Genomic DNA, 72,089 nt, shown 5'->3' on the forward strand with positions numbered 1-72,089 from the left:
TCTTTGAGGGTTCGACAATCTTTTAAAACTATGTGATAAACTGTATGCTTGCAGTTATTATCCGACAAACACGTCTGTCGCGATCAAGTTTTTGGCGCCATTGCCAGGGACAATAACAAATTCAAGGGGGCGTCTTAGCGATACCCTATTCGGTAAGGAAGAAAACATAACCTCTGTTTCTAGAGACGAACTATTTATCCTCCACTGTGCCTCCCAAGGGAGACCAGTGAATGTTGTTGCCTTTATGTTAGCAAACCTCGAAAAGATTTCCCAAGAAACCCATGGTAATATTATCATTGGAGGGTTAGTAACCATGATTGTTGATGCTTTAGACCTAAGATACCCACTTAACGACTTACATGCTTTTGGAGGTATACGTCCCATGCACCTAAACATCTGTTTCAACCGAGGCATCATTGCCAATTTAGGACCGACGAAGTTTGAGCGGTTGATTGATAGCAAAGTGGTCTCAAACTTTACACTTCCAAAGCATGAGAAAACTAATGTCCACAATCGTGATAACTGGTTTTACAACTTAGAGGGCCAAAGTGTGTCTCCTACACCTCCTGATAGACCTCAACCTTATGAGAACCCAAAATCCATTTTCCCTGATGCTAATTCACACGCCTCTGGTGCACATCATTTGTTCCTCTTGTTGATTTCGGCATTGCTATACATGCTCTACAATCTGAAGTTGACTTCATTAGAGGAGAAGTCATCTCTCTTCGAGTGGATATCCTCAAATTTATGGATATTGCTAATGAGCAGTTCGATCATATTTTCTAGCAAGCTCGTTCCTTGCAACGCTCTTTTGGACCAAATGTTAGACATCGTGATGGCTAGTGTTGACTGATTGTACTAGTGTTTCCCCGTTTCCTAGTTTAGTATTTTTAATTGTCGTCAGTTATTTCCCTTTGTTAATTTTCAGTTTGTGTTTACTTTACCGTCGATATATCGACGTGAACATGTGTTACTACTATCTTTAATTAATGTAATTTCCATTTTAGTCAATTATTTTATTTTATCGCATATTATTAGCTCTTGCAAATTTTATGCTTCTTAATTATGGATATTAGTTTAAACTATTTCCACTAACTGTTTTATGGCCTTAGGAGCAATTACCTGCAGTAATCTTAAGAAAAAACTGAAAAATTATGCATTTTAGGTTATTGGCGTCCGCCATTATTCTAATGGCGTTCGCCATTAGCTTCGAATTAAAATTCCAACAATTTAGGAAAATGGCGTTCGCCATATGCCTAACGGCGATCACCATATCAGAAAAACCGACCGTTTTCCCTTCTTTTATTTTCCCTCCTACGCGTTTTTCCAATACCCTTCATTTAAATCTCTTAAACCTCCTACTCTAAACATCCATAACTCCAACTCTTCAACTCCCAACCATTCCACTTCCTCCAAATCATTATAAAATCCACAAACACAGACTTTCTAACTTCACAATCCTTTCCTCTCACTCTTCTATCCTCACAACACCCATAAACTTTTCTTCCAATTTCTCTTTCCCTTCATTCAACATGCCTCCTAGAGTAGCTAGACCAAGAAGAGAGATTAACTATATGGGAATTGCATTCGCCGAGGGAACCGATGGAGAAAATCAAAGGAGCGGATACCACAAACTTTTCAAGAGGGATGTCTTAGCGACGAGGTACCCAATGATGTTGCCCTTCGTGATTTGGGTTTATTTGACAGTGTCCATTGGATGCTTAATAACCTAGGTATGTATCACTTTTTCATTTTAACTAGTCCTACCTATATTCGACTTAACTACGAGTTCTTAAGTTTTTTCGATACACCACCCCTATAGTAGGTTCACGCACCACAGGTACTTTTTATTTTAGAATGTTCAATAGAGACTACACCTTTAGCCAAGACCATATGGCTAATTTATTTTCATTCCCTCATAGAGATGAATATGCTTGCGAAGCCCCTCAAGAGATCGATTGGGAATTCAGCGCTCTCGACTTTTGGCAGCAACTAACGGAAAAAACCACCACCAACTGGGAAGACCTTAAAGATATCGATATTCATAACCCAACCATTTGGTATTTGGACCGCATTTTGGCCAGCACTATATTTGGTCGAGAAAATACCGGAAACGTAAATTCTAGCGATCTTTTCCTTATTTATTGTGCCTTATTTGAAACTAAAGTTAACCCAACACCATTCTTATTTTCACAGTTAAAGTCTACCAGTGTTAGGACATGATGTCCTCTTTGTGTCAGAGGGAGGATTACATCTATAGCCCTTGCGTTGAACTTAGGCACGGAGTTGGCTACGCTTGAGCCGTTAGATACTCCTTTTGCCGACCTTGACTATTATTGTAGCATGCGCCTTATTAAGAATAAACCAAACAGAAAGTATTATCTGATGATTAGTAACCGAGAGGTGAAGGGAGTTACTTTACCTTGCACCACACGCATTAACGTGCAATTGAGCACTAATTGGATTTTTTGATGCTAATCCCCCTGCCCCTAATGATAGTATCAAGCCTGATCATATGGAGCAAGATGCTCCCCATACTGGCACCCATGCATAAACCATACATGTTTTGCCTGACTCCTTTGCAGGTACATCATCTGGATATCAGCCCCACGAGGAGTATGACTACACTGCCATGAGTACATCTCTTGATGCATCCTAAATGAGCTTAGACATCAGAATGATGTCGATGTGGACCGTGATGTGCTATTTGTGATAAGATATGTACCTTCTAAGTTAGGTGATCCACACCCGATCATTTATCCCAACGGTACAAACTCTTAAAAATTCAGTTAGTGCTTAAGCAAATTTGCTAAGTAAGTGCCAAAAAAAAATTGAAGACGAGACCATAGTCACTAACAGGTTCGCCTACCATGAATGTATACATATAACAGGCTTAATGTGATTGCGCTAGAATGAAAGAGAGGTGAAAAAGAACAAAGAGTGTAGGTCGAGTTATAATGGCATGATTCAGATTGGTTTTGCATAGGAAGGAGTTTTTGTCCGTGTAAAGTGAATATGTGTCATTACTGTATCCTTATTGTCAATATCTAGTATCTATCTATTTAGCCCTAGCCTAGCAGCCTCTTGCTTTTTAGTGTTTTTTCGTGCCTATGTCTCAGATGGTGTACTTAATCATTTTTCATTTGAGTTGGGTGATTGCTTGAGGACAAGCAACATTATAAGTGTGGGGGAGTTTGATAACGAGAAATTGTATCATGTTTTTAGGCTTATATGCATGTTATTCGTATTTATTTCAATATGTTTTATCACCTTTTAGTTCATTTATATTCATTTTGCAGTGGTTGGAGAGTTTTGGTGCAGATTCGAAAGCAAATCGGAAAAGGAGCAAAAGAGCAACAAAAGAGAAAGATTCTACCCATTCTACCCAAATGGAGTTCGCCATGTGTATATGGCGTTCAACATTGGCCTGCCTGCCACATCATTTAATGATCAAGGCAATGGCATTCGCCATTGCCCTAACGGAGTTCTCCTATCATGTAGAAGCATTTATATGCTAGTGGGCAGTTCTATGCAGTTTTATCCAACCTATTCTCCCTCAACTTTGCTTGCACGATCAAGGGAGGTTACAAGGATGCAAAACCTCTATAAATAGGACTCTGGGAGGTGTTTTAAAGTATCCAAGTTGTGGGGAAGCTCTGTCGAAATTTCTTCGTAGTCTTAGGCATACAATGACTTGTAAAAGTGACAATAACTCACATCGAGGGTGTAAGACCCCAATTTTGTCCCTAAGATCCCTCATGGCATCATAACATTGCATTTGGCATTGCCTCAAGGATCATAAGCATCTTGGTTCCCCTTGCCTTTGGGTGGGACTCCTTGTGAGTGGTTTGAGATCACCAAGCATGTTTGAATTATATATCATTGTTTTTCTTATTTTATTTACTAACCAAAAGCACAAAAATATGTCACTAACATCTTTTGTTTGTAGCTTGAGCAATCACAAGGTCAAAAGCTTCAAGGAGATCATTGGTACAAAGACATGGTCAAGAGGAAATGATAGCAAGCATGGAAATGGTTCCCAAAGCTCTCATCCACCAAATATGCCCCCAGTATCTCAATTCATCATTTTGATCAAAGCAAGTCAAAGGGTTTGAGGTTTGTCCCCCAAAGAAACCCTAATTCATTTGTGCCCCACAATGCCTTGCTCTTGAAGCAACCTCAACCCATGATCAAATACAATCAAGGGAAGTTATTTAATTCATCATTTCATGCATACTTGAACTTATTTGAGTGTCCTCAATCATCAATTCGTCAAGATATGGGTTGTGAACTTGAGAAGTTGATCAGTCAATCCATCTGACTATTTTGAAAAGCACTGAGACCTAACTTTTTATGTACTAGTAAAATGGAGATGATTCCAAAACAAAAAATGTTCTTAATGACAATATGAACAACTTTCATGTTCATCAAAAATTTATTTGAAGCTTGGAAGGCCATCTCCCATTCCAATACATTATAGGTCATTTTGACTGAAACCCTAATTTTGGGTCAACTTCCCAAGGACATAACTCATTCATTTTTTATGATTTTGAGGTGGGTTCAAATGAATTAGAAAGCTTAAGATGTCTACTTCAAATGTTATATGGAACAAAACTTCAAAATATCAAAGGAAATACATGTGGTAATGCAAGACATTATAGGTCCTTTTGGGCCAAATGCATTAAAAGGCAAAAAAGTCCAACTTCAAATGCCCATAACTCTTTCATCAAAAATCCAAATGATGCAAAATTTAAGTCCATTTTGATTGTCTTGAAAAGATGTACAACTTTTATGTTGGAGGAGTTTTCATTTGAGGCTTGAATCATCAAAATAGTAGGGCTTGAACATTGGCCAAATTTAGAAACCTTGCATCGACATGTTTTGCACATCACTCTTTAAACTCTAGTTTCATAAATTTCCACATTCCAAATGGATTTTTGCCCAACATAACAATTTTTCCTTACATCAAGACCTTTCCAACCATTACTCACATGATCATATTTGGATTTGGCAAATGGCATTTTTGAAGAGGTGAACATTTAGGCATAATTATGGAATTCACATGAAATCTTGATGCACAAGCCATTACAACTCTAGTTACACGTCCAAACCTTTGGCATTTGAGTTCAACTTGCATTTTGCATTGTTTTTGGGCCTTGTGCATGATCATGCAAGCCCATGCAAGGATTATCCAAATTCATGCACACAGATCAATTCATCATCTCCTTGCCATTCCCTCTATAAATAGAGACCCTATTCCATTCAAAAACCACGCCTGATTCAACCTGAATTGCTGCAGAAATCAAAACCCAACCTCTCACCAAAGAAGCAATTTTATTTTTCTCAAATTTTTCAGATCCAAAATTCAACTACATCTGATTGAATCTTTGGATCTAAAGCTTCTAAACCTTCCTCATTTAGTTCACTGATCTTCTGTTTTGGCAAAGCAAGCAAGGAATCGAGCTCAAGTTTCCAGAATTCAAGCTTACTCTTCAACTGGTATTTTCTTCGAATCTCATCATCCATTGACCTATTTGCTTAGATCCTGTGTTTTCTGAAGTACTCACTTGAGAGGCAAGCTAGTGGTAGCTTCAATTTCGTTTTTCCTTGATCTGCATTTTCCATACCTGAATCTTCCACCTCAGATTTCTCAACCTATAGGAATCTTGAGTGTGATTCAAGGTTATAGGGGTGATGTACATCATCCCAGCTTCATTTTGGTATAAGGATCGTGTACTTTGGTTGCCTTTTGAATCTCTGCAATTTTGGCCGGAAAACGCATGCTCACCGGAGAAGAAGGTGGCTCCGGTGGCCGCCTCTCTCCAGTTTGAATCTGAGCCATAGGATTGAGTTGTCCAGATCTAATCATGGCTGTCCAAACTTATGACTTATTTAAATACCACGTGTGGTTGCATTGACCGTGGAACACGTTGGACGCGCGCCTCTGGATGCTTGGATCTGCCAGCTCAATTAATGAGTTCAGATCCAAGGGCTCTCGTTTTTTGCCATTTTTAATTTCTGATTTCATTTTCTTTAATTTCCTTTTATTTCAAAAATCAACATCTCTCTCATTTTTAATCCAAAAATTATGGGACCAATTGCATTAGTCTCCAAATAAATTCTAGTTTCTATTTCTGATTTTTAATATTTTTTATTTTGTCATATGATATTTTTTGTGAATTTTCTCTTTTCTGGTTATTTTTAATTCATTTTAAATAGTTTTTGATATTCAAAAAATACAAAAATATTTTCCTAACCTATTTGAATGATGATGGATCTATAAAAAATATTCTCATCAATTTTTAAATTGATTTGAGATTTATTTGAGATTTTAGTTCAATTAGGTTATTTTTATTCATTTTTAATTGATTAAAAATAGTTTCTAACTTTAAAAAATGCTGAAATTTTTTGTCAAACTTTGTTTGACCTTGTTGAACTTGGGATAAATTACTTGGACCTTTCAAGGTTGATTTGAAGTAATTTTGAAGTTTGACCTTTCTTTTATTTTTAATTCAAGTTTAATATTAAATATTAAAAAATGCCAAAAATATTTTGTTCATTTCTTGACTTCCAATCTTCATCTCACTTCTGTTTTTGATTGTTTGACCTTGACTTTCAATGTCATTGGTCAACATATGAGGATTGGTACATGTTACTTCATTTAATGCACTTTAATTTTGCCATTTCTATTTCTCTTATTCCTCTCCTTCTCCTTCTTCTTCTTATTATTTTCTTTTTGATCAATGAGTTGAAAGTTGATAAGTTAGCATTGATTAGGGAGACTTAATCTTCCTTGATTCAAATCTAATTCATCTTGATCAATTGATTAAGTGAATGTCTTTGCACATTAAGGATAGGTTGTTTCCTAAATCATGCAAAAGGCTTAAACCAATACAAGATCATTTCTCTTTTCTCTTTTTGGCATGGCAAGTTGTTGGAACTTGGTTCACTAATCAAGACTTCTAACTTGTGTTGTTGCCTACATTATTATTGACCGGCCTCAGATAGTTGTGACTTCTACATAAGTCCAATTACAATTGCTTAACATAGCGCTAAATTTGCCTTATGGCACACTAACTACTAACACTAACTATTGACAATTAACATTTACCTTTTGCTCTTTACTTTTATGCAATTTACTATTCTTGCACATATTATCCATTTGCTTTTCTCTTTGCTCACTTGGGCACATGTTTATGTTAATGCCATTTGCCTTTTGCTCACTTGAGCACATAATTGTGTATATATTATTATGCTTGTGTTTTGTCTTGATTATTGTGAACCAAATGCAAAGAAATGGACGTAGTTTCTAGGACTTTCCCTATGCAAAGAATGGAGAATTGGACTTAGACTCTAGGACTTTCCTTATGCAAAATTGGAGTAAATGGAACTGAATGAAGAAGATGGATTAGAAGGACCAAATCTCTAAACTCACTCTTGTCCATTCTTGTTTTACTTCATGGAACTTTTGATGTGTGTGATTTTGTGCTAGGAGTTTCCATTTGAGCTTAATTGGAGGACCATTGCCATGTTCATCCAAAGTGAAAGATACAAGACACATTGAGGATATCTTATGAGACTTGTTTGATTGCTTATGCTTTGTGATTGCTTATTCCAAAGGATGGGAGCTACTTGGATCATCAATATGATCTCAAGAGAGGAACTCCTTGTGTGGTTTTGTTCTCTTTCCCCTCACTTCTTGTATGCTTAGGATCTTAGCCCTTCTTCTTCTTCTGTCCACTCTAACCCAAACCAAAACTTTTTGTGCAAACATTTAACCTTTTGTTTTCAACTATTAGAAACCTAAGCCTTATGCTTTTGATTTTCAAACTTTCCTTTCATAACACTTATTTTGAATTGAACCTTTAAATCAACTTTGACCACTTTTGTATATACTTCTAATTGGTAAATATAACCCATTAAAATGTCTTTTTGTGGTTCCAATGGCCACTTTCTTAATCAAAATCTTTCATAACCTTTAGCTATTAGGTTTGAGTTATCCTTGTTGTAGATGTAATACTCACCTATATCCTTAGTGATGGACAATGAGTCTTCCATGCTTATTATAGGGTTAACCCCTCACTAGCATGTTGAAGCTATCCTCACATGGTGGATTTGTGGTTTTAGGTTGAGTTTTCTCCCTTAGATAACAAAAGACCTTAAGGCTTTTGGACCAATCAATTCACCAACTCATTTTGAGATTTTTACCCCGAACTACGAGATTTTGATCCTAATCTTTTTTTAAGATGGTACGTAGGCAATGGGTTTATCCATCCAAACACAAAATGTAAATAATTTGTACATTCTCTTCTCATCTCTTCAATCATGTTTGCACAAACAAAATTTTCCACAAAACAAACAACCTTCACAACAAGTATGAAAAGGGCTCCCTAGGAGTACCTAGGATGTTTTGGGTGTCTAACACCTTCCCATTGCATAACCAACCCCCTTACCCAGATCTCTGTTTCTTTTACTAGTTTTTGTTAAAACTATTAGGTTTTTGTTCGCTTTCTAACCATTCCTTTGGATAAATAGAAGTGCGGTGGCGACTCGACTTGTATGATTTACCTTGGATTTAGTCAATATCTCTAATGGTAACGAATACCCCGCTACAGAAAAGTGGCGACTCTGCTGGGGATTCATTTGCCTAGTAGGTTTTGCCTACTTTTCATGCTTGTTGTGTTGTATTGTATTGTCTTGTGACATATTTTTGTGCAATTTGGGATTACTGTATTGTGTGTAATGATTGATTTGCTTGATATTAATTCCTTGTATGCTTGGTGATCTTTGTGAGATGAGTTCTATACCCGGACTCGAGTGCACTTAGGATAGGAGAATGACGTAGTCTTGTTGACTTGTGTGGAGTTATTCCTTAGCAAGTTGACTTGCAAGCCCATTCACTTGGTGGAGGTCATGTTGGGATCAATAATGTCACACAAGTAAGTTGTGGTTAGACATTACTCTTTCCAATATAGACCTTAGAAGCCAAGGACCTTAGTTTACCAAGCCCATCTTGGCCTATTCTTAGGATGTAGGGCGAAAGTCGTTCAAGTGTAAGATTTGATACGATTGTTACGTGATACTACACTCATAAGAGTCTCTCTTTAGAATATTTTTGGAATACGAGTAGTCGTTTCTCTGATAATATCCGAAAGATGGGATGATGACTATGGGAACCTTTTGTAGAACATGTTTGGCAGGTTTAAACCCTAGTGCATTCCCTTTGGGGTGGTTCTTAACTGAGACTCCATGCTCGTGACTTGCAACAAACCCTTCATTCATGGTTGATCCGTTCATGTATCCTTAATATCAATGGAACTTGGGTGTTGATAAGGTGTAAACCATAATCCACCAAAATGGATGATTCATATTAAGGATGATATGATCCATCCCATGACCTTTGTTTCGTGTGCTTTGCTTGATCCTTGAGTGTGATTGTTGCATTCATGTATCCATGCACCCATTTGCATCCATATCATCAATAATGAAGAAAATTGTCAAGAACTTAAGGGTTTTATTTGCAAAATTTTCAGACATGGAAAGACAAAGAAGGAATACCAAGAAGTACAGTTTCAGACAACCAGATTTGAAAGAGTTAAGGAATCTGACATCCTATGTACTAGATCCCTTAGGTTTTAAGGCTAGTTTTGGGAAGTTTCTTCCTCTTCTGACGACTCAGGTGGATGAAGGGTTGATGAGTGTATTGGTGCAGTTTTATGATCCCTTGTATCGTTGCTTCACGTTTCCGGATTTCCAGCTTTTGCCTACCCTTGAGGAGTATGCCTACCTTGTGGGTATACCTATTCTGGATCAGTTGTCGTTCAGTGGCTTGGAGGGTATTCCTACTTCTCAAGAGATAGCAGACATGTTGCACATAGATGAATCTCTGGTTGGTGCTCATATGACTACCAAAGATGGAATTCAAGGTCTCCCTTCTGAGTTCCTCATTGCTCAAGCTACTGTATATGGGAAGGCCATGAGTGAGGATGCCTTTGAGGCCATATTTGTACTTCTCATTTATGGATTGGTATTGTTCCCCAACATCGACAAGTTTGTGGATGTGAACGCTATTAGGATTTTCTCTACTCTTAATCCCGTTCCGACTCTGTTGGGTGATACCAATTTCTCTTTGCATATGAGGAATGCAAAGGGTGGTGGCGCCATTGTGTGCTGTTTGCCTCTGTTGTATAAGTGGTTTATTTCTCACTTACCGCAGACGGTCGCCTTCAAGGAGAACAAGGGATGTCTACGGTGGTCCACGAGACTCATGTCTCTCACTAATGATGATATCTCTTGGTACAACCGTGTGTATGATGATGTGCAGATTATTGACTCTTGTGGTGAATTCTCCAATGCACCTCTTCTTGGTACATGTGGTGGGATTAACTACAACCCTGTTTTGGCACGTCGTCAACTTGGGTTCCCCCAAAAGGATAAACCTAATAACATTCAGTTAGAGGGTGTGTTCTTTCAGGAGGGTAAAGATCCCCAAAACTTGAAGGGCAGAATGGTCCACGCCTGGCGCAAGATTCATAGGAAAGGAAGGAATGAGTTGGGTCCTAAGAATTGTGTTGTTATGGAGCAGTACACTGCTTGGGTTAGGAAGCGATCGTCTGAGTATCTCATGCCTTACGAGTATCCGAGACCTACACCTTTGGTTATGGTTGGGCCTTCAACCCTCCCTAACGAAGGAGTAGAGGATTTGAGAGACGAAGACCGATCACGTGCCTGGATCTGTGAAAGGGAAGAGTTGCTTCAGCAGATCAAGGAGAAGGATGCTTTGATAGAGTTCCTCGAACACCAGGTTATTGATGATCCTGATGATGCATGGACTTCTCTACTTCCTCAGTCTTCCAAGTTTTGGAAGAGGAAGTACGACTGACTCGCTAAGGAGAAAGCAGATATGGAGGCAGCCTACGAGAGAGAGGTGAAGAGGCTTCGTGCATCCTATCTTCCTATGTCCCGAGCTTTAGATGATTGTTTCTAGGGATCCATAGGATGACTGTTTTCCTTTTCTCTTGTATATGATTGACAATGTTGTACTTCTTTCCCCCGATATTATTTGATGAGATATTTCCATATGTGATAAATGTTTAACATTTCCAAAACTTGCGAATAAAACCCTAGAGTTCCTTTGAAATAAATAAAAAAAAAATCATATGCACAAACATTGCATGCATCATGTGCATAAGCAGGATTTGTTCCCGGCTTCTTGTCCTGTGGTCTAACTCTGTGTTCTTCATTTATTTTGAAGACAAGCTGACTCACCGGTACTACACCAGAGCCAACATTTCAAGACTGATGGATCATCTGGAACAAGAGAACCGTGAGCTGAAAGAGGAAGTGGCCAGATTAAGTGCCCTGATGGAATCATTCTTGGCTGCCCAGAGCCAGTATTCTCCGACACCTTCAACTCCTCCCCAGAGGACGGTCATTTCTGAGATTGTCTCCTCGACTGTGCCCGCAGCCAGTGCACACTTTGCTCCAATAGCCATGCCAACCGGATTCCCATGGGGGATGCCTCCCAATTTCATGCCTGAGGGTCCTGCTCCTACCTTTGCTTCTATGCCGGCATCTAGCCCGGTCCTTGTTGTTCCTCCTCCTGTCGTGCATACTATGCCCAGGGTAGACGACACCATCTATCATTCTGAGCCTTCTGAAGGCCCAGATGTCTATGAGAAGATGGACGCTATGAACGATCAATTTCTTGAGCTTCGCAAGGAATTGAAAACTCTTAGAGGAAAGGATCTTTTCGGCAAGTATGCTGCCGAACTCTGCTTGGTTCCCAATGTGAAGATCCCTGTAAAATTCAAGGTCCCTGACTTTGAAAAATACAAGGGAAATACTTGTCCTCTCAGCCACCTGCTCATGTATGCCAGGAAGATGTCGACTCAGACCGACAATGACCAATTGCTCATCCACTACTTTCAGGACAGTCTGTCCGGTGCCGCTCTGCGTTGGTACATGGGTTTAGACAGTGCGAACATCCGATCCTTCAACGATCTTGGCGAGGCCTTCGTCAAGCAGTACAAGTACAATGTGGATATGGCTCCCGATAGGGATCAATTAAGGGCCATGTCCCAGAAGGACAAAGAGACATTCAAAGAATACGCCCAGAGGTGGCGAGAGTTAGCAGCACAGATCGTGCCTCCGCTAGAAGAGAAAGAGATGACCAAGATCTTTTTGAAGACTTTGAGTTCTTTTTATTATGAGCGGATGATTGCTAGCGCTCCTTCTGACTTCACCGAGATGGTGAATATGGGGATGCGTCTAGAAGAACGGGTTAGAGAAGGACGTCTGACCAGAGAGGAAGGCTCTTCTACCAAACGATATGGGGCGTTTGCAAAGAAGAAAGATGGAGAGGCACATGTTGTGACCTCCCATGTAAAACCAAGAAGACCCTCTGTGAGGAGGAAGACCGTGCGTCCCGCTGGTAACCAGCACCAGGTGGCTCATATAGCACCTATTTTCAGAGATAATCAACCGTACCAACATCATAACAACAATCAGCAACCACCTCAGCAATATCAACAACAACAACACCGTCCGCAACAGCAGCCTTACCAGCCTCGAAACAGTAATCAAACCAGCACGAGTTACGAGAGGAAAAGGGTCACCTTCGATCCTATTCCGATGACGTATGCAGAGTTATATCCCTCTTTGATAGAGAGGAAGTTGATTACTCCGAGAGACCCATCGGCTATACCTGCTAACCCCCAGTGATGGTATAAGCCCGAATTACATTGTGTTTATCATTCTGGTGCTCCCGGCCACGACGTGGAAAATTGTTACCCTTTGAAGACCAAGGTTCAAGACCTTGTGAGGAGTGGCATTCTGTGTTTCGAGGACGTAGGTCCTAATGTGAAGAAGAACCCATTGCCCGAGCATGGGAAATCTGTCAACATGGTCCAGGGTTGCCCTGGCAAATACAAAGTCAAATATGTCAGTCGTATTCGACAGTCGCTGGTCAAGATGCATCGTTTGCTATGCGAGTATAGTCATTATGACCATGACCACGATAGATGCCGAGTCTGCTCTGTTAATCGATTGGGTTGTCGCCAGGTGCGCAAGGATATTCAGGAAATGTTGGATGAAGGAGTCATTGAGATTCTGCAGAATAGGAATGTTGACGAAGATGAGCCCGATGTCAACGTGATTTCCCCAGTATTCCGGATACCCGAGCTTGTTATCATCAAGTATGATGGTAGCAAGCAGAGGGTTTCTCCTTCTTTGATCATTAAGCATGCCGGTCCAGTACCATACTCTTCCGAAAAAGTAATTCCCTTTCGCTACAACGCTGTCGCTGTAGAAAATGGGGAAGAGGTATCCTTGCCATCCTCCTCTGTTGTTAATATTGCGGATGTTAGTGGTTCGACCCGCAACGGTCGTGTGTTTTCAGCACCTCCAAGGCACCAAGCTAATGTTGATTCTGTTGAACGCCCGATTGGGAATGCTGTGAGCACTCCGAATCCGATTGGTAGATAATACAGCTAAATTCAATGTCTTTTCATTTATGGATGGATTTTCTGGATATAATCAGATCAAGATGACACCCGAGGATATGGAGAAGACAACATTCATCACACCTTGGGGAACATTCTGTTATTGAGTGATGCCCTTCGGTTTGAAGAACGCCGGCGCCACGTATCAACGAGCTATGACCACCTTGTTTCATGATATGATGCACAAGGAGATTGAGGTGTATGTTGATGATATGATTGCTAAGTCAAGAACGGAAGTTGAACATGTAGAGCATTTGTTGAAGCTTTTTCAGCGTTTGAGAAAGTATAAGCTTCGTCTGAATCCCAACAAGTGTACATTTGGAGTCCGTTCTGGCAAGTTATTGGGCTTTATCGTCAGTGAAAGCGGTATTGAGGTTGATCCTGCAAAGGTCAAAGCAATACAAGAGATGCCTGCGCCCAAAACTGAGAAGCAAGTCCGAGGTTTTCTTGGCCGCTTGAATAATATTTCCAGATTCATATCCCACATGACTGCCACATGTGCACCAATATTCAAGCTTCTCCGAAAAGATCAGTCTCACGTTTGGACCGAGGATTGCCAGAAAGCCTTCGACAGTATTAAAGAGTATCTGTCTGAACCCCCGATCCTGTCTCCGCCCGTGGAGGGAAGACCTTTGATCATGTATCTAACTGTTCTTGAAGACTCAATGGGTTGTGTCCTTGGTCAGCAAGACGAATCAGGGAAGAAGGAGTATGTTATTTACTACCTGAGCAAGAATTCACTGATTGTGAGTCTCGATATTCAATGCTTGAGAAGACATGCTGTGCTTTGGCTTGGGCTGCTAAGCGCTTACGCCAGTATATGATAAATCATACGACCCGGTTGATATCCAGAATGGATCCAATCAAGTATCTCTTCGAGAAGCCTGCTTTAACAGGGAGGATTTCCCGTTGGCAGATGTTGTTATCTAAGTATGACATTGAGTATCGGGCTCAGAAGGCTATTAAAGGTAGTATCTTGGCTGATCACTTGGCACATCAGCCGATCGAAGATTATCAGTCAGTTCAGTATGACTTCCCGGATGAGGAGATTCTGTATTTGAAAATGAAAGATTGTGATGAGCCTACACTCGATGAAGGGCCAGAGCCTGGTTCCAGATGGAGTATGGTATTTGATGGCGCTGTAAATCAATATGGAAATGGTATTGGGGCAGTGATTATTACTCTTCAGGGCACACATATTCCTTTTACAGCAAGGCTAACTTTCAAATGCACGAATAATATGGCTGAGTATGAGGCCTGCATTATGGGATTGGAGGAATGCATTGATCTAAGGATCAATCATCTTGATGCTTATGGTGATTCGGCCCTCGTTGTCAATCAGATTAAGGGTGAATGGGAAACGAATCAGCCAGGTCTCATTCCATATAGGGATTATGCGAGGAGGATTTCAACGTTCTTTACTGAGGTTGACTTCCATCATATTCCTCGAGATGAGAATCGGATGGCGGATGCTCTTGCTACACTTGCTTCGATGATTATGGTTAAACTTTGGAATGAAGTCCCCAATATCACTGTAATGCGCTTGGACAGACCAGCTCATGTATTTGTAGTTGAAGAGGTGAAAGATGATAAGCCATGGTATTATGATATCAAGTGTTTCCTTCAGAATCAGATTTACCCGCCTGGGGCATCTGTGAAAGATAGGAAGACTTTGAGAAGATTATCAGGAAGTTTCTACCTCAATGGTGATGTGCTTTATAAGAGGAATTTTGACATGGTTCTGCTCAGATGCGTGGATAGACGCGAAGCAGACCTGTTAATGAATGAGGTCCATGAGGGTTCATTTGGTACTCATTCCAATGGGCATGCCATGGCTAGAAAGATGTTGAGAGCAGGCTACTATTGGCTGACAATGGAGTCTGAGTGCTGCAAATATGTGAAGAAATGCCACAAGTGTCAGATTTATGCGGATAAGATTCATATTCCCCCGACACTTTTGAATGTGATTTCGTCACCATGGCCTTTCTCCATGTGGGGAATTGACATGATTGGCATGATAGAACCAAAGACATCTAATGGGCATAGATTTATTCTCGTTAGCAATTGATTACTTCACCAAATAGGTTGAAGCAGCCTCGTATACAAATGTGACCAGGCAGGTGGTCGTGAAGTTTATCAAGAATCAGCTTATATGCCGTTATGGTGTGCCAGATAAGATCATTACTGATATTGGATCCAACTTGAACAACAAAATGATGAAAGAGCTGTGTAGTGAGTTCAATATCGCCCATCATAATTCCTCTCCTTATAGACCCAAGATGAATGGGGCTGTTGAAGCTGCTAATAAGAATATCAAGAAGATTATCCAAAAGATGGTTGTCACGTATAAGGATTGGCACGAGATGCTGCCATTTGCTTTGCATGGATATCGTACATTTGTCCGCACTTCAACAGGGGCAACCCCTTTCTCTCTTGTTTATGGCATTAAGGTTGTACTCCCAGTAGAGGTGGAGATCCCATCAATGAGAGTCTTGATGGAGGCCAAGTTGACTGATGCTGAATGGGTTCAGAGTCGTTATGACCAGTTGAATTTGATAGAAGAAAAGAGATTGACTGCCATGTGCCATGGTCAGTTATATCATCAAAGAATGAAGAAAGCTTTTGATAAGAAGGTCAAGCCTCGCGTGTTCCGAGAAGGTGACCTTGTGCTCAAGAAAGTCTTGTCTTTCACGCCCGATTCCAGGGACAAGTGGACTCCAAACTATGAAGGTCCATATGTTGTTAAAAGAGCCTTTTCAGGCGGTGCTTTGATGCTTACAACTATGGATGGGGAGGATTTCACTCGTCCTGTGAATTCAGATGCAATCAAGAAATACTTCGCCTAGAAATAAAAACAGAATAGCTCGCTAAGCTGAAAACTCGAAAGGGCGGCTTAGGCAAAAATGAGCGTTTCGGTGGATTGAAAATCCGAAAGGACGGTCCAGGCAGAAGTTAGAGACATGAAAAAAAAATGAATATTTGCATCCCGCTAGATTGAGTACCTCATCTTGGGGAAATCTAGGCAAAAATTAGGGATTTGGCAAGTAACTGCATCCTGACAAGACTTTGTTCTACAACTGTCATCCATCAGAAATTCTTGCTCATTCGTCACCAACCGAAGCTTCGAATACATCGAATTCAGAATTGGTGGAGAAATGGTCATTATGTTCAATGTAGCCCTTTTCCAATATATATCACCAATTTCAAACTTGTATAGATCTATGGAGTCTTGCCATTCGCAGACTACCATTCCATCAAATAAATTTGAGCCTTTTATCCAATTGTTTGCACTCTTATTTGTTTCTATTCAACAAATGTTTCGCATGCTTTAATTGAGAAAATATCATTGTTTTGAATAAACAAATTTTTCATAACCTGTTTTTAAACAAAGTGAACATTCACAAAAACGAAAAGATACTTAGGAGATCTTCAGTGCTCTCCCAAGGATAGTATGATCTCCGACAGGGTAAGACATTTGCTCATATTCCCGGCATGACTGTATCTTCTTCCTCCGGAGCCTTTTTGTGGTTTATCCTACTGAGTGGAATGCTTGTTGAGATATTCACCACTCTCCCCTTTAGCAGAGTAGCAATCTTTTCTCCTCAGCAGATGTGATCTCCTTGGTGGGTACTGCACTTGGTGGTTGATCCCCAGAATCCCTTTATCCCTTGGATAGATTCCCCAATAGAGTTGCTTATGCGGAGGATTTTTATCTGTGCCATAAACTCCTGTCCCCCAGCTGGAATGATTGATGATTCATCCCCTGCAGAGTTCTTTGCTTCCTGGTATCTCTGATCCCCGGCAAATTGGATACTCTCCTATGAACGTGGCTTTCTCTCTTTAGATGTAGTATCGGATATTTGTGGGCTTATTTCTTTGGAGCCTGTTCGTGTTAGAAATGTCTGTTTGTCAGCATTCATCATACATAAACCACACATGTGTGCATATAATTTTCAAACATTCGGATATTCATATTGCATTCTTGGTCATATATTTTTATTTGTTATCCTCTGCTAGTTGGTAATACATTCCCCAAGCAGATGTCGGTGTCTGATCCCTCAAATGTAGAGTCAGCCCCTTAAGCAGAAAGTGTTTATCTTTCCTTCCGCATTCCCCACCGAGTTATATCCTCGTGGACGACGATTGTTTTTGTTTCCTCCCAACACATATATTGGGATGGGTTTCCCTATTGAGTTATATCCTCACTAGGACGAGTCTTGATTCAGTTTGCCTCTTTGGTTTGATCCTAAATTGGCCTCTTATGACTGTTTCCTGTGTTTCCCCGTGGTATAAATGAATAATTGCACAACAATCAGTAATCATTCATCTTATCCCCGACGGAGTCTGTGATTTTCTACCCTTATACCGGTAGTTGTCCCCTATTTTCTCCCCTTTGCAGAGTTAACCTCCTTGTTCATCCTAATCAATGACGGTTACTCTTCCATGGTTTTCTACCCAGTATCCCATAGATGTAATCCCCTCCTTGATGGTTATCATTATCCATTATTTGGTGATGATATTCCCTTCTCTTGGATAATCGCTCTGATTAGACAATCTATCCCCAGCAAATCATGTTTCATACCGGTTGCCGGTAATGTTTGTTGCTCCCCTTGAATGGTCATCATTATATACCTAGTTTTGGTATCCCGATGTCCTTTCTTTTCGATCGATTTATCCTTTATTAACCCAGTAACCGATTGTGGATAATCTTCCATGCGAGTATATTATCTACGTTCTGACGGTAATAGATAATATATCTCATGCACTCTTTGGTCGAAGCTTTTGTCCTTCCCCAGTTGAGTAAGATTCGTATCCCTATTTTGGAATCGAATGTCCATCCCTTAATCGAGTTTGCTTTTTGCCCTTTTTTTGGATGATGAGTGTTTTGGGAATATTCCCTAATTCACGCTTTGGTTGGTCACCTATTATATGCCCAGTAACCGACATCCCTAGTGTTCCTTCCTTCTGCTCCCTATTATGACTTTTTGTCCCCTGTGGAGTCAGATTTTCCTGAGTTGAGATTACCTTTCTAGGTCTTCCTCAGATGATTTGGTCGATTGATATCTATCACCCTTATACCGGTCTTAGATATTCATTCTTCCCGAGCGTATTGTTCTCTCACCCTTATACCGGTGTTCAGACCACACGTCTCTTTTGAGCTTATTACCCAGTAACCGGTAATACCTCATCCCCGTTGCTTCCCCCAGGAGATTTTTCTGTTGGGATCTCCCTCAGTTGAGTCCTTTGTGGACATCCCCACCTGAGTCCGTATTTTTATTCGAAGTATCCATTGTGGATAATTTTGGTTGTATTGGCATATTCCCCAATACATGCATCTTCGAGTCAGCTCGAGTCTTTCCATTGGATTTATTCCCTTTGGAATTCTGTTCCCCAAGCTTTGAGTCGTGACCTGCTCACGCGTTTTCATCCCTTTACTCGCCGTTAGAGTCTCTGCCCCATAGAATGAATTATTCATGGGAATTGTTAATTCTTCTCCTAATCTTTGCCTTTGTGGACACATACCCCCACTGAGTGTTACCAGTTGCATACATACATCTGCATCATGAGGTCTCTTAGGGACCAAAATTCGTCTCTTTGTTATTATTTAAGCCCATTCTACCCCGTCGAGACGAAGATTTTAACCTTCACTTCTCCGGCTAGAATGACCTTAAATAGGGGCATCTATAAGACCCCAATTTTGTCCATAAGATCCCTCATGGCATCATAACATTGCATTTGGCATTGCCTCAAGGATCATAAGCATCTTGGTTCCCCTTGCCTTTGGGTGGGACTCCTTGTGAGTGGTTTGAGATCACCAAGCATGTTTGAATTATATATCATTGTTTTTCTTATTTTATTTACTAACCAAAAGCACAAAAATATGTCACTAACATCATTTGTTTGTAGCTTGAGCAATCACAAGGTCAAAAGCTTCAAGGAGATCATTGCTACAAAGACATGGTCAAGAGGAAATGATAGCAAGCATGGTAATGGTTCCCAAAGCTCTCATCCACCAAATATGCCCCCAGCATCTCAATTCATCATTTTGATCAAAGCAAGTCAAAGGGTTTGAGGTTTGTCCCCCAAAGAAACCCTAATTCAACTATGCCCCACAGTGCCTTGCTCTTGAAGCAACCTCAACCCATGATCAAATACAATTAAGGGAAGTTCTTTAATTCATCATTTCATGCATATTTGAACTTATTTGAGTGTCCTCAATCATCAATTCATCAAGATATGGGTTGTGAACTTGAGAAGTTGATCAGTCAATCCATCTGACTATTTTGAAATGCACTGAGACGTAACTTTTTATGTGTTGGTCAAATGGAGATGATTCCAAATAAAACAATTTTCTTAAGGACAATATGAACAACTTTCATTTTCATCAAAAATTTATTTGAAGCTTGGAAGTGTCGCAACCTGAAAAATACAGTGCGCAAAAAAAACAACCGGCGAAAGAAAAAGACAGAAGAGTCGCCACCGTGCGTTATTCATCCCAAAGGAGGGAAAGGAAACGCTTGAAGTAAACCTGAAAAAGGAAAGGACAAGACGGGGTCTCGCAACCAAATCTTGGGTTCGGGAGTCGGTTATGCGAAGGGAAGGTATTAGCACCCCTACGCATCCATAGTACTCTACGGGATCCACTTGTGTAGTTCTTGTCTAAAGGGTGTGAGTTTATCTTGTGCTGTTTACCAAAAAAAAGGGTTAAATGAAAATGACTCGTGCGGATGTCGCATCCACTGCATACGTATCTCATCTGAATATGAGAATCAGAGTCTTCGTAGCTCGGCTGACCTATGGGTTGGGGGATGTGTGCTCGCTAAGACATCTCGTCTTATGCCTACGTATCTCATATGGAATGAGAATCAGAGCAAGTCGTAGTTCGGCTAACTACGGGGTTGTGGATTGGGTTTTGGACGAACGACGTCACTACGCAATCTACCGGATGCTCGACCTTTGGAGACTTACTCGCCTGTAGTAGAAGGAGTAAACGTGTGTTATGGAGAAGAAAAATCAATGAAGGGTTTGTTTGCATTGTAGGAACGCGCATGCAAAAGGGTAATGAGGATAAGACCTCATAGCTCTTAACCCTGGACAAAGGAACCTGCATAAAGTAAACACATAAACATTGCCTCCTATCGAGGTCTTCCAGCTAGGAAAGCAGTAAAATGCGGGAAAAATGTAAAAGTACCACGCGGATAAAGATCCGAAGTAACAGCAATTAGAGGAATGGGAAACCCTGAGATCCTTCCAAGCTAACATCATCAAAGAAAGTGGGTCAGTACAGGTAATCGGAATGAACCTCCAGGGGTTATCCCACAAATAAAATGGGAAACCACGCAAGTTATCCCTGCAAAAGTCATGTGTCTTCACAAAAACTCAACAAAAGGGTTAGTGAAACAAGATAGGGTAACCAAGAGTTGCCCCCAAATCAAAATGTAACCACATGAATAATTCCATCAAAATTCACAAAAAGCTCACAAAAGGCAACCAAGGGTAGGAAGCCTAAACCTCTTGTCAAACACATGCATCAAAAGGGTATCAAATTCACCCATAATACCTCATACATTTAGAGCATTCAAATTAAAGGCATAAAGATGATGGATATAGGGCAAACCTGATTGGAGAGCTTGATTGAAATTGAGTTGCACCCGTGAGGTTTACAAAACAATCTTTAGGGTTTATGTGAGGCAGAGGTGATTCTGTGCAGTTGAGTTCCCTTCAGGGTTTAGAGGCTGCTCTGAACTCTGTTAGTTCTTCTCTCACTATCTTTTTCCTCAGGGTTTTGTTCCAAGGAAACCTCAGAGTATTTTGCTTCTCTTCCTTTTTCTCAAGTGAAGCCTTGGTATTTATAGACTGAATTTCATGGTTTTGTGGGCTCAAATGAGAGAGACCCAAGTCCAAAATTTTTTATTATATTTTATTTATTTTTTTATTATTATTTTTATTTATTTATTTTTTTTGTAAAAAATTATTATTATTATTATTATTATTATTATTATTTTTTTTTTTTTTTTTGTTTTTTTTTTGTTTTTCGGATCTAATTCTGATTGACATGATGAAATGCAATATGAAATGAATGCATGAATGAGGAGGGCAAATTTTGGGGTGTTACAGGAAGGCCATCTCCCATTCCAATACATTATAGGTCATTTTGACTGAAACCCTAATTTTGGGTCAACTTCCCAAGGACATAACTCATTCATTTTTTATGATTTTGAGGTGGGGTCAAATGCATTGGAAAGATTAAGATGTCTACTTCAAATGTTATGTTTAACAAAACTTCAAAAAGCTCAAAGGAAATACATGTGATAATGCAAGACATTATAGGTTCTTTTGGGCCAAATGCATTAAAAGGCAAAAAAGTCCAACTTCAAATGCCCATAACTATTTCATCAAAAATCCAAATGATGCAAACATTAAGTCCATTTTGATTGCCTTAAAAATATCTACAACTTTGATGTTGGAGGTTTTTCCATTCGAGGCTTGCATCAACAAAACATAAGGGCTTGAACATTGGCCAAATTTAGAAACCTTGCATTGACATGTTTTGCACATCACTCTTTAAACTCAGGTTTCATAAATTTCCACATTCCAAATGGATTTTTGCCCAACATAAAAATTGTTCCTTACATCAAGATCTTTCCAAAAATTACTCACATGATCGTATTTGGATTTGGCAAATGGTATTTTCGAAGAGGTGAACATTTAGGCATAATTATGGAATTCACATGAAATCTTGATGCACAAGCCATTACAGCTCTAATTACACGTCCAAACCTTTGGCATTTGAGTTCAACTTGCATTTGGCATTGTTTTTGGGCCTTGTGCATGATCATGCAAGCCCATGCAAGGATTATCCAAATTCATGCACACGAATCAATTCATCATCTCCTTGCCATTCCCTCTATAAATAGAGATCATATTCCATTCAAAAACCACGCCTGGTTCAACCTGAATTGCTGCAGAAATCAAAACCCAACCTCTCACCAAAGAAGCAATTTTATTTTTCTCAAATTTTTCAGATCCAAAATTCAACTACATCTGGTTGAATCTTTAGATCTAAAGCTTCTAAACCTTCCTCCTTTAATTCACTGATCTTCTGTTTTGGCAAAGAAAGCAAGGAATCGAGCTCAAGTTTCCAGAATTCAAGCTTACTCTTCAACTGGTATTTTCTTCGAATCTCATCATCCATTGACCTATTTGCTTAGATCCTGTGTTTTCTGAAGTCCTCACTTGAGAGGCAAGCTAGTGATAGCTTCAAGTTTCGTTTTTCCTTGATCTGCATTTTCCATACCTGAATCTTCCACCTCAGATTTCTCAACCTATAGGAATCTTGAGTGTGATTCAAGGTTATAGGGGTGATGTACATCATCCCAGCTTCATTTTGGTATAAGGATCGTGTACTTTGGTTGCCTTTTGAATCTCTGAAATTTTGGCCGAAAAACGCATGCTCACTGGAGAAGAAGGTGGCTCCAGTGGCCGCCCCTCTCCAGTTTGAATCTGAGCCATTGCATTGAGTTGTCCAGATCTAATCCTGGCTGTCCAAACTTATGACTTATTTAAATACCACGTGTGGTTGCATTGACCGTGGAACACGTTGGACGCGCGCCTCTGGATGCTTGGATCTGCCAGCTCAATTAATGAGCTCAGATCCAAGGGCTCTCGTTTTTTTCCAATTTTAATTTCTGATTTCATTTTCTTTAATTTCCTTTTATTTCAAAAATCAACATCTCTCTCATTTTTAATACAAAAATTATGGGACCAATTGCATTAGTCTCCAAATAAATTCTAGATTCTATTTCTGATTTTTAATATTTTTTATTTTGTCATTTGATATTTTTTGTGATTTTTCTCTTTTCTGGTTATTTTTAATTCATTTTAAATAGATTTTGATATTCAAAAAATACAAAATTATTTTCCTAACCTATTTGAATGATGATGGATCTATGAAAAATATTCTCATCAATTTTTAAATTGATTTGAGATTTATTTGAGATTTTAGTTCAATTAGGTTATTTTTATTCATTTTTAATTGATTAAAAATAGTTTCTGACTATTAAAAATGCTGAAATTTTTTGTCAAACTATGTTTGACCTTGTTGAACTTGGGATAAATTACTTTGACCTTTCAAGGTTGATTTGATGTAATTTTGAAGTTTGACCTTTCTTTTATTTTTAATTCAAGTTTAATATTAAATATTAAAAAATGCCAAAAATATTTTGTTCATTTCTTGACTTCCAATCTTCATCTCACTTCTGTTTTTGATTGTTTGACCTTGACTTTCAATGTCATTGGTCAACATATGAGGATTGGTACATGTTACTTCATTTAATGCACTTTAATTTTGCCATTTCTATTTCTCTTATTCCTCTCCTTCTCCTTCTTCTTCTTCTTATTTTCTTTTTGATCAATGAGTTGAAGGTTGATAAGTTAGCATTGATTAGGGAGACTTAATCTTCCTTGATTCAAATCTAATTCATCTTGATCAATTGATTAAGTGAATGGCTTTGCATTAATGATAGGTTGTTTCCTAAATCATGCAAAAGGCTTAAACCAATACAAGATCATTTCTCTTTTCTCTTTTTGGCATGGCACGTTGTTGGAACTTGGTTCACTAATCAAGACTTCTAACTTGTGTTGTTGCCTACATTATTATTGACCGGCCTCAGATAGTTGTGACTTCTACATAAGTCCAATTACAATTGCTTAACATAGCGCTAAATTTTCCTTATGGCACACTAACTACTAACACTAACTATTGACAATTAACATTTACCTTTTACTCTTTACTTTTATGCAATTTACTATTCTTGCACATATTATCCATTTGCTTTTCTCTTTGCTCACTTGGGCACATGTTTATGTTAATGCCATTTGCCTTTTGCTCACTTGAGCACATAATTGTGTATATATTATTATGCTTGTGTTTTGTCTTGATTGTTGTGAACCAAATGCAAAGAAATGGACTTAGTTTCTAGGACTTTCCCTATGCAAAGAATGGAGAATTGGACTTAGATTCTAGGACTTTCCTTATGCAAAATTGGAGTAAATGGACCTTAATGAAGAAGATGGATTAGAAGGACCAAATCTCTAAACTCACTCTTGTCCATTCTTGTTTTACTTCATGAAACTTTTGATGTGTGTGCTTTTGTGCTAGGAGTTTCCATTTGAGCTTAATTGGAGGACCATTGCCATGTTCATCCAAAGTGAAAGATACAAGACACATTGAGGATCTCTTATGAGACTTGTTTGATTGCTTATGCTTTGTGATTGCTTATTCCAAAGGATGGGAGCTACTTGGATCATCAATATGATCTCAAGAGAGGAACTCCTTGTGTGGTTTTGTCCTCTTTCCCCTCACTTCTTGTATGCTTAGGATCTTAGCCCTTCTTCTTCCTCTGTCCACTCTAACCCAAGCCAAAACTTTTTGTGCAAACATTTAACCTTTTGTTTTCAACTATTAGAAACCTAAGCCTTATGCTTTTGACTTTCAAACTTTCCTTTCATAACACTTATTTTGAATTGAACCTTTAAATCAACTTTGACCACTTTTGTATATACTTCTAATTGGTAAATATAACCCATTAAAATGTCTTTTTGTGGTTCCAATGGCCACTTTCTTAATCAAAATCTTTCATAACCTTTAGCTATTAGGTTTGAGTTATCCTTGTGGTAGATGTAATACTCACCTATATCCTTAGTGATGGACAATGAGTCTTCCATGCTTATTATAGGGTTAACCCCTCACTAGCATGTTGAAGCTATCCTCACATGGTGGATTTGTGGTTTTAGGTTGAGTTTTCTCCCTTAGATAACAAAAGACCTTACGGCTTTTTGACCAATCAATTCACCAACTCATTTTGAGATTTTTACCCCGAACTACGAGGTTTTGATCCTAATCTTTTTTTAAGATGGTACGTAGGCAATGGGTTTATCCATCCAAACACAAAATGTAAATAATTTGTACATTCTCTTCTCATCTCTTCAATCATGTTTGCACAAATTTTTTTTTCCACAAAACAAACAACCTTCACAACAAGTATGAAAAGGGCTCCCTAGGAGTACCTAGGATGTTTTGGGTGCATAACACCTTCCCATTGCATAACCAACCCCCTTACCCAGATCTCTGTTTCTTTTACTAGTTTTTGTTAAAACTATTAGGTTTTTGTTCGCTTTCTAACCATTCCTTTGGATAAATAGAAGTGAGGTGGCGACTCGACTTGTATGATTTACCTTGGATTTAGTCAATATCTCTAATGGTAATGAATACCCCGCTACAGAGGGATTGTCACACTTGTTTTCTTGTAATTTTCTTTGTACTTTTGGATCAAGAACAAGCTTGCCGGCATTTTCATTTCAATTCAATGTCCTCATTTCTTTAATTTCATGCTTTTACCGTTTTATTATTTATGATTGTTATTGCTATTAATGTATTATATGATATGTTAGATTTAAGTATAATCGCTTTAATCATGTTATTTATGATTATAATTAAGTCTTTCTAAATTTGTCTGAGTCCGGCGTATGAGAACCTTCGTTACCGACGGGACTCGATAGAAATAATAGGCGCGAAATTGTGATTAACTTCTGTTTTCGTTTTAGTTTCCAATTGTATGTTTCATTGTTTTGGCACGAGAGTGAAGAACAAACTAAGGTTCTAGTCGATAGCGCGAGAGTGTGAGGAAGGAACCAGATAGTGGAAACTAGGCATCAATCCTAAAAACAGCGAGAGCGCTTTAGGCGTTGTTTAGGATATCATTGGTTTTCAAAATATGCTTTCTAATTGAAACGGGCGAACGAGAGAAAAATCATGCGGTTATGAGGTGTAGTTTTAGTCAATAGCGCGAAAGTGTGAGATGGAGTCTTCAAATTAATATTTTCTACAAAACATAATAAAATCATAATTAGTACGTGTATTCTACCTAATCCCTTTGGAACGCGGAATCTATATTTCAGGCTCGTTTTATCATCATTTTCAAACCTCTAGCTATTAGCGCTTGTATTTTCATTCATATCCTTTTAAACTTTATCCTTAGCTTTGCAATTGCAACCATAGATAACACTAGTTTGATTATTAGTCTATGTGGGTTCGATAATCTTTTAAAACTACTTGATAAACTGTATACTTGTTGTTATTATCCGACAGACATGTCCATCGCGATCAAGTTTTTGTTGTTGACCAGGAAATGCTCATGCTAGGTACCCCTATTTATTCATGGTAGGCGAACCTATGGCAACAAATTTTCTTTTTCTTTGTCGATTGTATGCCAAACACTCGTTCTTAGAGAAAGGAGTTAGAGCAACCAATTGACGATATCGAGCGTTATTTTAATTTAAAACACCGAATCAACAAATTTCGTATTAAATACAATCTTCCAGATCCTATTATTCCAGTTCCAAAACCGGAACCAATTATGGCCAAAAGACCACAAAACCGTCCGTTGAAGTATTATTCCATCGCAAGCAGAGCCACATAACAACATTGCTGCCCCTGCCATCAATCGAAACGATTTCAAGTTGAAACCTTCGCTGTTATCAGTCGTTCAACAAAACCAATTTTCAGGTAGTCCTACAGACGATCCTAACTTACATTTGCCAGTGTTTGTGTAGAACGCAGACACAGTGAAAGAAAATGGTGTCAGTCAAGAAGTGATTAGACTACATATTTTCCCTTTTTCGTTAAGACATAGAGCTAGAGCTTGGTTGCAGTATCTACCTTCAAATTTGTAACCACATGGGATGAGTTGAAGAAAGTCTTCTTAGCCCGATATTTTCCACCAAGCAAGACAGTTATGCTAAGAGCTCAAATCAACGGATTTAAGTAAAAAGAAAATGAATCTCTTTTTAACACTTGGGAAAGATACAAGGACATGATGCGACTTTGTCCACACCATGGACTTGAAGAATGACTGATTATCCATACTTTCTACAATGGTTTGTTGTATAACACTAAGATGAATTTAAGCGTTGCCGCTGGTAGTGCTTTAATGGACAAATCGTATGACGAAGCTTATGAACTCATAGAGAACACGGCTCAAAATCATTTCCAATGGGGAGGTGAACGTGCTGGTGTAGAAAAACCAACTTTGAAAGGAGGAATGTACGAAGTTAATGGCATAGACCGCGTAAATGCTAAAGTGGATGCGCTTATTCAAAAGATTGAAAGCTTGGCCATTACACCAGCAGCTACTGTAGCTGCTATAACATCAAACTGTGAATTATGTGGAACCCCTGGGCACACTAATGCTGATTGTCAGTTATTGGCTGGTGTTCCCACCGACCAAATAAACTATGCTTCAGGAAACCCATATTCAAACACTTAAAACCCTGGTTGGAGAAACTGTAGGTGTTTAATTGGTTGCATTGTATGGTAAAACACTAGCTGGATTCTAATGTCTTGACTAATGTCATGACATGTTGTGAAGGCGTTTGTGTAACTGCATTGGAGGTTAGAGTATCAACAACCAAGCTACATTTAATGAACCTAACAAATAGCCTATTTGTTAGTAACCTAGATGTGGAATTTAGGGAAACTCGGGTGACCTTAAATTCAGGAGAATACAAGTGCAAAGGCCCAAGTACTGCAATATAAAAGGAAGTCGTTCCTTCATTCAGAACTGGGGATTTTGAGGCGTGAAGATTTAGTGTGTCCATCATACTTCACAGCTGTATTTTTGTGAGTCTTGTATTATACATATCTTGTAAACCAAGCTGTTATCTCGTAGATGATTGCTTTGGTGTAGGGTGTTCATTGAGTTGTAAGTGTTGTGTCACTCTAAGCTTTTAAGCGTGAGTGCTGTGTATCTTGATTAAAGTTGTTAAGCACAATCAAGAGTTGTTTGAAGTGTGACTTCAAAATTGTCTTTAATATTGATTAAAGGTAGTAATCACTGAGGTGATTGAGGGGGAGTGAGTAGGAACTCTGATCTTAGTGTAAGATTGAAATTGCATTGGGTAGGGATTAAGTGAAGAGTTGTAAACGGGTGAGTTTAGCTTTGAATTAATACTACTGATAGTGGATTTCCTCCCTGGCTGGGTAGCCCCCAGACGTAGGTCATGTTGGACTGAACTGGGTAAACAATTACTTGTGTTATTTACTGCACTTACTTTTAAGTTCTGCATAATTCTTGTCTGTGCAGAATTGGATGTCATAACAACCCGTGTGACATCGAAAGTCTGATAACTAGAATTTCAATTGGCATTAGAGCAGGCACCCTGCCTGTTAAGTTCTGGGTGAGATTTAGGGAAGTTACTTTCTAGTACCATGGAAAAGGATATAGGACACTCAAATAGACCACCCATGTTGGATGGCTCTAACTATGATGACTGGAAGCCTCGTATGATAGCCTTCTTAAGGTCTCTAGATAGCAAAGTCTGGAGAGCTGTCAACAAAGGATGGGAACATCCAACGAAGACAGGTGAAGATGGAGTCAGTGTGCAAATTCCTGAGGAAGAATGGGACAAGGAACAAGAGGCATTAGCCCTTGGAAATTCTAACGCCTTGAATGCATTGTTCAATGGAATCAGTAAGAACATCTTCAGGCTGGTACACCACTGTGAGCTAGCTAAGGAAGTTTGGGATACCCTCAAGATAACCCATGACGGTACTTCCAAGGTGAAGATGTCCAAACTTCAGATGCTGACCACCAAGTTTGAAAATCTGAGGATGAAAGAGGATGAGACTATTCATGACTTTCACATGAATATTCTTGAAATTGCAAACACCTCTGGTGGATTAGGTGAGAAAATGGCTGAAGAGAAACTTGTAAGAAAGATCCTCAGGTCCTTGCCTAAGAGATTCACTATGAAGGTCACAGCCATAGAGGAGGCTCAGGACATCTGCAATATGAAGGTGGATGAGCTCATTGGTTCTCTCCAAACCTTTGAAATGGGCTTGTGTGAGAATGCAGAAAAGAAAAACAAAAGCGTAGCTTTTGTATCTAATGCTGAAGAGGAGTCAGAAGCAGGATATACTGGAGGTGATGAAAGCATATCAGAAGCCTTAGCCATGCTTGGGAGACAGTTCAACAAGTTCGTGAAGAAGATTGATCAAAGAGGTAGACCTAATGTCAAGAACATCTCGTCTGACATCAAGAAAAGATCAACTTCTGAAGAAAAGTTCAACCAAGGCAAGGGAATCCAGTGTAATGGTTGTGAAGGGTATGGACACGTCAGAGCTGAATGCCCTACTTACCTCAAGATGCAAAAGAAGGGGCTAGCTATCACATGGTCTGAAGGAGATTCTGAAAGTGAATCTGAAGGAGAATCTGCTAAACATGTCATTGCACTAACCAGTGTTTGTGCCTCTGAAGATGACTCTAGTGCAGATGAACTGACCTTTGATGAACTTGCTGCAGCGTATAAGAAGCTATGTGCCACCAATGCAGAAGTGCGTGTAGAGGGAGAAAAGCAGAAGAAATTCATCAAGGAGCTGGAAGATGAGAGACAGAAGCATCTGACGGCCATAGAGGGTCTAAATGGTGAGATAACCCTGCTGACCTCCAAGATGAATCAGATGACTAAATCCACAAATACTCAGAAGAGGAGATTCCAGAGATGGAGATGTCACCACTGTGGAAGGCTTGGGCATATAAAAGCCTTCTGCTACAGGCTTCAGGGCTACCCGAACCAAGTCCCCCATGTCAGGCCTAAGCATAAGGCATATAGGTACCATGTCCCCAACAAGAAGAGACAATGGTATGCTAGGTTAGCTCACACAACTCTAAGGGCTTCTACCAAAGAAGATTGGTACTTTGACAGTGGATGCTCAAGACATATGACAGTGATGGAAAATCTATTGGTAGATATTCAACCTCACACTACCAGCTATGTGACCTTTGGTGATGGTGCTAAAGGAAAAATAAAAGGTGTGGGTAAACTGGACTGCTCTGGAGTTCCAAAACTGAATAATATGTTGTTAGTAAGAGGACTAACTGCAAACCTCATCAGCATAAGCCAGCTGTGTGATCAAGGGTTCTATGTTCAGTTTACTAAGGAGCTATGTATTGTGACGAATGGTGACAATCAGGAAGTTATGAGAGGATCCAGGTCCAAAGATAATTGCTATCTGTGGGAACCTAAAGTCTCAAACTTCTCCACAATCTGCTATCCAGCCAAGGAAGAACAGGAGGTGAAGCTGTGGCATAGACGCCTTGGACATCTCCACTTACGGGGAATGAAGAAGATCATATCCAAGGAAGCAGTTAGAGGAATTCCAAAGTTGCCTATTGATGAAGGAAGAGTCTGTGGAGAATGCCAGGTGGGCAAGCAAACCAAGATGTCACATCCGAAGTTGGGACATCCTACGACTTCCAGAGTTCTGGAACTGTTGCACATGGACTTAATGGGACCTATGCAGGTTGAAAGTCTGGGTGGAAAGAGATATGCATACGTGGTGGTTGATGATCATTCCAGATACACGTGGATAAGCTTCATCAGAGAGAAGTCAGATACATTTGATGTCTTCAAAGACCTGTGTATCAGACTCCAAAGGGAAAAGGACAGTTGTGTTGTCCGAATTAGGAGTGATCATGGTACGGAATTCAAAAATTCTAAGTTTGATGAGTTTTGCTCGTCTGAAGGAATAAGTCATGAGTTCTCCTCCCCTATAACTCCCCAGCAGAATGGAATAGTTGAAAGGAAAAATAGAACTATTCAAGAATCTGCCAGAGCTATGATTCATGCAAAGAAGCTCCCTATGCACTTTTGGGCTGAAGCTATGAATACCGCATGCTATGTTCACAATAGAGTCACCTTGAGAAAAGGAACCTCCTCCACTCTGTATGAAATATGGAAAGGCAGAAACCCCACTGTGAAGTACTTTCATATCTTTGGAAGTAAATGTTACATTCTCACAGATCGTGAACAGAGAAGGAAACTGGATCCCAAAAGTGATGAGGGTATATTTCTAGGATACTCCACTAACAGCAGAGCTTACAGAGTATTCAACTTCAGGACCAATGTCCTGATGGAATCCATAAATGTTATTATGGATGATAAAGAGGAAGGAATCGATGTCATAGAGGATGTTGAAACATTCCTTGACAATTCAACAGACATTCCAGCCAAGTCTGAAGAAGTACAGGAACCTCCTCCTGAATGTGAAGTAGATGCAACCACCAAAATGCCATCTATCAGAATTCAGAAAGACCATCCTAAGGATCTAATCATAGGGGATCCCAATAGTTGTGTGACTACCAGGTCAAGGGGAATAAGCTCAAATTCCTGTTTTGTATCCAAGGTTGAAACAAAGAATGTGAAAGAAGCTCTGACTGACGAATACTGGATCAATGCCATGCAAGAGGAACTTGAACAGTTTAAAAGGAATGAAGTATGGGAGCTAGTTCCAAGACCTGAAGGGACCAATATCATTGGTACCAAGTGGATCTACAAAAACAAGTTTGATGAGAAAGGAGTAATTACTAGGAATAAAGCAAGACTAGTAGCTCAAGGATATACTCAAGTTGAAGGGGTTGATTTTGATGAGACGTTTGCCCCTGTTGCCAGGCATGAGTCCATCAGATTGCTGTTAGGTGTAGCATGTATTCTGAAGTTTAAACTGTTCCAAATGGATGTGAAGAGTGCATTCTTGAATGGCTACTTGAATGAAGAAGTCTATGTGGAACAACCTAAAGGGTTCTGTGATCCTAACCAACCTAAGCACGTGTACAAGTTGAAGAAAGCCTTGTATGGGTTGAAGCAAGCTCCTAGAGCATGGTATGAGAGGTTGACTGAATTTCTAACCTCAAATGGATACAGAAAAGGTGGGATAGATAAAACCTTGTCTGTGAAAGATGAAGAAGGGAAAATCATGATTGCTCAAATCTATGTGGATGATATAGTCTTTGGTGGAATGTCAGAACAAATGGTAAAACATTTTGTTCACCAAATGCAATTTGAGTTTGAAATGAGTCTGGTTGGGGAGCTGACTTATTTTCTTGGAATGCAAGTCAACCAAATGGAGGACTCTATGTTTCTCTCTCAAAGCAAGTATGCCAAAAACATAGTCAAGAAGTTTGGCATGGATAATGCTAGGTACAAGAGAACTCCTTCTCCTACTCATCTAAAGTTAACCAAAGATGATGGAGGGGCTAATGTTGATCAATGTCTGTATAGAAGCATGATAGGCAGTCTACTATATCTAACTGCAAGTAGACCTGACATCTCTTATGCAGTTGGAGTGTGTGCTAGATACCAAGCAGAGCCTAAAGTGAGCCACTTGAATCAAGTCAAAAGGATCCTCAAGTACATCAATGGGACTTGTGACTATTGGATGTTGTACTCACATGGGTCTGAGCCTATCCTATCTGGGTACTGTGATGCTGACTGGGCTGGGAGTGCTGATGACAGAAAAAGCACATCAGGGGGCTGTTTCTTCTTGGGAGACAATCTCATATCTTGGTTCAGCAAGAAGCAGAATTGTGTATCCCTATCCACTGCTGAGGCTGAATACATAGCGGCTGGAAACAGTTGTTCCCAACTGGTTTGGATGAAACAGATGCTCACTGAGTACAATGTCACTCAAAATGTCATGACATTGTTCTGTGACAATCTCAGTGCCATCAATATTTCCAAGAATCCCATCCAACACAGCAGGACCAAACATATTGACATTAGACATCATTTCATCAGAGATCTGGTGGAAGACAAGGTGATTACCTTGATTACAAAGGCTCTGGATGCTACTCAGTTTGAAAACCTAAGGGGCAAACTGGGAATATGTCTCTCTGAGAACTTATAGCAACCAATGATGTTTGGAATGTATTGTTTAATATCTCTGCCTATTAAACAATTCGAACTATGCTCTGATTGGTCACCAGATCATAGCTATGCCACTTACAGCAAGTGTAGAAACAAGAGGATAAGGAGATATCCTAACGTGAGGCGATCTATGCACCTGCAGGAGTTCAAGGACGCTGTGCATGCAGGAGTGGTTCTGGATGTCAGAAACAAAGTCATGGCATCTGATATGGTTGTACCTACTGTAAAGCAAAAGTGGGTGATTACTTGATCAAAGCTGTGAAGCAAGATCAAGTGAGTGCTAACTTGGTTGAAACTGAGAGACAAACCAAGTCTGTAATTCTGTCATTTGTGTGTAATTCTGTTCGTTTTCTGTGGTCTGTAATTTAAAGTGTTGCTTTGGCAACATTTTTGACAAAAAGGGGGAGTAAAGGTGATACCCCAGGACAACAGATTAGTGTGTTGAAACAGATATTCATGACAGATTCAACATCCCCTCCCCTGCAGCTGATGTGTGATGAAGTTTTTATTTAACTTCTGTATGTGTGCTGATGTGTGTGTGAAGTTTTTATTTAACTTCCATCTGTGTGAGTGTGTTGTCACTCTGAGTGTATTAGCTAGGTCTATTACCTGCTAGATGTGTGATTTCCGCTGCTATGAACTCTGTTGGGGGATCAAAGTGTTTTAGCCAAAAAAATTCCAAAGGGGGAGTTTGTAGGTGTTTAATTGGCTGCATTGTATGGTAAAACACTACCTGGATTCTAATGTCTTGACTAATGTCATGGCATGTTGTGAAGGCGTTTGTGTAACTGCATTGGAGGTTAGAGTATCTAACTGTACTCTGATGTCTTGACTAATGTCATGACATACCTGAGTAACTTACTGCAGGATTAGCTAATACAGGATTTATTGAATGTCAAATTGGATGTGGTGACATTCATCACTGTCAGCAGATACTGAGGAATAAAACAGTTGGTGTTCTGTTAGAGCTCAATATTCATTTGCAGTCTGGTTATCAAGGAAATACCAGACCTGGCATAAGGCCTACTATATGAATGTCAAACTGGATGTTATGACATTCATCATGGACAGCATATACTGAATAATAGACAGAGTGGTGTTCTGCTACACTTTAGTATGTTTCTCAGTCTGCCCTTCAAAAGGATAACAGAACTGACTTAAGGCTAAATGTGTAAATGTCAAATTGGATACTTTGACATGTATTGATGTAAGCTACTACTGTAGAATGGACAGTTTGGTCCTGTACAGTTCAGCAAAATTGTACAGTCTGCTTTCAGGGAAAACAGACTTAGCATATGGTCCTTGATGTCAAGCTGAATGTTGTGACATTCATTCCTGATAGCATATGCTATATTGTAGGTTGTTTAGTTTTCTGTTTCAGCTTTTTCTCAGGCTATTCTTCAGGGATTCAACAGCTGAGAGAAAATCCAGGAAATCAACAACCAAGCTACATTTAATGAACCTAACAAATAGCCTATTTGTTAGTAACCTAGATGTGGAATTTAGGGAAACTCGGGTGACCTTAAATTCAGGAAAATACAAGTGCAAAGGCCCAAGTACTGCAATATAAAAGGAAGTCGTTCCTTCATTCAGAACTGGGGATTTTGAGGCGTGAAGATTTAGTGTGTCCATCATACTTCACAGCTGTATTTTTGTGAGTCTTGTATTATACATATCTTGTAAACCAAGCTGTTATCTCGTAGATGATTGCTTTGGTGTAGGGTGTTCATTGAGTTGTAAGTGTTGTGTCACTCTAAGCTTTTAAGCGTGAGTGCTGTGTATCTTGATTAAAGCTGTTAAGCACAATCAAGAGTTGTTTGAAGTGTGACTTCAAAATTGTCTTTAATATTGATTAAAGGTAGTAATCACTGAGGTGATTGAGGGGGAGTGAGTAGGAACTCTGATCTTAGTGTAAGATTGAAATTGCATTGGGTAGGGATTAAGTGAAGAGTTGTAAACGGGTGAGTTTAGCTTTGAATTAATACTACTGATAGTGGATTTCCTCCCTGGCTTGGTAGCCCCCAGACGTAGGTCATGTTGGACTGAACTGGGTAAACAATTACTTGTGTTATTTACTGCACTTACTTTTAAGTTCTGCATAATTCTTGTCTGTGCAGAATTGGATGTCATAACAACCCGTGTGACATCGAAAGTCTGATAACTAGAATTTCAGAGACCATCCAAACTTTTCCTATAAAAGTAACAATGCTTTGTTTCCACCAAACCCAACACATGTTATTCCACCTGGCTATCAGAAAGGAGCCTCTGTTGCTCCACAAGCACCTAGAAAGTCAAATCTGGAGATCATGATGGAAAAATTTATGAATGCCCAAGCTCAACAAAACAAAGAATTTACAAATCAAAATGATCATACGAGTGAACTGATGAAACAATTGTCAAATAAGTTTCATGTTATGGCTACCCATAACAAAATGTTAGAAACCTAGATCTCCTAAGTAGCCCAACAACAAGCCGCAATAGCAGCCCTAACTGGAGCATTTCCTGGTCAACCACAACCAAACCCAAAAGGCTATGCTAACGCTATCACACTTCGAAGTGGAACATAATTAGATGAACCAGTTGACCAAGGAATCCAAAATCCGGACATGTATCAAAATTTTGGTAAGGGAACCGAAAAGGTAAATGAACTAACCAATGATGAAAAGGAAGATGAAAGTGGGGAGGCAAAAGATAAAGAACCACCTTATGTGCCTCCACCGCCATACAAACCACCTATACCTTATCCCCAAAGACTTGTTAAGTCCAAAAATGAAGGACAATTCAAGAAATTTGTAGAACTTCTGAAGCAACTTAATATCACTATACCATTCACATAAGCCATTACAAAAATGACTTCATATGCAAAGTTTCTTAAAGAGATTATATCCAACAAGAAAAAGCTTGAGGATGATGAAACTGTTATGCTTACTACCGAGTGTAGCGCTATTAGTCAAAACAACATGCCTCATAAACTGAAAGACCCAGGTAGTTTTTCCATACCATATGTAATCGGAATTTATATCATAGACAAAGCTCTATGCGATTTAGGATCCAGTGTTAGTTTAATTCCCTTATCCACATGCGAAAAACTCAATCTAGGAGAATTAAGACCAACAAAGATGTATCTACAACTAGCTGACTGTTCTATTAAATTTCCAATAGGTATGCTAGAGAACATTCCCGTTCATATAGGATAATTCTATATTCCTACCGACTTTGTAATAATGGATATAAAGGAGGATTCCCACATCCCTATTATTTTAGGAAGACCCTTTTTAGCCACAACTATAGATGACTCATGTTGTTTCTTAGATGTCATCGACGAATGTGTAAAAGAAATGGAGAATGAACCGTCTAAGTATACTGAAGTATTGAAGATTCCAACACTTGCTATATTCAAAGACGATAATTGGCGTGAGCCATACGTATATGACAATCTAAGAGAATGTCTAGCACTAACACCAAATCTAATGCCATGCCCAAGGAAACCTTCAATAGAACTCAAAACACTACCCAAAGATCTAAGGTAGGAATTCCTAGATACCGAGCTTGAACGACCAGTAATAGTCAATGCTGACTTAGGACAGATAGAAACCGAAAAGTTACTCCATGTCTTAAGAAAATATCCAACAGCTCTAGGTTATAACATCTCCGACCTAAAAGGAATAAGTCCCTCTATATGTATGCATCACATTATGCTAGAGGATGACTGTAAAACCTCTAGAGAGCATAAGAGAAGAGTAAATTCTATCTTGAGTGATGTAGTAAAAAAAGAGGTACAAAAGTTATTAGAAGCAGGAATTATATACCTGATATCTGACAGTAACTGGGTCAGCCCGATACATGTCGTTCCAAAGAAGGGGGGTGTTACTGTTGTTAGTAATGAGAAGGGTGAATCCGTATCAAAAAGAACTCAAACTGGATGGAGACTGTGCATAGACTATAGAAAATTAAATAAAGTCACTCGTAAAGATCACTTTACATTACCTTTCATTAAACAAATGCTTGAACGACTGGCTAAACATTCTCACTTCTGCTATTTAGACGGATACTCTGGATTCTTTCAAATTCCGATCCATCCTAATGACCAAGAAAAGACTATGTTCACATGTCCTTATGGTAAATTTGCCTATCGATGAATGTCGTTTGGAATGTGTAATGCTCATGCAACATTTCAGAGATGCATGATGTTGATCTTTGCTGATTTTATAGACAACATAATGGAAGTATTTATGGATGACTTCTCTGTTTGTGCGCAAATCTTGAAGAATGTCTTTCAAACCTAGAAATGGTACTTGAGAGGTGTGTTAAAGTCAATCTCGTATTAAATTGGGAAAATTCCATTTAATGGTCCGACAAGGAATTGTACTTGGCCATGTTGTATCCGACCGAGGAATTGAAGTGGATAAAGAAAAAATCGAAATTATAGAACATCTTCAACCTCCGAAAACCATGAGATAAATTCGCAGTTTCTTAGGACATGCCGGTTTCTACCGACGATTCATTAACGATTTCTCTAAAATAACCAAACCACTAATGGGCTTATTAATGAAAGAAGCTGAATTCATATTCGACAAAGAGTGCTTAAAAACGTTTGAACATATGGAAAATGCTCTTATTACCGTTCCCATTATAAAACCACCTGATTGGAGTAAGCCATTTGAGATAATGTGTGAGCTGGTGATTATGTCGTTGGCGTTGTCTTAGGACAAAGAGAAGATAAAAAGCTTCATGCTATTTATTATGCAAGTAAAATCTTAGACAACACGCAAAATGAACTACGCCACCACAAAAAAAGAACTCCTAGTTGTTGTTTTCATTTTAGATAAATTCCGTTCCTACTTAGTAGAAGCAAAAATAATTGTTTATACCGACCACGCCGCAATTAGGTACCTGTTAAGTAAGAAGGGTGCGAAAACGAAACTTTTAAGATGGATTCGTCTTTTATAAGAATTCGATTTAGAGGTCAAAGATAAGAAAGGCACCGAGAACGTGGTAGCATATCATCTCTCTAAGATTGAGGATCTAAAACCCGAACAAGTGTCCATCAATGACAATTTTACTTACAATCGACTTGTTGCCCAGTTAGAAAACGAAAGTGAGACGATCGAATGCTCTTTAATGTATAATGACACAAAAACTAATGAAGCTGTGGAATCTATTTGCACCAAGACTGTCCTACCATGGTATGCTGACTTTGTCAACTACTTAGCCGCTAGAGTGCTTCCACCAGACATAAGATACCAGTAAAAGAAGAAATTCTTCCATGATCTTAAACAATAGTATTGGGATGAACCACTAATTTTCAAGAGAGGCGCCAATGGTATTTTCCATCGATGTGTCCCTTAATCGGAAGTAAATGATATCATATCTCATTGCCACTCTGCATCCTATGGAGGGCATGCAAGCACCTCGAAGAATTGTGTGAAGATCTTACAATCTGGCCTCTTTTGTCCTAATCTGTGGAAAGATGTCCATATCGCGATTAAAAATTGCGACCGGTGCCAACGCACTGGAAATATCTCTAGATGCGATGAGATGCTACTAAGAGGTATCTTAGAATTAAAAGTCTTTGATATCTGGGGTATAGATTTCATGGGTCATTTCCCATCTTCTTCTGGTAATAAATACATGCTCGTTGCAGTTGATTACGTATCAAAATGGATCGAGGCAGTAGCCTCTCCCACTAACGATTCATGAGTAGTAATTAAACTTTTCAAGAATCAAATATTCTCTAGATTCGGTGTACCAAGACTCATAATTAGCGACGGGGGATCTCACTTCATTTCCAAAATCTTCGAAAGATTGTTGCTTAAATATGGAGTCTGACACCGTGTAGCAACGCCATATCACCCTCAAACAAGTGGACAAGTTGAGGTTTCCATTAGAGAAATTAAGTGAATATTAGAGAAAACTGTTGCAACTTCTAGGAAAGATTGGTTTGTGAAACTTCATGAAGCTCTGTGGGCCTATAGGACAGCTTATAAAACTCCGATAGGAACCACTCCATTTAAACTAGTTTATGGTATATCATGTCGCCTGCCTGTAGAACTCGAGCATAAAGCTTATTAGGCAGTTAAGACCCTAAGCATGAATTATACAGCCGCATGAGAGAAAAGAATCTTAGATATTCATGAACTACAAGAACTTAGATTAGATGCCTATGAAAATGCCCGGATTTACAAGGAAAGAACCAAAATGTGGCATGACAGAAGAATAACAAGGAGAGAACTCCACGAGGGTGACATAGTCCTTCTCTTTAATTCTCGACTTAAATTATTTCCAAGAAAGCTTCATTCTAGATGGTCTGTCCCTTTTGAGGTCATGAGAGTTTTCCAAAATGGAGTTGTGGAAATAAGAGGTAAAACTAATGAACCATTCATTGTAAACGGGCAGTGACTTAAGCACTACCACAATGTAGAAATTAAGGATTTCTGCATGAGCTACAAATTAGAAGAGTTGGCCTCACTTTTGAAAAATTAGCACTGTTCCAAATTAATGTCGAGCTCCCGACATTAAACGAATCACTATGTGGGAGGCAACCCACGATCTTTAGTCTTTATCATTTATTTTTTAGTTTCTTTCATTTTTTTTATTCTATGTTTGTTTTTTTTCTCTTTTCTTTATTATTATTACAATTATTATTACTATTACTAATTATTCTAATACTTCCATGTGACACCTTTTACTAATAGTATAACCTTTGTTTACTTTCAGGATAACATAGCTTAGGATAGCTTATCACTAACTTAGGAGTATGGAGCTTGTTGACAATATGAAGGTTATATTTAGGAGCGAAAATCAGAGGCACCGTTTTGACATGTTAGCATAGAGGGAAATGGAACTTTCTATATATTCTGATAGATTGACCATGACTACCTTAGGATTAAGAGACAGTGTTATGTATCTTCTCAACCAAGTAGGTTGGGATAATTTTGCTGTGAGGAAGAGGTATAGTCAATATCGTAGGCTCACCCTTGAATTCCTGAGTTCCCTTTATTATGAAACTAACAGAGGAATATGATTTGGTAAAGGTTGTCGCAACCTGAAAAATACAGTTCGCGAAAAAAACAACCGGCGAAAGAAAATGACAGAAGAGTCGCCACCGTGCGTTATTCATCCCAAAGGAGGGAAAGGAAACGCTCGAAGTAAACCTGAAAAAGGAAAGGACAAGACGGGGTCTCGCAACCAAATCTTGGGTTCGGTAGTCGGTTATGCGAAGGGAAGGTATTAGCACCCCTACGCATCCGTAGTACTCTACGGGATCCACTTTTGTAGTTCTTGTCTAAAGGGTGTGAGTTTATCTTGTGTTGTTTACCAAAAAAAAAGGGTTAAATGAAAATGACTCGCGCGGATGTCGCATCCACTGCATACGTATCTCATCTGAATATGAGAATTAGAGTCTTCGTAGCTCGGCTGACCTATGGGTTGGGGGGATGTGTGCTCGCTAAGACATCGCGTCTTATGCCTACGTATCTCATCTGGCCTGAGAATCAGAGCAAAACGTAGTTCGGCTAACTACGGGGTTATGGATTGGGTTTTGGACGAACGACGTCACTACGCAATCTACCGGATGCTCGACCTTTGGAGACTTACTCGCCTGTAGTAGAAGGAGTTAACGTGTTGCTTTGGGTTTTAGGGTTTGGGATGCTCAAGGGCAAAAAGGCAGTCCTTGACGAAGGAACCGCGCTACTTGCAGGGATACGAACACATACAAAACAAACATGTATAAAGTAAATGTGCCAATAAGGGGCTCAGAAGTAAATAAACAAAAGAAAACAAATGCCTCCTATCGAGGTCTTCCAGCTAAGAAAGCGATAAAATGCGGAAAAGAGGTAAAAGTACCACCCGGATAAAGATCCGAAGTAACAACAATTAAAGGAGTAAGAAACCCAGGGATCTCCCAAGTTAATGCCATCAAAGAAAGGTGAGTCAGTACAGGTAATCGGAATGAAACCTCCAGGGGGTATCCCACAAATAAAGTGGAAAACCACGCAAGTTATCCCTAATTGGAAAGCTTGATTGAAATTGAGTTGCACCCGTGAGGTTTACAAAACAATCTTTAGGGTTTATGTGAGGCAGAGGTGATTCTGTGCAGTTGAGTTCCCTTCAGGGTTTGGAGGCTGCTCTGAACTCTGTTAGCTCTTCTCTCACTATTTTTTTCTCAAGGTTTTGTTCCAAGAAAACCTCAGAGTATTTTGCTTCTCTCCCCTTTTTCTCAAATGAAGCCTTGGTATTTATAGACTGAATTTCATTGTTTTGTGGGCTCAAATAAGAGAGACCCAAGTCCAAAAAATTTTTTGTTATATTTTATTTTATTTATTAATTTATTTAATTAATTTTTTTTTTTGTAATTTTTTTTTTCTTCGTTTTTTTTCTTTTTTTTTCTTTTTTTTTCTTTTTTTTCTTCTTTTTTTTCATTTTTTTTTTTAAAGTTTTTTGGATCTAATTCTGATTGACATGATGAAATGCAATATGAAATGCTAAATGAATGCATGAATGAGGAGGGCAAATTTTTGGGTGTTATAGCTGCCCCTATTCAATCATCAGCTAACCCGAGTAGGATGAAAGCGAACAACTTATCAGACAAACGGGGTGAGCTGTGATTGAATACCAAAGACAGACCGAAAATTTGCGCTCCGAGAACACCACAAAAACGCGGAAATACACCGCGCTGTTTATTTTTCTTCCGATTCTCTGGCTGGATCTGAATCAGTCTTCTGGCTTAATCTGGAGTTTCGATCCTCTGGCTGAACCTATACTCAATTTAGTCCTCTAGTTGGATATTAATTTTGATCCTCGGGCTGGATACGATTTTGATCTTCTGGCTAGATCTTCTTCGATCTTCTGGCTAGATCTCCTTCTGGCTGAATCTATTTCCTTTGATTCTCTGGCTGAATCTACTTCGATCTTCTGGCTAGATCTGAATTGTTGCGATTTTCGATCTTCTGGCTAAATCTTCTTTGTTTCGATTCTCTGGCTGAATCTACTTCGATCTTCTGGCTAGATCTGAATTGTTGCGATTTTCGATCTTCTGGCTAGATCTTCTTTGTTTCGATTCTCTGGCTGAATCTACTTCGATCTTCTGGCTAGATCTGGATTGTTTGGATGATAAATTCCCATCATTAGGATCCCGCATCTGAGGCATGCGCTGGTTGACCCTCTTTTGACATCTACACCCAACCTTCATATTAGATATGCAGCTTCGAGAATATTCCACTTTTGGGCTTCATACATATTCTTCGGGCTAGAACATGTTGTAACGACTCCTCAATTGGGCTTGCTGGGGAAATAAAGCTTGTAGGCGACTTCACTGGGGAATCTTCAAGTTGAGCCTTAGGCTGGCTTACTGGAACACGATTCTCAGGCTGAATCTTCGAAATGACCCTCAGGCTAGATCACTGGAACACGATTCTCAAGCTGAATCTTCAAATGACCCTCAGGCTGGATCACTGGAACACGATTCTCAGGCTGAATCTTCATAATGAACCTCAGACCAGATCACTGGAACACGATTCTCAGGCTGAATCTTCGAAATGACCCTCAGGCTGGATCACTGGAAAACGATTCTCAGGCTGAATCTTCGAAATGACCCTCAGGCTGGATCACTGGAACACGATTCTTAGGCTGAATCTTCAAATGACCCTCAGGCTGGATCACTGGAACACGATTCTCAGGCTGAATCTTCAAAATGAACCTCAGGCCAGATCACTGGAAAACGATTCTCAGGCTGAATCTTCGAAATGACCCTTAGGCTGGATCACTGGAAAACGATTCTCAGGCTGAATCTTCGAAATGACCCTCAGGCTGGATCACTGGAAAACGATTCTCAGGCTGAATCTTCAAAACGACCCTCAGGCTGGATCACTCACGCTTGATCCTCTGGCTGGATCTCATGACCTTGGTTGTAAAGTAATTCTTCAGTCTGCTTTGAAGAACCTGTTTATCAACTTATGTGTATGTTTGATATGCATGCAAATGCAAATGCAAATGTTATGCATGGTGCAAAAGAAAAAAGAAATCTGCTTGGGGAAGCAACTCTGGTAGGGAGCGGATCGCTGTATCAATCCTTGAATGCTCTGGGGGAACGATCCGTCTGCCGGGACCGGGGAGCCACCAAAAATAAATTGGCCTTTTTTGAAAAGTTGACCTTGCTGGGGAAGTATCAACTATGGGAACCTTGTTTGGCGAGGCTCTGTGAGGAGAGTCTGTGGGGAAAACACTTCCTGGGGAAATGTCGTAGGAAACGACCTTTGCTGGGGATATGAACTTGCTAATCGCCCTCAAGCTGGGGATTAACAAATCTGTTAAAAATAATCTGCTGGGTAATGAGATGAACACTGGGAACACCACCCTCTCATCTGTTGGTTATGCAACCACTCCGCTGTTGCTAGGAAGATACAGTCTGACACTGTCAACTCCGCTGGGGATATATAGTCTGGATACTGTCAACTCTGCTGGGGATCATGCTCTGCTGAGGAGAGACTTTGTCAACCGCTTGGGGATGAGGATTCATGACTTGGCATCCGGTTCCTGTGACCTGCAACCAAAAATACACGTATGCCTCTGGGGAATTACTCGGTTTGAATTCACCGTCCGGGATTAAGCACATTCAAAGCAATTTTAAATGTTTTCCTGTGCAAATCATCTACAAAAGCAACCATTATGTTCATATGCAATATGTTTTATCAAAAATTCGGACATTTTTGCAAACAAACTTATAAATGAAAAATAAAGAGGCTCTTTAACTGAATTATTCGACTCTTACTGGGGAGAAAATTTGTGCCAGGAATAGGCGAGGGTATCAGGAAGCTGATCCCTGAAAAGAGGTGATCGCTATAAAAAGAGAACTATCCTAATGGCAATGGGGATACGGGGTCCCACCGAGTTTCGACTCTGCTATGGCTCGTATGTCCTCAAGACGCTCTGCTCATCTTGCTTTCTGAAGTGGATGATTAGTCGATCTTTAACCTTCGAAGATTGTCGGATTGAATGAAACAGTGATATAACACTGATGAACTCAGATCACAGTCATTCGCTTATTCCCTAACTTTTGCATGGATCGCCCCCTTTTTGGGTTTTCAATCTACCGGGATACCCATTTTTTCCTGAGCCGCCCTTTTGGGTTTTCGTCTCACCGGGTGTACTCTTTTTTTATATCCCTAATTTTTTCCCGAACCTCTTTATTCTCTTTTTTTTTGTTCGTCGGGATGCCCTTTTTTTTCCTGGACTATTCTTTTTATCGTCCAGCGGGTCTATTTTATGCGAAGTATTTTTTTAACTGCGTCTGAGTTGACAGGGGACGGGAAGTCTTCGTCATTCCTGATTGTTAGCATCAAAGCTCCGTCATAGAAAATCCTTTTAACCACGTACGGACCCTCATAGTTCAGTGTCCATTTGCCCCTGTGATCTGTGTTGGGAGGAAGAAATATTTTGAGTACCAATTCACCGACTTGATACCCCCGAGGGCGCACTTTCTGACCAAATGCTTTCTTCATTCGTCTCTGACCGAGATACGTCAATTCTGGGTACGTAGTTCCAGCATAGCACCTTAATCATCGAAGACAAGGTAAACAAAGCATGAGCAAATTGGTTTTCTTCAAAAGAAAGTCAACAATCTTCTCGTGTAGTCTCTGTAAGAAGCCAGATGAGGCTGAGGTGTATACCATTTCCCGTTGGTTTGATTGATGACCAAAGCTGAATCCCCGTATACATCCAGGGTTTTAATCTGTATATTGACGGCTTCCTCAAGTCTTAAGATACAAGCTTCGTATTTGGCTTCATTGTTGGTGCAGGGAAAAGTTATTCTGGCACCAAATGGCATATGAACCCCCTTCCGGTGTGATCAACACTACACCAACTCTGCGACCATTGACGTGGACCGCCCCATCAAACATCATAACCCATTTGGATTCAGGGTCAGGCCCCTCCTCCGGGAGTGGTTCCTCTCAATCTTTCGATTTGAGAAACATGATGTCCTCATCAGGAAAGTCAAACCTCATAGGTTGGTAATCATCAATCGGTTGCTCTGCAAGATAGTCTGACAAGACACTTCCCTTGATGGCTTTTTGTAAAGTGTATTGGATGTCATACTCTGTCAGTATCATTTGTCACCTAGTAACCTTTCCGGTAAGTGCTGGCTTTTCAAAAATATACTTGACTGGATCCATCTTTGATATCAATAGAGTCGTGTGAGTCAACATATACTGTCTTAGTCGGCGAGCAGCCCATGCCAAAGCGCGGCAAGTTTTCTCGAGCAATGAGCATCTTTGTTCACAGTCGGTAAGCTTTTGCTAAGGTAGTATATTGCATGCTCTTTTCGACCTGACTCGTCATGCTGACCGAGCACACAACCCATTGACCTTTCTAACACAGTCAAGTACATGATCAACGGTCTTTCCTCTCGGCCTGTAGACTTGCCCCGATCTTGATCTCTTTCTTGTCGTCTACGGTACCGATGTTGACGGTCTCAATCACCTCCTGATAAGGTGTAATAGCTCGGTCCTCTTGTTTCAACAATCTGGCTAACCCTTCAGGCAATTCACAATCTTCCTCAACCCCTTCTTCGGCTTAATAGATAGGATTGTCGAAGTCATACTTGGCCATAGCAGCGTCGTTAGTAGTGAGATCCGGGTGGTCCGCTCTGCATGATGGAGGATCATGCTTTACCTTAGAATGAGAGATTTTTTTTTTGGAAAGAAAGAAAAAACGAAAAAAGAGACATTGCCATTTTTTTTTGTTAAAGTAAAAAAAACTGAAAGAAAGAGAACACAAAATTGTTTGCAAAAACCGTCCTTTATTGATGATAAAAATAATTGCGAAATGTAACTAAATGGATGGCCCTACAAATGAGCCGTTACACCTTGGGCAAAGTGTAAGACTTTATTATGCATGTAATAAAGGAAAACAATAAAAATCACTCTTTCAGTAGAGTAACCCGGACGGTTTTTTCAGACGACCAATTGTCGAGCTTTTCTCCCGGGACACACGGGCGAATCCAGCTATCTAAGTCACAGTCGCTGTCAGCCTTGTCTTCATCTGCAGCATTGACGATGTGGGGAGAAACCAAACCCCCGCTGGAGAGAGTACCGGTTTCATTCTTCTGAGATCCCGGAGCATACCCCAATCCAAACTTGTCTTCTTTGATGACTGGCTCCACAAATTTGCCCCAGCCTTGGGCATCACCAGCTTTAACCACTTCGACAGCTTGCTTGTATGAAGAGATAGAAGTCCCGACCTTCTCAAACTCAGGTGAAAAGACAGCTTCGGGCGCGACCTCATTGATGTTTATGGCTTCGAAGCCCTGACACAGCATCTCGTGCATCTCGCCGTCCATCTCTACATACTTAAATGTAGACAGGTGGCTAACAAAAATATCCTCTTCATCACAGACAGTGACGACCTGACCTTCTAGTTCATATTTGAGCTTCTGGTGGAGGGTAGAAGTAACAACACCGGCAGCGTGAATCTAGGGCCGACCTAGCAGACACCTTGTAGTCACTTTTCTTGATAAACCTCATAAACTCATCCACTTCCTTCTCGAATGCGGTCTTAGGAGGAGCTTCCTCGGTAGTAACCTCTTCGGCGGCTATCTGTTTCCCTTTAGCATTGGCAGCTGCCTCGGCTTCAGTATTCGCGCGTAATGTTGATGGTGCAAATAGCCGTCCACTGCGAGTGAAGCCACCAACCCCTCCAACATTGTCTACAGCGGAGCTACCGATGTCAATGTCTTCTTCGTTAAATTTCTACCCCTGGCAGTAGATATCAGCCCCATAGTGCCACGGGATATCACTGTCTTTCTCATACGGAACGGGTCCTGGTATTGTGATGGTGATCGGACCAACCAAAGTCGGTTGAGGGTTGTTAGAGTAAATTGGTGCCGGACTTTCTGGGAAATATATTGTTGTCGGAGCGAGTCTCTCGGGAACATATATTTCTTTAGGAGTGAAATAAAATGTTACTGTCGACACATCATTCTTCACTGGACGGGCCTGATCGAACTGAAGACAACCTTCATCTATCAGTTGCTGAATACCCCTTCTCAAACTGTCACATCCGTTTTCGGCAGCTTGACAATTTCTGCATTCTTCCCCACAGCCCGAGAAAATCTGTCCTTTCAGAAGTCGATCTTTAACCACCGATAGCGAAGTCTTCACCTTAGTCACATCAGAAACCAAATTCAAAGTTTCCCCACTATCAACAACATTAATCCTCTGCCCGCCGTGAGCCGGCATCGGGTTCTGGATAACATTAGGCACCGGAGCAAAATTGATAGCCTGGGCATCTCTCAAATCTTGTACCTTTAACTGGAGAGCCTTGCAATTATCTGTAGTATGGCCAGGTGCGTTGGAATGAAAAGCACATCTAGCGTTGACATCATAACCTCTAGGCAAATTATTGGGATCGATTGGTGGGGCCAGAGTTCTCAACGTAACCAGATTCATGTCAATCAGCTTGGGAAGTAATACTGAATAAGGCATTGGGATTGGCTCGATGACCCGGTCCGTCTGCCTTGGACGTTGTTGATAGTGTCTCTGTTGACCCGGATTACCTCCCTGTTGTTGATTGTTGTACCTGGGTTGTTGTTGCGGATGATATTGCGGTTGAGTAACAGGTGTTGGAATAGTGACTGCGGCCACTTGATCTTGATAATAATTAGGGCGTCCTCTACCCCTGCCTTTGCCGGCATACACAACGCTTGCCTCGCCTTCTTTTCTTCGCTGTCTTCAAAATAGTACATCCACAGCTTTTCATCTTCCGTGTGAGCTCCCAACCTTCCCAGATGAGATTGGAGATGAGTGCGTGGGCAAGAAGCCCCGTTGTATTTCTCAAAAGTAGGGGGTTTGAACTTGTGAGGAATCCTTACTCCCTAAACCAGACCAAGATTTGTGACATCAAAGCCTAAGGAATTTTGAGACTCCAAAGATTTGAGCTTCTCAGCAAGCTCATCCATACGGTGAGTGGTCTCGAGGGCCTCGTCGTGCAAAGAAAATTGATCATACTGTAAGACCCCAATTTTGTCCCTAAGATCCCTCATGGCATCATATCATATCATATCATTGCCTCAAGGATCATTGTGCACCTTGTCTGCTTTCCTGTGGGTGGGTCAGCTTTTGAGTGTGATTTCTTGATCACCAAGCAAGTTTTGCATTTGTATATCATTGCTTTTCATATTACTATTAACCAAAAGTACAAAAATATGTCATCTAACCCTTGTCTTGCAGATGAAGCAATCAACAGTCAAAGGCAGTCATTGAGCAGTAGATGGTGGCCATTCTTGAGAATTTGGGCACCATAATCATTCATAAGAGTTCATATGAGCTATGATATCATTTTGAATCAGAATCCCAAGTGGTAGAGGCTTGAATCTCATCAAGGCATTCTTCAGTCAACTGAAACCCTAACCAGTCAACTGCTCAGTCAACTGTTGGATTTGGAGGTGGGAAGAGCCTAGAAATACTTCATTCATGTTCAAACAAGTCTCATTTGACATTTCAAACATCAACATTGAAGAAAATAAAGTCAGGTCAAAACTTTCCAAAAATAGAAAGTGACCTATAATTTGGAATTGCCAAAAATGGAAAGGTTTTCTCCTCAAGATTACATCATCAAGAAAGCTTCAAATGAAATTTTGTTGAACATGAAAGTTGTAGATCTTTCTCTCCCATTTCCAAAAAGTCCAAGATCATCAATTTCTCATGTGTGGTTGAGGAGATATGATTAAAACATGGCCAAGTGGGGATTGAACTTCAAAAGTGCATAACTTTCAAACCAATGCTCCAAATCATGTGGCTCTTTTTGCTAAATTCTTCTCATGACCTATAATTTCATAATCTTGCATTGCATTGCATCATTTCTCATCACATGAACTTTTGCATTTTCACTTGAATTTTGGAGGGATATTTCACAATTTAAAATTGGTGAATAATTTGGATATTTTGCAATTGCCAATGTTTTTAAAATGTGTTTTTAAGTGAAAATACAAAACAATTCGTGTACTGTTCATGCCATGCTCATGCATAAGGTGCAAAGTGCAATTTGTCCAAACACCTCCATTTTCCCTAATTTCCATTAGCATTTGATTAGAGTTTAATTAAGCATGTTTAGTAGGGAGTATATAAGCTAAAACCTAACAGAAAATCATAACCACACTTCACAAATTTCAGATCTACAATTTTTCTCTCAAATTCCTTTCAAATTTTTCTCTCATTTTCTTCAAGCAACTTGCATAATCCTTGCCTAGTTCATCATCTAGCATCATCACTGATCAATATTCAAGCAAGAACCACTTGAATTCGTGCAAATTTGGAGTTGCTCAAAGCAAGAACTCAACAATGGTGAAATCTTGAATCCGTGGAATCGTGACCAATTGAACATCCAAACCTCATCCAATCCACTCCACAAGCTTGCTAGAGGAAGATCTGAGCACTACAAGGCCTGGAACACACGAATTTCCAAACTGCTCTTCAAGAGGTCACGAATTCGACTCTCTCTTTTCTCAATTTTATTATGTGATTCTTGTAGATCCCTTTCTTGTGAGCATGCTGAGCTTAAAATCATTTAAAACCGTGCATTATTCACTGAGAATCGAGTGTTTAAAGTTTCATGTTGAATTTGTTTTTTACTCGATCCACATGATTTAGGATGATAAATGCTTGATGTTTGCTTGATTCGTGATGTGTGTTGTGTGTGCTTCATGAATATATGCGTATCTTAAATTTCTGGAGATTTTGTTCATCGAGTTCATGCTGTGTTTACTGTTCATGGCGCGGTTTAGTGGAGAAGATGATACAGGTGTTTTGGCAACGGTTTTCCTCTTGCATATGCCACGCTCTTCTGTTTCCAAAAGTCCTGTTAAACCGTTGCCTAAGCATGCTAGGGTTTGAATCTTATTGGTCATGGGAGAGCGCCATGCTGAGCGCTGATTGGCTCTGGCCAATGTTAATGAAACGCGGCGTTTAGGGATTAGGCGCCAAATCCAATTTTCAAAATTAATTCAAATATTTCCTATTAATTCATTTTCCATTCAATTTTTATTTCATTTTTCATTTGCATTTTAGAAAATTCCTAACTAATTCAATAATCATCCAAATAATATGGGAATTTTTGCTATGGTTTTCTTTTTCTCTCTACTTTTTTATCAACATGATAATTCAAGTTGTGCCTGGCCTGGATTTATTTTTGCCTAGTGTTCTTGTATGTGTGTGCATTTTGAACATTGCTTGCCTTTTCCTTTGTGAAATGATGGTTGTTAATCCTATGCTTCTGAAATTTTTACTAGACCCATTCCTTGACATTTTGGTGTTGAATTTGCATTTTTATCATTTATCATTTCTGGTTTGTGATTTTTCTAAGTAGGTGTGACAATTTGTGTCACACCTTTGCATGTTCATCTTGTGCTATGTGTTTACCCTATCAAATGATGCTCAATTGTTCTGATTTTTTGCATGCTGATCATATGAGATGTCTTGAATATGCATGAATTTTTCCAGATTTTTGTGAATCATTTCTGATTTAATTGAGATTTTTTCATTCTGTTTGATCACATTTGGACTTTAAAATTTCCTTGAACTTAGAATGATCATGAAATGGATTTGGTAAATGATATTAATGTGAGACTTTTTGCAGGGTGTCAATAATTGTTTGAAGTTTCATCAGGTTAATTTTCAGCTTCTGTTTTGAATTTTTTCTCCATCTTTGACCCTAGGCTTTGACCTAGTGGTTGGTTGCTCATGTTTGAAGTTTTGTTTCAGGTTACACATACAAGTTACACAATTGATGATGCCTCATCTTGAGAGCATTTGATATTTGCTTTTGCTTACTAATGTGTGTTTTGTAGGTTGATGTTGACTCAATTGAGTTTGACTTTTGGTTTCCACATTGTGTTTATTGGTTATCTGTTGCATTAACTGTTGGTTGTTTGTCTGTACAGTTAAACTGATTTGTTTGATGTTTCCACAGGTACATAAGTTGCTTAAGTTCACTTTGAACTTGCTTTTGCTTGGTTGCTTAACCACTTAGGTATAACCTCTCTTCTTCATGTAGTCTGGAAGACCTGGCCTGTTATGTGGTCAGGCACCTGTCTGAAGTCCTCCTTAAGAGGCAATGCTTGTGATTGTTTATCTTTGTGCCAAGCAGGAAAAGCCCTCATATGAGGCAATTGGTAGATAAAAGAGATGTGTAGTCCATCTTCTACTATTCATTGTGTCATCCCTTTGCTCACATTACATGTTGATGCATTGTGGATATTAACCCAAGATCTATAGAGTCATTCTCTTGTGGAGAGAGTTCCAACTTTCTGAACTCCCACACATTCATTATTCAAAGCTCTCCCTGACCAGGGATAAGAGCTATGAGGCACACCCCTCATCTCCATTTCATTTGCTTCACCTTAACTCTCAATGTTAAGGTTAAGAGCACCACTTACCCCATTCCAGTTGATTGTCAAGTCTAACCCTTGCTTGAGCCTAATTGCTTGTATATAGTGTGTGCTAATTGACTTGTGTGTTTGCTTACCTGATTCATATGTGCATATCTGCTTGAATGTGCCTTAGTGCATTTATCATCATCATGTGTATATCATTTCATAAGCTTTGCTTTATAGCATTTTTTGCTTTGTTCATGGAGGAGACAAGCATAAGTCCATTACTTGGCAGTTGTTCCTATGATATGGTGTGAGACTAGTGTAAGTCCATTGATTGGCATCTGGTATCATTGTTTTGTTTTAGGAGATTGGTGTAAATCCATTGATTGGTATCCGGTATCCACCTTTGTTTTGTGAGACTAGCCTAAGTCCATATATTAGCATCTGGTTTCATTGTTTTGTTTTAGGAGATTGGTGTAAATCCATTGATTGGTATCCGATATCCACCTTTGTTTGTGAGATTGGTATAAGTCCATTGATTGGCATCCAATATCACCTTGCTTTGTTCATTTGCTTACTTGCATTGTTGCCTATTCCAAAGGACACACTTGAATCATCTTCCATATGATTTCAGGAGGTGAACATCTAAGAAGTTTTACTTCCTCACCCTCCCACCTTTTGTTTCTTTAAACCCCTTTTCACATGTTAATTCAAAAACTTTGACAAATATTGTGCAAACATTCTCATCTCTTTTCAAATTAGAAACCTAGGCCTTAGGCCTTTGATTTTTTCAAACTCCATTTCATAATACTTCTTTGAATTGAATTCTAATCATACTTTGACCATTCTTTTGTGAATAAATTCTAATTGGTTAATCCAACTCATTCAATTGTTTTGTGGCTTTGTCCATTCTTGTTAAGTTTTCATACATTAGCCATAGGTTTGATTTATCCTAGTTGGTTGATGTTAACCTCACCTTTGTCCTTAGTGATTGAATTGTAAGACTTCCTTGCTTATTATAGGGTTAACCCCTCACTAGCAAGTTGAAGCTATTCTCACATGGTGGACTTGTTGTTTGTATAAGGTTGAGTTTTCTCCCGTGGATAACGAAAGACCTTAGGGCTTTTGTTTCAAAATGAACCCACTCATATTTTGGAAATCTTTTAGCCGAACTACGGCGTTTTGATCCTTACCTTTCATGGAAAGGTACGTAGGCAACGGGTTCATCCGTTCAAACACAAAAATAATAAATTGTATATTCTTTTCTCATCCTTCCAATCATGTTTGCACAATATGTCATAAACAAATAAACTTTTTTATACAACAAGTGTGAAAAGGGCTCCCTAGGAGTACCTAGGACGTTTTGGGTGCCTAACACCTTCCCATTTCGTAATTAACCCCTTACCCAGACTCTCTGATCTTTTCATTAGTTTTCTATGTGTAAAACTTCTTAGGCTTTTGTTCGCTTTTTAGCCAATCCTTTGGATAAATAAAAGTGCGGTGGCGACTCGATTTCTTTGTATGCTTTGCTTTTGATTTAGTCAATAAATCATAAAGTGACGAATACACCGCTACAAAAAAGTGGCGACTCTGCTGGGGATAAGATTAGACCTTCCTTGGTGGTTTTGCCTACTTTTCACCCTTGTTGTATGATATTTGTTTATCTGTTATGTGACATATTTTTGTATAATTTGGGGATAACTGTATTGATTGTAATGTTTGAATTGCTTGATATACAATTGCTGTTTGCTTTGGTGATCTCTGTGAGATGAGTTCTATACCCGAACTCGAGTGCACCTTAGGATAGGAGAATGGCGTAGTATTGTCGACTTGTGTGGAGTATTCCTTAACAAGTTGACTTGCGAGTCCATTCACTTGGTGGAGGTCATGTTGGATTAATAATGTCACACAAGTCATTTGTGGTTAGGCATTATTCTTTCAATCATGTGCCTTAGAAGCCAAGGACCTTAGTTTACCAAGCCCATCTTGGCCTATTTTTAGGACGTAGTGCGGAGGTCGTTCAGATGTAAGTTCTGATGCGATTGTTACGCGATACTACACTCATAAGAGTCTCTCTTGAGAATATTTTTGGAATACGAGTATTCGTTCCTCCGATAATATTCGAAAGATGGGACGATGATTATGGGAACCTCTGGTAGAACATGTCTGGCAGGTTTAAACCCTAGTACACTCCCTTTGGGTGGTTCTTAACCAGGACTCCATGCTCGTGACTCTCAACAAACCCGTGATTCATGGTTGAGTCGTTCAGACACCCTTAATATCAATGGAACTTGGGCGTTGAAAAGGTGTAAACCATAATCCGCCAAAATGGATGATTGATATTAAGGATGATTGAGCCGGTTCATGTATTGTTAATATCAATGGAACTTGGGTGTTGATAAGGTGAAATTCATAATCCACCAAAATGGATGATTGATATTAGGGATACAATGAGCTTTCCCATGACCTTTGTCTGGTGTGACTTGCTTGATCCTTGAGTGTGATTGTTGCATTCATGCATTCATGCATTCATCTGCATTCATGTCATCAGAAAAATCAGAAAATTTTTCAAGGAACTTAAAGGGTTTATTTGCAAAATTTTCAGACATGGAAAGACCGAAAAGGCATTCAAAGAAGTACAGCTTTAGACAACCCGATGTAAAAGAGTTAAGGAATCTGACATCCTATATATTAGATCCCTTGGGTTTCAAAGCTCGCTATGGGAAGCTTCTGCCTCTGTTGACTACTCAGGTTGATGAGGGACTGATGAGCACGTTGGCTCAGTTCTATGATCCTCTGTATCACTGCTTCTCTTTCCCGGATTTCCAGCTGTTGCCTACGCTTGAGGAGTATGCTCATCTTATTGGGATCCCGATTCTGGATCAGGTGCCGTTCAGTGGTTTAGAGAGTATTCCGACTTCTCGAGAGGTTGCAGACTTGTTGCACATAGATGAATCCCTGATCGAAGCGCATATGACTACCAAAGGTGGAATTCAGGGTCTTCCTTCCGATTTCCTCATTGCTCAAGCTACCGTTTATGGGAAGGCCAGGAGTGAGGATGCCTTTGAGGCTTTATTTGTGCTGCTCATCTATGGTTTGGTATTGTTCCCCAACATCGACAAATTTGTAGATGTGAACGCCATTAGGATCTTTTCAGTTCTTAATCCCGTTCCGACTCTGTTGGGTGATGCCTATGTCTCTTTGCATATGAGGAATGCGATGGGTGGAGGAGTTATTGTGTGCTGTTTGCCTCTGCTGTATAAGTGGTTTATTTCTCACTTACCGCAGACGGTTGCTTTCAAGGAGAACAAGGGATGTCTACGGTGGTCTCAGAGACTTATGTCTCTCACTAATGATGATATCTCTTGGTATGATCGCGTGTAAGATACTGTGCAGATTATTGATTATTATGGTGAATTCCCTAATGTGCCTCTTCTTGGTACATGTGGTGGGATCAGCTACAATCTTATCTTAGCACGTCGTCAGCTTGGGTTCCCCCTAAAGGATAAGCCTCATAACATTCTGTTAGAAGGTGTATTCTTTTAGGAGGGTAAAGATCCCCAAGGCCTAAAATCCAGATTTGTCCGCGCTTGGCGCAAGATTCAGAAGAAGGGTATGAATGAATTGGGTCCGAAGAATTGCATTGCTTTGGAGCCATATACCTCTTGGGTCAGACAGAGAGCTTATGTGTACCTTATGCCGTATGATCATCCGAGACCTACACCTATGGTTGTGGCTGGGCCTTCAACCCTCCCTAACCAAGATGTAGAGGAGTTGAGAGAAGAAGACCTTTCACGTGCTTGGATCCGTGAAAGAGAAGAGTTGCTTCAGCAAATCAAGGAGAAGGACGCTCTGATCGAGTTTCTCGAGCATCAGGTGATCGATGATCCGAATGATACTTGGACTTCTCTGCTTCCTCAGTCTTCCAAATTCTGGAAGAGGAAGTATGATCGACTTGCAAAGGAGAAAGCGGACATGGAAGCAGCCTATGAGAGAGAGATCAAGAAGCTTTGTGTATCTCGTCTTCCAGCATCCCGAGCTTCTAGGGATCCATAGGATGTTTATTTTCCTTTTCCCTTGTAATAATAAAAAATGCTGTACTTCTTTGTTCCAAATATATTTGATGGGATATTTTCCATATGCAATTAAATGCTTAAAAATTAAAATTTGCAGATAAATACCCTAAAAGGCTCCTTGAAAATAAAATAAAGCATATGCACAAGCATCGCATGCATCATTTTGCATAAGCAGGTTGTTCTGGTCTTCTTGTCTGTGGCCTAACTCTGTGCTCTTCATTTATTTTGAAGACAAGCTGACTCACCGGTACTATACCAGAGCCAATTCTGCTAGAGTGATGGATAAATTGGAACAAGAGAACAGAGAACTGAAGGAAGAGGTCGCTCGTCTGAGTGCTCTGATGGAGCAGTTTCTGTCTGCTCAAAACCAACCTTCTCCACCTCCTGCAACTCCTCCCCAAAGGACGGTTATATCTGAAGTCGTTGCTCCGACTGTGCTAGCTGCCAGTGCTCACTTTGTGCCTAATGCTATGCCAGCCGGGTTTCCGTGGGGTATGCCTTCGGGTTTCATGCCAGATATTCCACCTCCGACTTTTTCTTCCATGCCAGCATCTAGCCCGGTCCTTGCTGCTGCTCCTCCTGTCGTGCATACCATTCCCAGGGTAGACGACACCATCTATCATTCTGAGCCGTCTAAGGGCCCAGATGTCAATGAGAATATGGAAGCAATGAATGACCAATTCCTTGAGCTGCGTAAGGAATTAAAGACCCTCCGAGGGAAAGATCTGTTTGGCAAGTCTGCTGCTGAACTTTGCCTTGTTCCCGGTGTTAAGATTCCGGTCAAATTCAAAGTGCCTGACTTTGAAAAATACAAGGGGAACACCTGCCCTCTCGCTCACCTGGTTATGTATGCCAGGAAAATGTCTACGCAAACAGATAATGATCAGCTTCTGATCCATTATTTTCAGGATAGTTTGTCCGGTGCGGCTCTTCGGTGGTATATGAGCCTTGATAGCGCAAACATCCGATCCTTCAACGATCTTGGCGAGGCCTTCGTCAAGCAATACAAATATAATGTTGATATGGCGCCTGACCGTGATCAACTCAGGGCCATGTCTCAGAAGGATAAAGAGACATTTAAGGTATACGCCCAGAGGTGGCGAGAGTTAGCAGCTCAGATTACTCCTCCGCTGGAAGAGAAGGAAATGACTAAGATCTTTCTGAAGACTCTTAATTCATTTTATTATGAGCGGATGGTCGCGAGTGCTCCCTCTGATTTCACCGAGATGGTGAACATGGGGATGCGTTTGGAGGAAGGAGTCCGTGAGGGACGTCTGTCGAAGGATGAGAGCTCTTCTAAACGGTATGGGGCGTTTAAGAAGAAAGATGGGGAGGCACATGTTGTGCAATCCCACGCTAAACCAAGAAGACCCTCTGTCAAGAGGAAGCCGGCGCGTCATCAGCACCAGGTGGCTCATACAGCACCTGTCTTCCGAGATAATGCTCAGTATCAGCAGCCTAATCAGCATCAGCAACAACCTCAGTATCAGTAGCAACATTATCCACAGCAACAGGCTTACCAGCCTCGTGGCAGTACTAGTAACCAAGCTAATCTGAATTATGATAGGAAGAAGATCAGCTTCGATCCCATTCCTATGTCATATGCTGAACTATATCCTTCCTTGTTGGAAAGGAAACTGGTTACTCCCAGGGATCCTCCGGCTGTGCCTGCGAACCAGCAGTGGTGGTATAAGCCAGATCAACACTGTGTTTATCATTCCGGTGCTCCGGGACATAATATTGAAAACTGCTTTCCATTGAAGACTAAGGTGCAAGACCTTATACGGTGCGGTATTCTGAGCTTCGAGGACTCAGGCCTCAATGTTACAAAGAACCCATTGCCCGAGCATGGGAAATCAGTGAACATGGTCCAGGGGTGCCCTGGCAAGTACAAAGTCAAATATGTGAGCCATATTCGACAGTCACTGGTCGAGTTGCACCGTCTGCTATGTGACTACAGTCATATGGAGCATGACCATGACAGATGCCGCATTTGCTCCGTCAATAGACTAGGTTGTCGCCAAGTGTGAAGAGAGCTTCAAGAGTTGTTGGATGAAGGTACTATAGAGATTCTTCAGAACCGTAATGTTGATGAAGATGAACCAGAAGTGAATGTTATTTCTCCTGTGTTCAAGTTGCCTGAACCTGTTGTCATCCGTTATGATGGTAGCAAACCGAAGGTCTCTCCTTCCTTGGTAATCAAGCCTGCAGGGCCTGTGCCTTATGCTTCAGATAAAGCTATTCCGTTCCGGTATAATCCCGTTGCTGTGGAAGATGGGAAAGAAGTACTGTTGCCTTCAACTTCTGTTACCAATATTGCTGATGTGAGTGGGTTGACCCGTAGTGGTCGTGTGTTTTCTGCACCCCCGAAGCCTCACGTTGCTTCTGATTCTGCTGAGCGTCCAGTTGGGACTGTTGTGAATGTTCAGAACCCGGCACTTGCTGTTGCCAAACCCTCCTCTGTACAAAAGACTCCTGCTTCTTCTGTTGGCCCGAGTGGCGCTGTGAATGGAGAATGTGATGAGATGCTGAGGCTCATCAAGAAGAGTGAGTATAATGTTGTAGACCAGCTTCTACAAACGCCATCCAAAATCTCCGTTTTATCTTTGCTTCTGAATTCAGAACCTCATAGGGAGGCTCTGCAGAAAGTTTTGGATCTGGCTTATGTTGATCACGACGTCACCATAGAACAGTTTGACAGTATTGTTGCAAACATCACTACTTGCAACACCTTGAGTTTCTGTGACGCTGATCTCCCTGAGGAGGGAAGAGACCACAACATGGCTTTACATATCTCTATGAACTGCAAGACTGACGCCATGTCCAACGTGCTAGTTGACACTGGGTCATCTCTTAATGTATTGCCAAAGACCACACTCTCTCGATTGTCATATCAGGGGCCTCCCATGAGGCAGAGTGGTGTCGTTGTGAAAGCTTTCGATGGGTCGCGTAAGACTGTGATTGGGGAAGTTGATCTCCCAATCAAGATTGGACCAAGTGATTTCCAAGTTACCTTCCAGGTTATGGATATCCACCCATCTTATAGTTGTCTCCTTGGTAGACCATGGATTCACGAGGTTGGCGCCGTGACATCCACCCTACCTCAGAAGCTGAAATTCGTCAAGAATAAGAAACTGGTTGTGGTAGGGGGAGAAAAGGCTCTCCTGGTTAGCCACCTGTCTTCTTTCTCATATATTGATGCTGAGGATGAAGTTGGAACGCCTTTCCAAGATTTATCTGTTGTTGAGCCAATTGAGAGGAAGTCTCCTTCATTTGCTTCCTATCGTGATGCGAAACTGGCCATTGAATGTGGTGCAGTTGCCGGTTTAGGAAAAATGATTGAGCTTGAAGACAATAGATCCCGGGCTGGCATTGGCTATTCGTCTGGGGCATTCAACGAGCAAGGTTTGTTCAAGAGTGGAGGTTTCATCCATGCTGATCAACCTGAAGAAGTTGCTGCTATCTTAGAAGAGGATGCAGAGGACTTGAGCAACTTCATCATACCTGGTGGTGTCTGCCACAATTGGGTTGCTGTAGATGTTCCTACAGTCATTCATAGATCAAAGTAATGGTTCACTTTGTTCAAAACCCTTCTCCCATGCCAAAAGGAGAAGTGATGACATTGTTGGCAGCATTTATATAATGATATTTTCATTCAATTAATGCATTGTTAAACATTTGCTTTTCCATTTGTTTTCACTTTTTGCTTTTGCATGAAATCAGTGATCACAAAAAACCCATAAAATAAGAATAAAAGCAATCTTTTCATCTGCATAATGGTTTGCTTGCTTAAATTCTAAAGTTTTTATTAACCAAAATCATTATGCAGGTTGATTCTAAAACCCATTGAACATAATGATCCAACGCCATCTCCCAATTTTGAATTCCCTGTATTTGAGGCAGAGGAAGATGATGTTGAAGGGATTCCTGATGAGATTACCCGTCTCCTTGAGCACGAGAAGAAGATCATTCAGCCGCATCTCGAAGATCTGGAAACAGTCAACTTTCGGTCTGAAGATTGTGTTCGTATGGTGAAGATCGGGGCACTTCTTGAAGAGTCTGTCAAGAAGGGGTTGATCAGTTTGCTACGAGAATATTCCGATATCTTTGCTTGGTCGTATGAAGACATGCCGGGTCTAGATACAGATATTGTGCAACATTTCCTGCCTTTGAAGCCTGAGTGCGTGCCTGTGAAGCAGAAGCTCAGAAGAACTCATCCAGATATGGTAGTGAAGATCAAAGAGGAAGTTCAGAAGCAAATTGATGCGGGGTTTCTGGTGACTTCTACATATCCTCAATGGGTGGCCAATATTGTGCCTGTGCCTAAGAAAGACGGAAAAGTCCGTATGTGTGTTGATTACAGAGATTTGAATAAGGCTAGTCCTAAAGATGATTTCCCCCTACCACATATTGTTATGTTGGTAGACAACACAGCTAAATTCAAAGTCTTTTCCTTTATGGACGGATTTTCCGGTTATAATCAAATCAAGATGGCACCCGAAGATATGGAGAAGACAACATTCATCACACCTTGGGGAACATTCTGTTATCGAGTGATGCCCTTCGGTTTGAAGAACGCCGGAGCCACGTATCAAAGTGCTATGACTACCTTGTTTCATGATATGATGCACAAGGAGATAGAGGTCTATGTTGATGATATGATTGCTAAGTCCCGAACGGAAGTTGAACATGTTGAACATTTGTTGAAGCTTTTTCAACGTCTGAGGAAGTTTAGACTTCGTCTGAATCCGAACAAATGTACATTTGGAGTCCGTTCCGGCAAGTTGTTGGGTTTTGTAGTCAGCGAGAGAGGTATTGAATTGATCCTGCAAAGGTCAAAGCAATACAAGAGATGCCTGCACCCAAAACTGAGAAGCATGTCCGAGGTTTTCTTGGCCGCTTGAACTATATTTCCAGATTTATATCCCACATGACTGCCACATGTGCGCCGATATTCAAGCTACTCCGGAAAGATCAGTCTCATGATTGGACCGAGGATTGCCAGAAATCTTTCGATAGTATCAAAGAGTATCTGTCTGAACCTCTGATCTTGTCTCCGCCTGTAGAAGGAAGACCTCTGATTATGTATTTGACTGTTCTTGAAGACTCGATGGGTTGTGTACTCAGTCAGCAAGATGAATCAGGGAAGAAAGAATCTGCTATCTATTACCTCAATAAGAAGTTTACTGATTGTGAGTCTCGATACTCTATGCTTGAGAAGACGTGTTGTGCTTTGGCTTGGGTTGCTAAGCGTTTGCGCCAGTACATGATAAATCATACTACTTGGTTGATATCCAGAATGGATCCAATCAAGTATATTTTTGAGAAGCCTGCTTTAACTGGGAGGATTGCCCGTTGGCAGATGCTGTTGTCTGAGTATGATATTAAGTATCGAGCTCAGAAAGCTATCAAGGGTAATATCTTGGCTGACCATTTAGCGCACCAGCCGATTGAAGATCATCAGTCTGTTCAGTACGACTTCCCAGATGAGGAGATTCTGTATTTGAAAATGAAAGATTGTGATGAGCCTACACTTGACGAAGGTCCAGAACCTGGTTCCAGATGGACGATGGTGTTTGATGGCGCTGTAAATCAGTACGGAAATGGAATTGGGGCAGTAATCATTACTCCTCATGGCATGCATATTCCGTTTACAGCAAGGCTAACTTTCAAATGCACGAATAATATGGCTGAGTATGAGGCCTGTATTATGGGACTGGAAGAGTGTATTGATTTGAGAATCAAACATCTCGATGTGTATGGTGATTCAGCCCTAGTTGTTAATCAGATCAAGGGTGAGTGGGAGACGAATCAGCCAGGTCTCATTCCGTATAGAGATTATGCGAGGAGGATTTCAAAGTTCTTTACAGAAGTTGACTTTCATCATATTCCTCAAGAGGATAATCGGATGGCAGATGCGCTTGCTACGCTTGCTTCCATGATTGTAGTCAAGTATTGGAATGAAGTTCCCAACATTACCGTGATGCGCTTGGATAGACCAGCTCACGTATTTGCAGTTGAAGAAGTGAATGATTACAAGCCTTGGTATTTTGATATTAAGAATTTCCTTCAGAACCAGGTCTACCCGCCTGGGGCATCTGTGAAAGATAGGAAAACTCTGAGAAGGTTATCAGGCAGTTTCTACCTCAGTGGTGAAGTGCTATACAAGAGAAATTTTGACATGGTTTTTCTCAGATGCGTGGATAGACACGAAGCAAACCTGTTAATGACTGAGGTCCATGAGGGTTCATTTGGTACTCATTCCAATGGACATGCCATGGCTAGAAAAATGTTGAGAGCAGGCTACTATTGGCTGACAATGGAGTCTGACTGCTGCAAATATGTGAAGAAATGCCACAAGTGTCAGATTTATGCGGATAAGATTCATATTCCTCCGACACTTCTGAATGTGATTTCATCACCATGGCCTTTATCTATATGGGGAATCGACATGATCAACATGATTGAACCAAAAGCGTCCAATGGACACAGGTTTATTCTCGTAGCAATTGATTACTTCACCAAATGGGTTGAAGCCGCTTCGTATGCGAATGTGACCAGGCAGGTGGTTGTGAAGTTTATCAAGAACCAGCTGATTTGCCGTTATGGTGTGCCAGATAAGATCCTTACTGATAATGGATCTAATCTGAATAATAAGATGATGGATGAGTTACGCGCTGAGTTCAAGATTGCACACCATAATTCCTCTCCTTACAGACCTAAGATGAATGGGGCTGTTGAAGCTGCTAATAAGAATATCAAGAAGATTATCCAGAAGATGACAGTTACGTGCAAAGATTGGCATGAGATGCTGCCATTTGCTTTGCATGGAAATCGTACATCTGTCCGCACTTCAACAGGGGCAACCCCTTTCTCTCTTGTTTATGGCATGGAGGTTGTTCTCCCAATAGAGGTGGAGATCCCGTCAATGAGAGTCTTGATGGAAGCCAAGTTGACTGATGCTGAATGGATTCAGAGTCGTTATGACCAACTGAATTTGATTGAAGAGAAGCGATTGACTGCCATGTGTCATGGTCAGTTATATCAGTAGAGAATGAAGAAAGCATTTGATAAGAAGGTCAAGCCTCGTGTATTTCGAGAAGGTGACCTCGTGCTCAAGAAAGTTTTGTCTTTCGCGCCCGATTCCAGGGGCAAGTGGACTCCAAACTACGAGGGTCCATATGTTGTTAAGAGAGCCTTTTCAGGCGGTGCTTTGATTCTTACAACAATGGATGGGGAGGATTTCACTCATCCTGTGAATTCAGATGCAGTCAAGAGATACTTTGCCTAAAAAAAAGTATATGCAAATGAAAAACAGAATAGCTCGCTAAGTTGAAAACCCGAAAGGGCGGCTTAGGCAAAAATGAGCGTTTCGGTGGAAAACTCGAAAGGGTAATCCAGGCAAAAATTAGAGACTTGAAAAAAAAAGAAAAAGAATATTTGCATCCCGCTAGATTGAGTACCTCACCCTGGGGCAATCTAGGCAAAAATTAGGGACTTGGCAAGTAACTGCATCCTGACAAGACTTTCTGTTCCACAACCGTCTTTTCGTCAGAGGTTCTCGATTCGTCGTCGACTGAAGCTTCGAATACATCGAGATTCAAATTGGTAGAGAAAGGATCATTATGTTCAATGTAGCCCTCTTCCAATATATATCACTGATTTCGAATTTGTACAGATCTATGGAGTCTTGCCATTTGCAGGCTACCATTCTATCAAATCAATTTGAGCTTTTTATCTAATTATTTGCACTCTTATTTGTTTCAATTCAACAAATGTTTTGCATGTTTTAATTGATAAAATGTCATTGTTTTCAACAAATAAATTTTTTCAAATTGTTGTTTAAACAAAGTGAACATTCATAATGATGAAAGGATACTTAAGAATTTCTCAGTGCTCTCCCAAGGGTGGCATGATTTCCAACAGGTAAGACATTTGTTCATATTCCTGACATGGTTGTATCCTCTTTATCCTGCTTTGTCGTTGGGGTTGTTCCCCAAGCAGAGTTATTGTTATGGGTTGTTCCCCAAGCAGAGTGCTTGTTGAAGATTTCGTTTTCTTCTCCAGCAGTATTCTCTCCCAGCATGGGTGTTTTCCTTTTGGTAGATTCGGTAGTTGGTGGTTTGAAACCCCGGTACCCCGTCACTCTCTCCAGTGCAGTCGCTAGCGGAGTTGTTGTTTCTCTCCTCAGCATGGTTGCTTTCTTTTTGAAGATTCAGTGGTTGGTGGATTGATATCCCGGTACTTTACCACTTTCCTCAGCATTGTCGCCAAGCGGAGTTGTTGCTATCTCCCCATCAGAGCGTTTAGCCTTCAGCAGAGTAGTGATTATTTTCCTCCTCAGCAGTTGTTGATTTGTTTTTGGAAGGTGTAGCATTCAGTGGTTGATCCCCCAGCTCTCCTCCATATCCCCAGTGGGTCCCTCAGTGGATTCCCTAGCCGTCAGTAGATTTGTGGTTTGGTGGATTGTATTTATGCAAAATCCCCAAAAGAGTTGGTATCCCCAACAGAGTCAGGATTGCATCTGTGATAATCCCCTCAGAGTCTCCGCCAGAGCTGGTATCCTCGACAGAGTTGCTTTTGTGGTAGTTTTTGCTTGTTGAAATCTCTATTTCCCTAGTAGGGTCAGTTGGTGGTCTATCATCCAGAGATTGGGTTGATTTCCTGATTGTTTTTTATCCTCAGTAGAGTGGCTTGTTGCAGAATCTACTTGTGTGATCTGTTGTTCCTTCGGTGGGTGTATTCCCGATGGAGTGGCTACTTGTGTTCTCCCCAGGTAGAGTTGCTTGTGGTGTAGATTCCACACGGATGATCTGTTCTCCCTCAGTGGGTTGTTCCCCAGTGGAGTGGTGTGGAGTTACTTTCATAGTAGTTATCGCTTGTGCAATGAACTCTTGTTTCTTAGTTGATACTGAAGATCCCCCTGCAGATATCTCAGGATTTCTCCCATTCCCCAACAGATTTGTCTTTATGGCTGTATGCCTGTTGTGACTTTCTGTTCGCCAGTTGGGTTGATTATTGATCCATCACTCAGAGATTTGGTGATATCTCTGATCTTTTGCCTCCCCGCAGATCTTTGCTTTTCAGCATGTGAATCTTCAGCAGATTGGCTTTCCAATTGGTTTTTCCTCTGGAAGTGTAGTACCGGGCGTGTGATTCCTGGGCCTGTTCGTGTTAGATATGCCTGTTTTGTCAGCATTCATCAAACATAAATCACGCATACTCATGCATATTCATAAACATTCAGATATTCATGTTGCATTTTTGCCATATATCTCTTGTTTGTCGTCTCCTGCTATGGGTGATATAGATCTCCAATAGATCTTCCCAAGCAGATGTCGGGTGTCTAATCTCTCCATATAGAGTCAGCCCCATAAGCAGAAAGTGTTTGTCTTTCCTTCTGCAGTTCCCCACTGAGATATATCCTCGTGGATGACGGTTTCTTCCGTTTCCTCCCAACACATATATTGGGATGGATTTTCCTATTTGAGCTATACCCTCATTAGGATGAGTTTTGACTCAGTCTGTCTTTTCGGTTTGATCCCGAATTGGCTATTTGTCAACTGTTTCTTGTGCTTCCCTGTGGAATAAATGAATGAATTGCCTAGTAACCGGCAATAATTCTTTTTTATCCTCAGCGGAGTTTGGGCCTCTACCCTCATACCGGTAGTTGTAAGTCCTATGTCCCCTCTTCTTGGTGGAATTTATGGTTATATACCTTTTATTCCTCAGCAGGAGTTGATTGGTTTTCTACCCAATATTAGGTAGTCGTAAATCCTAATTTTTATGCTCTTCAGCAGTTGGTGGTTTGTTATAAACCCTATTTTGTTTCCCGTGCGGAATTGTGATTCTTTCATTCCCACGCGGAGTTGTGGTTTTCTGCCCCGTATTCGGTAGATGTAAACCCTATCTTTTTATCCTCATCGGAGTTGTTGGCCACTACCCCGTATTCGGTAGTTGTAAGTCCTATCTCTTTTTCCCTAGCAGAGGTAACCTTTGTGGTTCAGTCTGGTTGATGGTGGATTTTGTGGTCTTCTACCCAGTATTCGGTAGTTGTAAATCCTATGTTGTTGTGGTTTTATTCCCAACAGAGTCTGTGCTTTTCGTGGATAATTGTCGGATGCTAGCAACCCTATCCCCAGCCAGAGTTTTGGTATTCTACCCCGTATTCGGTAGATGTAAACCCTAATTTCTCCCTTTTGCAGAGTTAACCTTGTTGTTCATCCTAATCGATGATGGTTACTCTTTGTGGTTATCTTCATTCAATATTGATGTTGATATTCCTCCCTTGCTTCTGGATAATTGCCTTTTGCTAGCAATTGTATCCCCAACTATCTTCTGGATCATTGCCATATGCTTGCAATGTTATCCCCTTTGAAGTCGCCAGCAAGTCCTTGTGGATAATTGTTGTTTATGAAATTCATCCCCAGCGGGTCTTCTTTCATTTACCCTTTTGCTTGGTAATGATTGTTGCTCCCTTTGATCGGTCATCTTTATATACCTAGTTTGATATCCCGATGCCTTTCTTTTCGGTTGATCTATCCTTTATTAACCCAGTAACCGGTTGTGGATAATCTTCCATGCGAGTATGTTATCCACGTTCTGACGGTAATGGATAATATATCTCATGCACTCTTCAGTCGAAGCCGTTTGTGTTTCCCCAGTCGAGTAAGATTCGTTTTTCCTTTGTGGAATCGAATATTTGTTGTTCTCCTGGATGATTGCCGGATGCTTGCAATTTATCCCCTGTGAGTTATCTTTCGTTTACCCTGTTGTTGTTGGTATCGATTGTCTCTCTTTTCGGTAGACCACCTATTATATGCCCTAACCGGTATCTCTGGTGTCTCTTCCTTTTCGAGTATATTATTCACGTTCTGACGGTAATGAATAATATATCTCTTTCGCTCTTTGGTTGGAATCCTTTGTTGATTTTCCCCAGCGGAGTAAGATTCGTATTCTTTGTAGAATCGAATATCCATCCTTTAACAAGTTTGTGTTTTGGATGATGAGTGTCTTGGCATATATACCAATTCACGTTTTCGGTAGGTCACCTATTATATACCTAGTAACCGGTATCCCTGGTGTTTCCTTCCATGCGAGTATATTATCTACGTTCTGACGGTAATAGATAATATATCTCATGCGAGTATTCTATCCACGTTCTGACGGTAATGGATATTATATCTCATGCGCTCTTTGGGATTGTGTCCCCAGTTGAGTAAGATTCGTTTTCCCGTTGCGGAGTCGAATGTCCATCCTGTAAGTCGATTTGCTTTGTTAAGCCCTCCTTTCGGATGATGAGTGTCTTGGCATATATACCAATTCACGCTTTGGTCGGTCACCTATTATATACCCAGTAACCGGTATCCCTGGTGTTCCTTCCTTTCTGCTCCCTATTATGACCTTGGTCCCCTGTGGAGTCAGATTTTCCTGAGTTGATGTACCTTTTTTAGGTCTTTCTCAGATGTTTGGTTGATTGATATCTCTCACCCTTATACCGGTCTTAGATATTCATTCTTCCTGAGTTTGTTACCCTTATACCGGTAACACCTCATTCTTTGTTGCTTCTCCAGGAGAGTCTTTTTGTTAGACCTTCTCCAGTGGAGTTTCTCGTGGTGATTTGACCCTTTTTGCTGTATTGGCGTTTTCCCTAATATACACAATTTTCCCCGGCAGGGAGGTTCTTTGTGAATCTTTTCCTTGGTCTGAGTCCGGATTTTTATCCGAAGTATCCTTCATGGATAGTTTGAGTCAGCTTGTGTCTTTCCAATGGATGTGTCTTCCTTTGGAATTCTTCTTTTCCCTGTTTGAGTCCTTCACTTCCCAGTAAGGTCTCTAGTCCAGTCGTGTTTTGTCCACGTAGTGTCAGTTTGGTTCCCCTAATTCAGAGTCGTGTCCTGCTCACGCATTCTTTCTTTTCTTATCCCCATGAGAGTCTTGTTAGAGTCTCTGTTCCTGGTGAGTATATTACTCCGCCGGATCGTCTTTTCTTCTTTGAGGACCCCTATTCCCCACAGAGTTTATTTCTTTTGCATGCATACATCTGCATCATGAGGTCTCTTAGGGACCAAAATTCGTCTCATTACTGTTATTTAAGCCCATTCTACCGCGTCAAGATGAAGATTTCTAAACTTCACTTCTCCGGCTAGAATGACCTTAAATAGGGGCATCTGTAAGACCCCAATTTTGTCCCTAAGATCCCTCATGGCATCATATCATATCATATCATTTCTTCAAGGATTATTGTGCACCTTGCCTGCTTTCCTGTGGGTGGGTCAGCTTTTGAGTGTGATTTCTTGATCACCAAGCATGTTTTGCATTTGTATATCATTGCTTTTCATATTACTATTAACCAAAAGTACAAAAATATGTCATCTAACCCTTGTCTTGCAGATGAAGCAATCAACAGTCAAAGGCAGTCATTGAGCAATAAATGGTGGCCATTCTGGAGAATTTGGGCACCATAATCATTCATAAGAGTTCATATGAGCTATGATATCATTTTGAATCATAATCCCAAGTGGTAGAGGCTTGAATCTCATCAAGGCATTCTTCAGTCAACTGAAACCCTAGCCAGTCAACTGCTCAGTCAACTGTTGGATTTGGAGGTGGGAAGAGCCTAGAAATACTTCATTCATGTTCAAACAAGTCTCATTTGACATTTCAAACATCAACATTGAAGAAAATAAAGTCAGGTCAAAACTTTCCAAAAATAGAAAGTGACCTATAATTTGGAATTGCCAAAAATGGAAAGGTTTTCTCCTCAAGATTACATCATCAAGAAAGCTTTAAATGAAATTTTGTTGAACATGAAAGTTGTAGATCTTTCTCTCCCATTTCCAAAAAGTCCAAGATCATCAATTTCTCATGTGTGGTTGAGGAGATATGATTAAAACATGGCCAAGTGGGGATTGAACTTCAAAAGTGCATAACTTTCAAACCAATGCTCCAAATCATGTGGCTCTTTTTGCTAAATTCTTCTCATGACCTATAATTTCATAATCTTGCATTGCATTGCATCATTTCTCATCACATGAACTTTTGCATTTTCACTTGAATTTTGGAGGGAAATTTCACAATTTAAAATTGGTGAATAATTTGGATATTTTGCAATTGCCAATGTTTTTAAAATGTGTTTTTAAGTGAAAATACAAAACAATTCGTGTATTGTTCATGCCATGCTCATGCATAAGGTGCAAAGTGCAATTTGTCCAAACACCTCCATTTTCCCTAATTTCCATTAGCATTTGATTAGAGTTTAATTAAGCATGTTTAGTAGGGAGTATATAAGCTAAAACCTAACAGAAAATCATAACCACACTTCACAAATTTCAGATCTACAATTTTTCTCTCAAATTCCTCTCAAATTTTTCTCTCATTTTCTTCAAGCAACTTGCATAATCCTTGCCTAGTTCATCATCTAGCACCATCACTGATCAATATTCAAGCAAGAACCACTTGAATTCGTGCAAATTTGGAGCTGCTCAAAGCAAGAACTCAAGAATGGTGAAATCTTGAATCCGTGGAATCGTGACCAATTGAACATCCAAACCTCATCCAATTCACTCCACAAGCTTGCTAGAGGAAGACCTGAGCACTACAAGGCCTGGAACACACGAATTTCCAAACTTCTCTTCAAGAGGTCACGAATTCGACTCTCTCTTTTCTCAATTTTATTATGTGATTCTTGTAGATCTCTTTCTTGTGAGCATGCTGAGCTTAAAATCATTTAAAATCGTGCATTATTCACTGAGAATCGAGTGTTTAAAGTTTCATGTTGAATTTGTTTTTTACTCGATCCACATGATTTAGGATGATAAATGCTTGATGTTTGCTTGATTCGTGATGTGTGTTGTGTGTGCTTCATGAATATATGCGCATCTTAAATTTCTGGAGATTTTGTTCATCGAGTTCATGCTCTGTTTACTGTTCATGGCGCGGTTTAGTGGAGAAGATGATACAGGTGTTTTGGCAACGGTTTTCCTCTTGCATATGCCACGCTCTTATGTTTCCAAAAGTCCTGTTAAACCGTTGCCTAAGCATGCTAGGGTTTGAATCTTATTGGTCATGGGAGAGCGCCATGCTGAGCGCTGATTGGCTTTGGCCAATGTTAATGAAATGCGGCGTTTAGGGATTAGGCGCCAAATCCAATTTTCGAAATTAATTCAAATATTTCCTATTAATTCATTTTCCATTCAATTTTTATTTCATTTTTCATTTGCATTTTAGAAAATTCCTAACTAATTCAATAATCATCCAAATAATATGGGAATTTTTGCTATGGTTTTCTTTTTCTCTCTACTTTTTTATCAACATGGTAATTCAAGTTGTGCCTGGCCTTGATTTATTTTTTCCTAGTGTTCTTGTATGTGTGTGCATTTTGAACATTGCTTGCCTTTTCCTTTGTGAAATGATGGTTGTTAATCCTATGCTTCTGAAATTTTTCATGATGAAGCTAGACCCATTCCTTGACATTTTGGTGTTGAATTTGCATTTTTATCATTTATCATTTCTGGTTTGTGATTTTTCTAAGTAGGTGTGACAATTTGTGTCACACCTTTGCATGTTCATCTTGTGCTATGTGTTTACCCTATCAAATAATGCTCAATTGTTCTGATTTTTTGCATGCTGATCATATGAGATGTCTTGAATATGCATGAATTTTTCCAGATTTTTGTGAATCATTTCTGATTTAATTGAGATTTTTTCATTCTGTTTGATCACATTTGGACTTTAAAATTGCCTTGAACTTAGAATAATCATGAAATGGATTTGGTAAATGATATTAATGTGAGACTTTTTGCAGTGTGTCAATAATTGTTTGAAGTTTCATCAGGTTAATTTTCAGCTTCCTTTGTGAATTTTTTCTCCATCTTTGACCCTAGGCTTTGACCTAGTGGTTGGTTGCTCATGTTTGAAGTTTTGTTTCAGGTTACACATACAAGTTACACAATTGATGATGCCTCATCTTGAGAGCATTTGATATTTGCTTTTGCTTACTAATGTGTGTTTTGTAGGTTGATGTTGACTCAATTGAGTTTGACTTTTGGTTTCCACATTGTGTTTATTGGTTATCTGTTGCATTAACTGTTGGTTGTTTGTCTGTACAGTTGAACTGATTTGTTTGATGTTTCCACAGGTACATAAGTTGCTTAAGTTCACTTTGAACTTGCTTTTGCTTAGTTGCTTAACCACTTAGTTATAACCTCTCTTCTTCATGTAGTCTGGAAGACCTGGCCTGTTATGTGGTCAGGCACCTGTCTGAAGTCCTCCTTAAGAGGCAATGCTTGTGATTGTTTATCTTTGTGCCAAGTAGGAAAAGCCCTCATATGAGGCAATTGGTAGATAAAAGAGATGTGTAGTCCATCTCCTACTATTCAGTGTGTCATCCCTTTGCTCACATTACATGTTGATGCATTGTGGATATTAACCCAAGATCTATAGAGTCATTCTCTTGTGGAGAGAGTTCCAACTTTCTGAACTCCCACACATTCATTATTCAAAGCTCTCCCTGACCAGGGATAAGAGCTATGAGGCACACCCCTCATTACCAATTTCATCTGCTTCACCTTAACTCTCAATGTTAAGGTTAAGAGCACCACTTACCCCATTCCAGTTGACTGTCAAGTCTAACCCTTGCTTGAGCCTAATTGCTTGTATATAGTGTGTGCTAATTGACTTGTGTGTTTGCTTACCTGATTCATATGTGCATATCTGCTTGAATGTGCCTTAGTGTATTTATCATCATCATGTGTATATCATTTCATAAGCTTTGCTTTATAGCATTTTTTGCTTTGTCCATGGAGGAGACAAGCATAAGTCCATTACTTGGCAATTGTTCCTATGATATGGTGTGAGACTAGTGTAAGTCCATTGATTGGCATCTGGTATCATTGTTTTGTTTTAGGAGATTGGTGTAATTCCATTGATTGGTATCTGGTATCCACCTTTGTTTTGTGAGACTAGCCTAAGTCCATATATTGGCATCTGGTTTCATTGTTTTGTTTTAGGAGATTGGTGTAAATCCATTGATTGGTATCCGGTATCCACCTTTGTTTGTGAGATTGGTATAAGTCCATTGATTGGCATCCGGTATCACCTTGCTTTGTTCATTTGCTTAATTGCATTGTTGCCTATTCCAAAGGACACACTTGAATCATCTTCCATATGATTTCAGGAGGTGAACATCTAAGAAGTTTTACTTCCTCACCCTCCCACCTTTTGTTTCTTTAAACCCCTTTTCACATGTTAATTCAAAAACTTTGACAAATATTGTGCAAACATTCTCATCTCTTTTCAAATTAGAAACCTAGGCCTTAGGCCTTTGATTTTTTCAAACTCCATTTCATAGTACTTCTTTGAATTGAATTCTAATCATACTTT

This window comes from Lathyrus oleraceus, chromosome 7 (genome assembly GCF_024323335.1).
Source record: "Lathyrus oleraceus cultivar Zhongwan6 chromosome 7, CAAS_Psat_ZW6_1.0, whole genome shotgun sequence".
Lineage (NCBI taxonomy): Eukaryota > Viridiplantae > Streptophyta > Magnoliopsida > Fabales > Fabaceae > Lathyrus > Lathyrus oleraceus.